The 65179-nt window shown below is 40.5% G+C and overlaps 2 protein-coding genes across 4 annotated transcripts; one reads left to right on the forward strand and one right to left on the reverse strand.

Moving 5' to 3' along the window:
* Nucleotides 1-33818: 33818 nt before the first annotated feature.
* On the forward strand, nt 33819-34808 carry LOC117501504 (golgin subfamily A member 6-like protein 22). The gene has a single exon (XM_034160397.1). The coding sequence runs from the start codon at nt 33819-33821 to the stop codon at nt 34806-34808; it is 990 nt and encodes a 329-aa protein (XP_034016288.1).
* A 1719-nt stretch (nt 34809-36527) lies between these two features.
* Nucleotides 36528-58719, reverse strand: tpd52 (tumor protein D52). 3 transcript variants are annotated; one of them, XM_034160602.1, is made up of 7 exons: nt 58582-58719; nt 43099-43226; nt 41705-41853; nt 41231-41332; nt 40173-40214; nt 37719-37767; nt 36528-37547 (listed from the first exon to the last, which is right to left on the reverse strand). In XM_034160602.1, the coding sequence occupies exons 1-7, from the start codon at nt 58598-58600 to the stop codon at nt 37428-37430; spliced, it is 609 nt and encodes a 202-aa protein (XP_034016493.1). In that variant the 5' UTR covers nt 58601-58719; the 3' UTR covers nt 36528-37427. The 3 variants fall into 3 exon arrangements, with proteins under 3 accessions (XP_034016493.1, XP_034016491.1, XP_034016492.1); XM_034160600.1 differs by lacking the exon at nt 58582-58719 and adding an exon at nt 50704-50932; XM_034160601.1 differs by lacking the exons at nt 40173-40214; nt 58582-58719 and adding an exon at nt 50704-50919.
* Between the last annotated feature and the right edge of the window lie 6460 nt (nt 58720-65179).

The following is a 65179-nucleotide window of genomic DNA, read 5'->3' on the forward strand; positions in this document are numbered from 1 at the left end:
ATAGCAACAACAATAATAGTCTACATAATAGACAATAATAGTCAATAATAATAGACTAATAATGTTACAATACAATACAATAAAACCATGTAACAATGAAAATAAATAAATACATATAGAAATAAATAACTGTTTCCTGTGAACACCTAGTGAGTAGCCTACTCTTGTTTAGGTTTTGAAACCTTGTGTTACGCTACGTGCATTTGGCGAACACTTGCAGAAGCTTCAACGTCGGTGTGAAGAAACCTCACGGCACCGTGTCGCTGAGAGAGATCCGCCGCTACCAGAAATCCACTGCTCCCAGAATTTTATTTTATTTTATTCGGCAATAAAATTATAAACGAATACATAAAAATACTGCCGAGGATAACACAAGAACGCTTCCAATACAGATGCTTATTTGCATTGTGGTCCTCGAGCACCAAGCAGCTGATCCGCAAGCTGCCCTTCTAGCGCCTGGTGAGAGAAATCACTTAGGACTTCAAGACGACCTCCACTTTCAGAGCTCCGCTGTGATGCTCTGCAGGAGGCCGGCGAGGCTGACTTGGTCGGCAGCTTCCTAGTTCACAATATCGCAGTGTGACACTGTCGGCCAGTTCGTTACATCACCACTAATTCACTATCTGGTATAAGATACGGATCCACTGAACCAACTGCTACACATTTGTCACTATAAATAGCTTTATCTCAAGAATTTAAAGCATCGTAATAACCGTACATTCTCTCCATTTTTCTGTCACGCGCCAACCTCCTTGTAATCCAGAATGGAGACGGCACCTGTCCTGCAGCAAATTGGTCACGTGATTGAAAACCCTCTATACTACCAGTCATTTACAAGCCTAGATAAACTTTGTAATATAAAAAAATCAGTCCGTTTTTGATTATTAACATTTACTTGTACTTTTACTTTCAATACTTGAGTACATTTAGTTGTACATTACTTGTCATACTTAAGTACAATAAATACGAGATACTTTAAGACTTTTACTTGAGTAGCATTTCAATCAGTTACTTGAACTTCTACCAAAGTCATTTTTAATGGGTATCTGTACTTTTACTTAAGTGTGATTTTCCGGTACTTTATACAACACTGCAACACACTTTACCATGATGTCTCTTCCCAAAAGATTGACAGGACAGTCTGTTGATGCCAGAAACTGATGCATGAATCTCTGGCTTCCCATAGTCACTTGAACTGGCACAGTTTTTGGTATAGCCACAGATTTCCCAGAGAACCTCTTGACCCTCACAGCAGTAGAGGATAGTGGAATATTGGAGTCAGCCTTGGTCAGCGTGGAGTAGGTCGCACCAGTGTCCACCATGAAATCCACTTCCCTGTTGTTCACAGACACGGTCAGCATGGGAGGGGCTAAGGCTCCCTGCGTAGGGTTTTCTAGGCCTCCCTATTGAGGAAACTGGCCTCCTTGTGGTGACCAGAAGGGATTGCCAGTTGATGGTGCCATGTCCTGTTGGGGTTGCTGTACATAATCCTGGGCAGTTTGTGAGCAGTTCTTAGCCCAGTGTCCTGGTTGAGCACAGTGGTAACACACGCCTGGCTGTGGTCCACCCTGACCTGTCCCTCTTCCCCTCATAGAACCTCCTCGACCCCCACGTCCTGTTCGTGGGCGGGAACGGCCTCTACCTTTTCCACCCCTATTTTGATTCATGCCTGATGACCATTGCTGTTGGCCGGTCCATGGAGGTGGTGGTACATAAGGTGGATATGGCCAGTTCTGTCCAAAGGCCCCAGCCACAGGTTGTGGCACTTGAGCCATCTGGAGCTGATCTGAGCCATTTTTTATCCTTTTTGCTGATTTTGGCTTCAGCTTCTTTGAGTTGCATTTTGAGCAACTTCAGTTCCATTTTTGTTTTCTCACTCTGGTCTTCTGCTTGCCTTACATTGAAAATTTTCAGGAAGTGTATCACATGTAACTTCCATCTATCCATCAGCATGACAGAAATCTCAGGTGTGTCGTCCAATTTAGCCTTTACAGGAGCAGGGAAACCAGAAAACACAGCCTGTTTAAACAGGATCTGTGCACCAGCGTCACCTGTACCTGGATGTCGGCCAGTACTTCAGGGTACTCATCTTCTTTTGGTAAGAGGCTGTGCCAGATGTTATATTGTCAGGGTATTTATCTCTGAGTGCAGCATAATACTCGCGCCTTACATTATCAAATGGCATATCATCAGGAAATGTGGTAATTTTAGCTGCTTATTCCAGTACCACACTTTCATTTCTGGATGCACACGCTGCCACCAGAGCGCGCACATCACCCAATGCTAAATACATACCTCCTGTGAGGTCTTCCAATTGCCTGATCCAGGGGCCTGCACCCCCAGACAGGGGCGGTAGCCTATCTTTGATTGCAAACATGTCACGTGTTTTCCAGGCTTGATAGACCCGGCGTCCTCCTACTCCTTCAAACAATGACGCATTCAGAGGAGTTTGTAAATCAAATTCACTTAATGCAGTGTTTTTAGTCTTTTGTCTAGTCTAATTTCTGATACATTTTTTCATGTACTTTCTCCTCACATTTATGTTTATTGTGTTGTCTTACTTGTCTGAGAAATGTATGCGAGTCAGGGTCAAGCAAGTCTCCCCCATAAGGTCCACCTTCCCATCCAAGTCATATCTGTCATCACTTTCTGAATCCTCTTTCCTGCTTGTTTTTTCTTTCTGTTTCCTTTGGGCTGATGGACCCTGTGGAGTAGAGGATATTATTGAGCCTCTATTAGAACCCGAGGCGCCCCTCAGGCCACCACCAGTATCTCCCTGGGGAGACGGTGGAGGACCCTCACTGCTGACCAATCCTGGAGTCTCTTCACAGTCCATCAGTCCAGACTTAATCACTAGAACTGGAGCTTGGACAGGCTGTGGAGTCATTGGCAGTGTGCCATTTTGAATCACCATATCTTATTATAAGGTGGTGAGTCGATGTCTGTCAATGTAGGGTAAAGTCTCTGTACCACAGGTGCCACTTCAACCTTTAGAGGTAGTGGTATTTTCTCAGATTTTGTGTCAGATTTAGCCATTTAGCAATAGCATTTAGCCATACTGATGAAAACTTTTGATGAAAGGACCAAACGTATTTGGACAAAAGTGGCACTTATTGATGTTTAAGTAATAATGCATTGTTGGTATCAGGTGAAAGGTCTTACCCTGATTATGATAATGGTGTATTTACTTTCAAGGATTCATGGACTGAAGATGTATTATGCTCATTTTAAGAATTCTCTGTGTTGGTCAATTTTCTCTGAGCCACAGTTTCTTCACAGGCTTTACAGGATCAAACACCTGGGTATTAGGGACCAAACACCCTCCTTCTAGGATTGAACACCTGGGTATCAGGGATCACGCACCCTGTTCCTATCAAGGGATCAAATACCCTCCTTCCAGGATCAAACACCAGGGTATTAGGGATCACAGACCCTATCAAGGGATCAAACACCCTCCTTCCAGGATCAAACACCAGGGTATTAGGGATCACAGACCCTATTGAGGAATCAAACACCCTCCTTCCAGGATCAAACACCTGGGTATCAGGGATCACACACCTTGCTTCGAATTCAGTACTAATAACTTTTTGTAATATGATTTGATCTGCTGTAAAACATACTTTAAGTATGAGCGAGACATCTGCTTTTCTTCAAACACCACAATTTTTGGAAATGGCCAATAGGACAATTTTGTTAAAAAAGGTTTGTCCTTACCTTTGTGTCGGGTACCCTTTAAAGTAGTGTTTAGAGAAATTAGGACGCCTTTATGTCCGGGAGAAGTCTCCGTCGATGTTCCTTAAAAGTTTTGACAAACAGAGGCAAACAGGTGGAAGCAAAGTTCTTTCACAGTCAAAGTATGAAATCACTCACATTTTACAGAATGCAGAAGCAGCAATTAATTTTGAACAATACAGTCATTCAACTGTTCAATGATCAGCATTGTTCAAACATAAATGTAGAAACCATTTGATTATAAACAGAGGCAACAACATTATTTGCAGTACACATCTTTACCTCATGACCGTTGAACATATCATGAAACATCACGTCAGGCATTAGTCATGACTTTATTAAAAATGGTCAATGCCTGACATGTTTTAAAACCAACATGTTACACCGTACTTAAGCATGTTATTTATGAAAACCTTAAACCAAAACACTTTACTGATTTGAGAGTCAACAAATCTGTCAGCAGTTCAACATGTTCAATACAATTCATCATAAGTACATATTTCAATCATTAATCAAACCGTATAATATTGTATCATTTCAAACCCATCATAAATCAGTTGAACACCTATCAAAGCATAGGCATACACATTTTCATTCATTTGACATCATGATAAAACCGTTAAACACACTATGGCACAAGTATACACTCTATTCAGCTTCATTCATTCAATACAATATCGAGTTCATTTAAACCTGCATGGTGTACATACTTCTAAACATTTGTTACTTTTTGAAACTAATGAACACAAAACCTTTTACTTAATTTGGTAAGTTAGCATTGTTAGCATGCAAAGCTAATTATGAGTAAAATAGCATATATTTTCATTTATTCTTTACACTGCTCATTTTTTCTACAAATTTTGATATAGTTGAATACATCCTCCTCTCCCCCAAAACAAACTGAACAAAACACTAAAAGAAAAAAGTTTGTTTAAAAAAAAATGCAGATTGATTACAGCATAATCATGGTGGGTGGTTGCTTGTTGTTGCTTAACAACAGAAACCATGGCAACTGCCCTTCCCCCACACAAACAAGCTCCAATTGAGCTTAGTGACATCATAAAGTGGGATGCTGTGAAATTCAAATTAAGTTATCAAATGTGTGTATGTCTGAGTGGCCTGTTGCTTTGTAACCATGGCAACTGCCCCTCCCCCACACAAAAAGCCCAGATTGAACTTAGTGACGTCATAAAGTGGGGTGCTGTAAAATTCTAATTATCAAAGCATGTCTCAGTGGCCTGTTGCTAAGTAACCATGGCAACTGCTCCTCCCCCACATAAACAAGCCCTGATTCAGCTTTGTGACATCACAAACCAGGCTACATCTTCATCCTTCTCACAAAGCCTCAAACTGTCACCTGTGCAATTCACAATTTATAGGATCACCGGGACTGAGCAGACAAACATCGGACTTGATTCTGAATCAGCATTCAACAAAGTTTCGATTAAACTAGCTTTCAAAATGCCTCACAAAACCAAGAAAGTGGTAAGTTTGACATTTATCTGTTTTGCGCTCTGTTGTGTTTATACTGACTTATTTCATCTTACAGCTGTTCAAACTCACACACCCTTGAGCCCTGTAGAATGCTGTGCATTTTTTCTTTCTTTCTTATTAATTAGTTAATAAATCCTAATTTATTTATTCCACAGTATGTAACATCTTTTGTAGGTTTTAAGTCACTGGCCTTGCAATCTGAGTTGAGTTTGAATCTAAATCAGAATCAGATTTATTGCCAAGTAAGTTTGCACATACAAGGAATTTGATCTGGGGTTATTGAAGCAATAAGAAAAGATAAGAAAAGAAAACACTTCTATAAGAAGTCAAAGTCAAATAGATAAAGTCATATTCACTGTTAAATAAATAATAAATTAATGTGTCCTTATTCTGAAGATTGCAATGGTTTATGCTACTGCTCTGGTGAACATGTTGAAGTTTCTTAGAGCTTGATAAAATTATGTCCGTAGGTGTTTTTGATGTCTAAATTATGAAACAACATGACACTGTGAGTGAGTGGTTGAGTTGTATCTTGTGCTTCAAAATGCAGACCTTTGTGATGTTACAGTGTAGTGATGTTGAAACAATCCCAGAAATTTCTTCTGCTTGTTTACAAAAAGCAAACAACCTAATAATTTATAATAATAATAATAATAATAATTTAAAATTTTCTGGAGTCTGACTTGTGCATCTCAATCTTCAGCTTATTACTCCATAAAAAATGCAAAAAAAAAAAAATGTATGGGGTGATATATTATTTTAAAGTTATTTAAATTAATGTATCACTCCCTAAAAAAGTTTTAATTTGGTTTATGGAGTGATACCTTAGTTTAAATAACTTTAAAGTATCACTCCATAAAAAACACTCTGAAAACATTAAGTTATTTAAACTAATGTAACACTGAATTAAAAAAAGGCTAATTTTTTTTATGGAGTGATACATTAGTTTGAAGGTTGAAACACACAACAAGTCAGAGAGATCACACTTCATCACCACTGATTTGTTTTTATGTTTTTGGTTTGGTTTGTGGTGCAGAAAATGGAACCGACGCCGTCTTCTCAAGGGGACCGAGTGGCTGAAGTGGAACATTTAAGATGACAATCCTCCAGTTTACACAGAGGATGCATGAAAAAGATGAAGAGATCAACAATCTGAAGAAAAGTCTGGAGCAACAGTCAAGGATACTCTGAATGATTTGATCCAGCAAACTTCAGATTTCGAAGCTCTGGCAAAGGAACTGGATGGCGTCAAAAAGCTGGCCAAAAAAGGACTGTCAGACCTTAACCGGGAATTTAAGAAAGAGATGGAGGAGAAGGAAAAGTGTCTACAGGAAAAGGAGCAAAATTATCAAAAACAAATGAAAGCTCAAACTGAATGTTTTGAAAAAAAGATGGTTGCCCTGGAAAAGAAATTTAACAGAGAGAAGATGATCCAGGAGAAGCAGCACAATAAAGAATTGGAACAGAAAGAGACCATTTTCAGTGAAAAAGAGAAATTAAAGAAAGAACTGGAAGACACCATTTGCACCTTCAAAGAAGAGCTGGCAGTCAAAGAAGACAGGATGAAGAAGGAGCTGGAGGCTCAGAGATTGGAATGTCAAAAGGAGGTGGAAGCAAAGCATGTGTTAGAGAAAGAGCTGCAGGCCCAGCAGAAAGAGTTCAGCAGGGAAACCATAGCCAGAGAGCAGAGCTTCAAGAAGCAGATGAAGGCCAAGGAGGAGGAATTAAGAAAGGAGGTGGAAGCAACAAACTGCTTCAAGACAGAGCTGGAGACCTGGGAAGTAGAACTGAAGACGGAGCGGGAGGCAAAGGATGGGTTCAAGAAAGAGCTGGAGGCCCAGGAAGTAGAACTGAAGATGGAGCGGGAAGCAAAGGATGGGTTCAAGAAAGAGCTGGAGGCCCGAGAAGTAGAATTGAAGAAGGAGCGGGAAGCAAAGGATGGGTTCAAGAAAGAGCTGGAGGCCTGGAAAGAAAACTTCCACAAACTTGAAGCCAAAAAGAACTGCTTCATGAGAGAGCTGGAGGCTCAGAACAAGAAATTATGCAAAGAGTTTGAAGCCAAAGACAGCTGGCTGAAGAAAGAGCTGCAGGAACAGGAGAAAAATTCAGGAAGGAGCTGGAAGAGAAGAACAGCTGGTTCCAGAAAGAGCTGGAGGCCCGGGAAGTAGAACTGAAGACGGAGCGGGAGGCAAAGGATGGGTTCAAGAAAGAGCTGGAGGCCCAGGAAGAAAACTTCCACAAACAACTTGAAGCCAAAAAGAACTGCTTCATGAGAGAGCTGGAGGCCCAGAACAAGAAATTTTGCAAAGAGCTTGAAGCCAAGGACAACGAGCGACAAGAGTCATCTGGTCAGAAAGACAGTCGGCGCTGTTTAGTAGTTGGTGGCATTTTGTTTGTTACAGGTTTCTTGACAGCAGGATTCCTCATCAAGTAGGACGGACAGGAATGGACCAAAGAGGGACGAATACAAATCAATAAATGTGTACATTTTAAAAGTGACTGCATGTTTTTTTTTTTGTGTGCACCTTTTCGTGACAATCATGTTTCATTAAAGAATAAAATGTAATGCAAGAAATGTTTTTACCCACCGTGTTATATTTCTCACACACCACATTTCTCCCCTCACTGAAATAAAATGTATAGAAATGTGGATGTTCTTTTTGGAATTAGTTCCTTACTATGAAAGTGTCAAACTGCGCCACCTTGAGCCCAGGTGAAGCAGTGCTTCTATACTGTTTCATGAGAAAATCATTTGCCTCATTCGCTTTTGGGTAATTTTACCAACTTATTAAAAGTTAAAATGCGTTTTATAGCAATAAGTCCCGCCCTAAATACCATGCACATTGTAAACAGAATGTGATTGACACAATGATCTGACTAATCACTACCTTTTTGTGTGTATATCTTTATTTTATTCAGGTCTACACGCTGAATATGCAACATTATTGAGCCTCACAATGTGATTTTTAAGGCTCTTTTCATCCTTTCAAAGATGATAAAAATGACTTAACCTTTTGTCATTCATGGAGTTTTTGCATTCAGGTTTTACCTTTCAAAGAAATGTCGTATTAAACTGTCAAATAAGGTTTTTCAAGGGGTCATTTTATGCAAAACACTTTTGCTCTATTTTTATATTTTCATGTGTTTGCGTTCTCATGTTAACCACACTCAAACTCCCACAATGCTTTGAGTGTTCACAAAGAATTTCTCGTCCTGTAAACATAATTTAGTTCTGACACAGCTTGTTTTAGACTTGTGTGATTTATGTAACCAAAATACCCCCAAACCCTCAAAGTACTTTAATTTTAGCTGCGGTTATTCAGTGACTGTTAATGCTTGTAAAGAGTAAAGCGATCACACATCAACCCAGATTCTATCAGATTTAGTGACTGAACGAGTTCAGCCTCTGTGTGCACAAACCACTTGATTGTAATTAGTCACAGGTGAGTTGGCTTTCAACTAAACACTTCTTGCTTTCTCAACCAAATAATCGTTTTTTTTTCTCTCTGATGTATCTGCGGTACACACTTTAAAAATGTTCTTTTTGCACGGGTTTGTCATTTGACATTTACATTGAGGCTGTACATCACATTCAAACTGGCCATGGCAGAGGCACGGGGGAATCCATGACAAAATCCCAACAGGCAATATCCCAACTCCTTATTACAAAAATGGACAAAATCACAGTCTCCTTCCAAAGTCCCATCTCACTTGTTAAGAGGTTTCAGCTTTTTCAAAGTAGTGATCAGATTATCAGGAGCCAAAACCTGAGACCTGTGTTGAGAGGTGTCAACTACAACAATGTAGTACACTAACTCTAACGCTATTATAGTTTATATTTATTCACGAGAATGGAATTTTGTCCACTTTTGTAATAAGGAGTTAGGATTCTGTCTGTTGGGATTTTGTCCCGTCACCAACATGGGGGTGGGTTTCATCAGAATGTTTGGCCACCTGTCACAACTGACACCATTCATTACAAAAGTCAGTGCTCTGGTACATCTTCAGTAGTTTCATATTTTCTATATCATACTGTCAACCTGAATGCAGTGTAACATTTTGAACAAAATCCAGACCTTTTCAAGTCAACGGAAACAAATCAGCATGAAGGCTTACTGACACGATATGAAGCTGAGAAGCGAGACGTCTGCTTTTCTTCAAACACCACAATTTTTGGAAATGGCCAATAGGGCAATTTCGTTAAAAAAGGCTTGTCCTTACCTTTGTTTTGGGTACCCTTTAAAGTGGTGTTTAGAGAAATTAGGACGCCTTTAAGTCCGGGAGAAGTCTCCATCGATGTTCCTTAAAAGTTTTGCCAAACAGAGATAAAAGCAGGTTAAATCAGAGAATACTGTAAAATTGGATAATAAATTCTACTTGCCCACTGCCCCACGTTGGGCGCCAATTTTGTTGGGAGAAAAAAAACCCTACAAAAATAGCCTTTACTCAAACATAGAAAATCTCACGTTTCCCCTCATGAGTCCGTGGGCAGTGCAAATAGAATCCACAGACAACAATAATTTGAATTAAAGTTAACCAGGTTTATTAAAACAGCAGAGCAGATCAGTCGTCAAAAATCATTCATCTTTGCGCAAAAATGGGTTCAGAATGCATACACATCTTTAGTAATGCCACAGAACTGATACCCACAGCATGTGCAGCAAAAAGAACACTGTTCTTTTCAAAAACAGTTTTTTAAGCTTGCAGTTCAGAAATCTGTCCGGGCGGGGCACCCAGTCCCACACGTCCTCGGTGTAAGCACAAACGTGTAACTTCATGGAATAAAGCAGGCATTGTTGTTAATCCTTAATCGTCCAACATTGTGATGGGAACTGATTTGATAATTGCCCTGGGTGCAGAAGTTTGCCAGCACATACACCCCCACTTTCTGCCTTTCGCGGCAAAGTGTAACTGATAATCACCGTTTTCTTGTTTTCAGCTCCGTATGAGAACAGGTCCATGTGTTTAGTTCAGTGGTGTTATTGTGTCTCTCCAGACACTTTCAAGGTTGCCTCCCCGATAACAAGTAACCCAGTCATTGTTCTTCCCTGTGGAAGCAAAGTTCTTTCACAGTCAAAGTATGAAATCACTCACATTTACAGAATGCAGAACAGCAATTAATTTTGAACATACAGTCATTCAACTGTTCATTACTGATCAGCATAGTTCAAACATAAATGTACAACCCTTTGATTATAAACAGAGGCAACAACAATATTATTTGCAGTACACCATCTGACCTCATGACCATTGAACATATGAAACATCACTGCAGGCATTAGTCATGACTTTATTAAAAATGGTCAATGTCTGACATGTTTTAAAACCAACAGTTTACCACCGTACTTAAGCATATGTTATTATGAAAACCTTAAACCAAAACACTTTACTGATTTGACAGTCAACAAATCTGTCAGCAGTTCAACATGTTCAATACAATTCATCATAAGCACATATTTCAATCATTAATCAAACAGTATAATATTGTATCATTTCAAAACCATCATAAATCAGTTGAACACCTATCGAGCATATCATACACATTTCATTCATTTGACATCATGATAAAACCCTTAAACACATTATGGCACAAGTATACACTCTATTCAGCTTCATTCATTCAATACAATATCGAGTTCATTTAAACCTGCATGGTGTACATACTTCTAAACATTTGTTACTTCTTGAAAATAATGAACACAAAACCTTTTATTCAGTTTGGTAAGTTTTAGCATTGTTAGCATGCAAAGCTAATTATGAGTAAAATAGCATATATGCTTTGCGCCATGCGGCTCCACCGCGACGCGCGGAACTCCTCCGCACGTCTGTCTTAATGTGCTGAAAAAGTGCTGATGTCCACGTCTTTTCACAATTCCTGTGCTAGTCAGACGACATACCGGATCAAGACAGCGTCCAGTTTAGAAATGAACGGCACATTCCACTGTTACAAGAGTTTTTGTCATGGAAAGAGGAGGCACAAAGCAACGCCATGATGAAGCCTTCCAGGACATGTTCGGGCATGTCCAGCTCATGCACAATCACAATCGGATAATCACATGACTGAAAAGCAACCGGAATCCATCTGAAATCCACCTGAAAGCTGTCCTGTGAGACCAACACCGAGGTGGTTTTGTGCCGCGTAATGAACGGCTCCGTGGCGCGTCCCGCCGCTTTTCTTTCCATGAAAAAAACTCCTGTAACAGTGGAATGTTCCGAAAAAGTGCTGATGTCCACGTCTCCTGCCTTTTTGTGAAAGTCAGACGAGGTCCCAGATCAACAAAGCCTTCACGTTGGAAATGATCTGGTTGTTTGAGCATGTCGATCGGCGCTGGGACTGCGCCGCGCTCTCAGCAGTTGTGGGCTGTCCTTAAAGCGGCAGTAACACTCCTTAATCTGTATAATCCCATAAATCCTCCCTGAAAGCCATATTAATTTTCCGAACGGTGTCCACCTGGAGGTCTCTCACAGTTTCTGGAAAAAAATTGATGCAGCAAAGCTCCAAATCATTCAGACATTTATTCGCAATAAAAGTCCGACGAGAGGGGTGGACCACTGCTCACACAAAGCCTGCTCACAGACGAATGACGCAACCGACAGGCGTGAAAAAACTCACACATGCGCACGAAGGTTCAAGCTTGTCTGATGCAATCACACGTGATTCAAATCCATATGGTTTTTGAAAAAAATAAAAAGGTCCGATACTTTTCTCACAGACCTCGTATGTGACGTCAATATTGTCAGTGGGTGAGACATCACTATGTGTGCTGTTTTTGTGATTGCTTTAGCCACTGCTGCTGCATGTTTTGTGCATGGAGGTTGTCCTTGTTCCACTGTGTCAAGTTTTGAACTGTAGTACATTAGTACCTTTCTCTCACCCCCTTTTTTTCTGATATAGGGCAGCATTAACAACTCCCCCTTTTTCAGAAACATCCAAGAAGAAGGGATCATCATAATTGGGTATGATGCAATGCAATTGCATCATACCCAATTATTACCCGATTGGGTCCAGAATGCAATGCAAGCGAGACATGAGGGTAAGAAACATCAGAGAGTGCAAACCACTCATTTTGTTCTGCATCTAGTTCCATCAGTGCAACAACACCTTCAGGACTGACAAACAACCCATCAGAGACAATGAACCAACGTGTCTGGTCAAGCTGCAATTGAAATGCTTCATCATACACAAGGTCAGTTTGCCTGGTTTAATTTAGGGTGACATGAAAAGGGTCTGGTGGAGGAACATAAGGTTGGAGGGACTTGATCCAGGGCTCCCACTTACGATAGAAAGTCATATAGTGCAGCAGATAACCAAAACAATCATTCAGTTTGTGATAAAAGCATAAATTTGGTACACATATAGCCAAGGCATACCGAAAAGATCTGGATATGGAGACATTATGAATTTTCAACATGGCGCCCATGGCAGCCATTTTCAAAATGGCCACCAGCAACGCCTGTTTTCTTATGAGTGACGGACATAATGATATTTTAGACATATTTACCATATATTGTACTTGGTAAATGTCTATAAGATAATTGAAAAGTTGTCATTTCATATTCAAGATGGCCGCCATTTCCCAAGATGACAGTCGTCACTTGTATGACGGTCTGATATGTGTGATCTCGGTGTCAAATCAGTCATCGTTTATGATGCAGAATTCAAATTCTGAACTTAAAATTGGCCAGAAGCATCCTTGTCCTTGTACTCACAACTGAACATGACCACTGTTTCTCTCAAAATGGCAGCCATATGGCCCACAATAAAATGTAGAATTGCATGTAAATAGAGCTATTATACATTTTATTGGAAATAAAATGTTGAACAATAATTACAGCGGAGTGGTCTATTGTTCTTGAATTAGAGCTCCTCGTCCTGCTACCATCCATCACAATAGCAGGACCAGAAGTAGCCCGATCCATACAGGAATTTGAGATTAGTTAAAAAAAATCAGATAACACACTTCACCATGATCAAACAAGTGCCCAGATCTCATTCATCAAAGATGTACGGTCTTTGGTCAGTGCAATGGAACATTTTGAAAATCCATTTGAAGAGGAAAGCAAGGACTTGGTTGTTCTCCACTCAAAGGAACTTGCTGGACCTTCAGCTGCTGAGGCAGTTAGAAAGGTGAAACAGACAGGAAAGCAACAATTTGACGCTTTCACAAAAGAACGCATTGTTGAGAGAATAAAACCAGTGGATGACACCATACCAAGAAATAAGCTGCAGGTGTTCGGTACTTCCAACCAGGAGCACAGTATCAAACCAAAACAGAAATTGGTTTCTCTCAACAGGATATGGCGCTCTTTTCAAGACTATTTATGCTTGCCAGACCAGGGATGGAAACTTAGATGAATTCTTCGACACAAGAACCAACCGTGTCCACCAGCACTGTCTGATGGGGGAGGTCTCCACCTGGGACAGAAGAGTGATCTGCTTCCATGCCTGGAAAAAGTTCACAGTGCATACTCAGAAAGTCCAAAGGTTACCTGTACCATTGTAGATGGGGCAGCCATCATCCAGATGCTGAAACCAAGTTCAGTAAAAACCTTTAATGACTATGCCCATGTGATCTTCATTCCATATCTGACCAGAAAACTTGAAAGTGTGTCCAGGCTTGATCTAGTGTGGGACCGTTACTTGTCTGATTCTCTGAAAGCTGCTACAAGAGCAAAGTGTGGAACTGGGATTCAGAGACGTGTGGTAGGTGATGCAGCCATTCCCAGGAACTGGCCAAATTTTCTCAGAGTTGACAGCAATAAGACAGAATTGTTTGCTTTTCTCTCAAAAGCTCTTCTCACATCGTTACGGCAGGAGGACAAACAGCTTGTTATCATTAGTGACATAGAAGTCCTTAGCAAGCCACCACTCCCAGATAGGTCTTTGATTGCTCCTTGTTCACATGAGGAAGCCGATAGTCACATGTTATTACATGTAGCCCATGCAGCCAGAAATGGCCATCATAAGATCATGATTAAAACAGTAGATACTGATGTTGTGGTGCTTGCTGTGGCAGTGGCACAGACTCTACAACCAGAAGACGAGCTTTGGTTGGCTTTCAGAACTGGAAAGACTTTCCGATACTTAGCAGCCCATGAAATTGCAGCAGGGCTAGGACCTGAGAAAGCATGTGCACTACCAGTGTTTCATTCAGTGACGGGTTGCGACACTGTATCAAGCTTTGTTGGCCATGGGAAAAAGACTGCGTGGGCTGTATGGACTGTGTTTCCTGAGCTTACGCATGCCCTGTTGAAACTGTCTTCAGCCCCAACTGAGATACCACAAGAGATAATGGCCACAATTGAGAGGTTTGTTATCCTACTCTATGACCGAACCAGCACATGCACAGAAATAGATACGGCAAGAAGGAAGTTATTCGCCAAGACGCACAATGCAGAATCAATCCCTCTGACCAAGGCTGCCCTGGAAGAGCATGTCAAGAGAGCAGTATACCAAGGAGGTCACATGTGGGGTCAAGTGCTGGTGTCAACACCAGAACTACCTTCACCGTGCAAATGGGGTTGGTCAGAGACATCTGAGGGAGACTATGAACGCTTCTGGACATGCCTACCAGATGCAGGCCAGTCCAGTTATGAACTTGTCTCTTGCAAATGTAAGAAGGGTTATGTTGGGCATTGCAAGTGCAAAAAAGCTCAGTTACAATGCACTGCCCTCTGCCTCTGTGAAGGCGAGTGTGAATAGTCTTCCTTGTGATAGACCCTAGATTTGGCCTCACTTAATATATGTCTTGTGAGATAGAACAAAGCTTCTCAGAAATTCTACATTTGCTAATTCAAATTATGCATCACGAAAAATGTATAATTCAACACAGAGTTTATCTGTATCTAACCAGTCTGGAAACAATGGCGACCATTTAGAATTTTTATAGAAAATGTCTAATCCCCCCCCCCCCCCCCAAAAAAAAACACATTAGCAAGCACTTATGGTAATTAATTAATCGAATTCTGTGTACAATGTCACTGTGACACTGTCACTGTGACACTGTCACATTATATCCATCACTCATAAGAAAACTGTTGTTTCTGGTGGCCATTTTGAAAAATAGCTGCCATGGGCGCCATGTTGAAAATTCATGATGCCTCCATTTCCATATCTTTTCGATATACCTTTGGCTATATGTGTACCAAATTTCATGCTTTTATCACAAACTGAACGATTCTTATACAAGGTTTATTAGAAAATTAACCGGCAGTTTTATAAAAAAAACTATATGGATTTGAATCACGTGCGATTACACCAGACATGCTTGAACCCTCGTGCGCATGCGTGAGTTTTTTCACGTGTCGGTGACGTCATCCGCCTGTGGGCAGGCTTTGAGTGAGCACTGGTCCAGCCCTCTCGGCTGAAATCCTTTGTCTGAGACGCTGCTGGAGACAATGCACGTTGCTTTATCAAAATTTTTTCAGGACCTGTGAGGGATATCCGAGTGGACACTATTCGAGAAATTCAGCTGGTTCTCCGTGATAAGTTTAACGGCTGATGAGAGATTGTGGAGTTTCTTTCGCTTTAAGGACAGCTCACAAAGCGGATCGGCGCAGCGCGGTCGGAGGTGGTGTCCGTCTGGCTGTTTCAAGCTGAAAACATCCTAATTTAAGGCTCTGTTCACCCAGGTCGTCGTCAGAGAACAGAGAAGTTTCAGAAGAAGTCAGCATGAGGACTTTATGCGGACATTCCACTGTTAAAGGAGATTTTGTAATGAAAGAACGTGCGGGCAAATTCGCCAAGTCGGTTCCGTGACGACGCCGCAAATCTGTCTGCACCGCGATAGAAAAAACACCTCTGTGTTGAAAACCATTTGTAAAATTCAGGCGGCTTTTGATGGCTTTCAACAAGTGAGTATCTGAGAAATTGTTTAACAGCTGGGCATGTTCCAACTTGTCCGTTAAGGTTTCCAATGGAGGTGTTTTTCCTGTCGCGACCCCCCGCGGTCGGGTCCGGCCCGACATGCGAATCTGCCCGCACGTTCTTTCATTACAAAATCTCCTTTAACAGTGGAATGTCCGCATAAACTCCTCATGCCGACTTCTTCTGAAACGTCTCTGTTCTCTGACGATGACCTGGGTGAACAGAGCCTGAAATGTGGAAGTTTTCAGCTTGAAACAGCGAGACGACGCTGCCTTGGCACGCAGATCGCCGTCAGGCACCGTGGGCCGTCCTTAAAGCGACACTTACACACCAAAATCTCTCATCAGCCGTTAAAATTTTTACCGAAAACCAGCTGAATTTATCGAATGGTGTCCACTCAGTTGTGCCTTACAGTTTTGAAAAAATGTTGATCAAACAAAGCAGAAGTCTCTGAGCCATTCCTAAACAATGAAAAAATCGACGAGAGGGTGGGCGACTCCTCACTCAAAGACTGCCCACAAGCGAATGACGTAACCGACAGGCGTGAAAAAACTCTTGCATGCCCACGAGGGTTCAAGCACGTCTGATATTATCACACGTGATTTAAATCCATATGGTTTTTGAAAAAAATAATAAGGTCGGATACTTTTCTAATAGACCTCGTACATATTGGAGTTAAGCTGCTGGACGAATATGCCTGTGGCCGTGGCAGATTCTGAACAAAGCAGTCCCCGATAGATCTCAGCATGTTCCTTGGGTATAGTGGGTGCAGTGTTAGGTTGCAGCAACATCATCCCTCCATTGAGCTGGGAATGGCAGGGCAACACTTTGCCATCTCTGAGTCACTATAGTCCCAGCCTTTGAACAGGACACTTCCACACCACACCAGTGTTGTATAGTAACGAAGTAAAAATACTTCACTACTGTATTTAAGTACGTTTTGGGAGACTTTGTATTTTACTTGAGTTTTTTTAAATTCAGTTTACTTTCACTTTTACTTCACTACATTTCCGACCTTAATTGCATACTTCTACTCCGATACATTTTCTATGCGCCATGCCGTTACTCGTTACAAAAAACACACACACACGAAAAAAGTCGTGTTTTCACCCAGAGACACCACTGATTACTAGTGACTGCAACGAAGTCAGGCCGATTTGTGATTATAGACCTGCAGCGGGTCTGTAATCAACTTTTCTGCAGCGCGATCTATAATTCGTTGATCCATTGTCGCTTTATCCTATTTTTTTCCCGCTAAAACCCTGAAGAGCATATGTCTGTGAGTAATATTTAATATTTTTATGTTAAAGCGACCTGTTATGATCTTTTGAAACAGTTGATAGATGTATTTTATAACTTAAAAACGGGACCGATGCTAACGCGTTAGCATGTCTATGGCGTTTGCAATGTTAAGTTAGCATTAAGCTGTTCGCATCAGCACGTTTGTGTTGATTTGTTTTCTGTATAATTAATGGCTCAGCGTTCGTTGTCGTAAAAGAGTCAAATTGTAATTTTTTAAATTTATTTTTATTCATATATTATAGCAACAACAATAATAGTCTACATAATAGACAATAATAGTCAATAATAATAGACTAATAATGTTACAATACAATACAATAAACCATGTAACAATGAAAATAAATAAATACATATAGAAATAAATAACTGTTTCCTGTGAACACCTAGTGAGTAGCCTACTCTCGTTTAGGTTTTGAAACCTTGTGTTACGCTACGTGCATTTGGCGAACACTTGCAGAAGCTTCAACGTCGGTGTGAAGAAACCTCACGGCACCGTGTCGCTGAGAGAGATCCGCCGCTACCAGAAATCCACTGCTCCCAGAATTTTATTTTATTCGGCAATAAAATTATATACGAATACATAAAAATACTGCCGAGGATAACACAAGAACGCTTCCAATACAGATGCTTATTTGCATTGTGGTCCTCGAGCACCAAGCTGCTGATCCGCAAGCTGCCCTTCTAGCGCCTGGTGAGAGAAATCACTTAGGACTTCAAGACGACCTCCACTTTCAGAGCTCCGCTGTGATGCTCTGCAGGAGGCCGGCGAGGCTGACTTGGTCGGCAGCTTCCTAGTTCACAATATCGTAGTTCACAAGATACGGATCCACTGAACCAACTGCTACACATTTGTCACTATAAATAGCTTTATCTCAAGAATTTAAAGCATCGTAATAACCGTACATTCTCTCCATTTTTCTGTCACGCGCCAACCTCCTTGTAATCCAGAATGGAGACGGCACCTGTCCTGCAGCAAATTGGTCACGTGATTGAAAACCCTCTGTACTACCAGTCATTTACAAGCCTAGATAAACTTTGTAATATAAAAAAATCAGTCCGTTTTTGATTATTAACATTTACTTGTACTTTTACTTTCAATACTTGAGTACATTTAGTTGTACATTACTTGTCATACTTAAGTACAATAAATACGAGATACTTTAAGACTTTTACTTGAGTAGCATTTCAATCAGTTACTTGAACTTCTACCAAAGTCATTTTTAATTGGTATCTGTACTTTTACTTAAGTGTGATTTTCCGGTACTTTATATGTAACCGGCGTCAGACCTAGGGGTATCTGGGCCGGCAACATGTGATACACAGGCTAAGGAGCACTGTGGATCTGTGGTGCCCTGGCTCTACGCGCACAATGGATCACTGTGGATCAATGAGGAGAGACAGCAAATTAATATCCTTGTCAAGCCAGCGCCATTTATTTCTGATTTTTAACAAAAATATCTCCTTTTATCCAAACTCTCAACATAACTCACATAACAGAAAAACAGGATCTCATTTTCAATGCGGGTCAATAAATTGTATTATATGCATGAGAAAGATGTATCAATGTCCATTAAAAAAAGAAAAGTGAATCCTGTGCAAACAAAATATAAACTGCAAAAGCTGCGTAAATAAAAGATGGAGAATTAGAAAAATAAATTAAATTGAATCACTGAAACAGGTTAGTGATAACCAAAATAACAAATTTGTAATAAAAAGAAACTTTTTGGACATAGCTGCATTACAACTCTTGTGCTAACGCTTCTAATTCAGCTTAAACATTCACAGTATTTTCCACTGGCAATATGTGCAACATCGTGACAGCAGCTTAACAATATAAACAGTGCTAATGCTCTCTCCAAGAGAAAGTCCACGGTGAACTCACCTCTGCACACTGGAAACAATAACTTATTTTACTAACCTGTACATACACCTACCTGTCTCAAATCATCAGTATGAGATCAAAGGATTTCATTTATAACCTTGTTCTACTGCATGAGGCATGCAAACTAGCATGTCGGCTAATAATAGCTCTCGGCAGATACACTTCATTAACTACACAACTAAACGCTATATATCTGTTATAGTCATCCTAACACACAGGAAAGTGGTTTCTCAGTCATTCACGTTTGTGTGAATATAAACTAATGAGTTTAGAGGGTGTTTTTACAGTACCTGTGGATCAATGAGGAGAGACAGCAAATTAATATCCTTGTCAAGCCAGCGCCATTTATTTCTGATTCGCGCCAGGTAAGGCCTGAGAAGAAATAGCTCTGTCTGATCCACAGGAGCAAACAAGCGCCATCTACTGATTTGGTGGAGTAGAATCCACGCATCTGTGATGCGTTCAAGTCACTCTACTAGAGTAGTTCTTTACAGTATTATCTCCAAAAAAAAAATAAGAGGGGGGTTTGCTTCATAATAAAAACTCTGTCTGTAGCATTTTCAACCTATTACGCTCTCCCCTGCTTTAAGAGATGTCTCCGGACATCTAGAGCCAAATTAACTCCAGAAAGTCAAGTGTCAAGGAAATCGGAACTTCAAAGTAACATCTTTCGCAGTTGTACAAGTGAATGTCTTTTAAGTCAAGGTCCATAGTATCACAGGTCTAACATGCCCATACCAGTGGGTAATAACAGGGTTCGGGAATAGCTGGGTAATATGGCATGGGGTAAGGGACACAGGCAAACATCAGGTTTGCTCCAGGCCTCCAGGGCTGGTAGGAGGGTTGTCCAGGGTAGTCATATGTGAGTATTTCTCGAGGTTTTGTTGCTCGGGTTGACCTTCTCACAGGCAGCACTTCCTCTCCCAATGGCTCCGTAACAGGCACACTCTTTTCAACCTGCTCCTCTGTACCTACATCCTCCATAGTGTCATCCCTTCCTGGTTCCTGCTGTAGCTCCTCAGCTGATGGTATGGCAGACGGCATCTGCACCTGCACTGGATCTGGCACTGCAACTGGCTCAGGTTCAGGTGGCTGCTGCATTTGCGCTGTCTCAGTTACCGGTCTCGTTGGCTGAAACTCTGGAGCTACCGCACTGAGTTCACTGTGTGGTTTTGACTGAGGTACGGGAGGTCTGACTCTCTCCCTATGATACACAGGTACGGTCCTGAGACAATAGGGGTAGTCTTCCTCTTCATCAGAGTTTTCAGACTCCTGTTCCACTGTGTTTCTGTCTTTTACCTCAGTGTGGTTTTTTTGTACTTTTTTGGCTGCCCGCTGACTTTCCTCATCTTGTTCCAAGGGCAAGTCATTAACAAGTAACAGAAGGTTACGATGCAGGACACGGAGGTTCTGGTCTCCTGTTTCTGACTGAACTTTGTACACAGGTCCATCTCCAATCCTTTCAACAACGCGATGAATTCCCTTTTCCCAATAAGCTCGAAGTTTCCCTGGCCCACCCCTCTCTGACAGATTTCTGACCAGTACCCGATCTCCAGGCTGCAGCACAATGCCTTTAACACGCCGATCATAGGACTTTTTTCCTTTAGCAGAGGACTTTTCACTATTTTCTGAGGCAATCTTGTATGCCTCCTGCATACGAGAAGCCCATTTCTGTGCATACTGTTGTCTGGACTGTGACTCTTGTTCAAGTTTGAGATCAAAGAGCAAATCAACAGGCAAGCGTGGGGCTCTTCCATACAGGAGAAAGAACGGTGAATAGCCTGTTCCCTCATGTCTTGTGCAGTTGTATGCATGGACTATGTGGGGCAAGTGGTCTTTCCACTCAGCCTTTTTCTCCTCTGGTAGAGTTCGCAGCATCTGTAGAAGGGTCCTGTTCAGACGCTCAACAGGGTTCCCCTGTGGGTGATAGGGGGTAGTTCGAGAGTGGGCAATTCCAGCCAGCTGCTGGAGTCTCTGGAAAAGGCTGTTCTCAAATTCCCGCCCCTGATCATGATGTAGCTTTTCAGGGTACCCGAAGCGTGGGATAAAGTCATAGAAAATCTTTTCAGCTGCTGTTCTGCCTGACTTGTTCTTGGTCGGGTAGGCTTGTGCAAAACGAGTAAAGTGATCTACCAAGACTAAGATATATTCATAGCCACCTTTACTTGGTTCAAGGTGGAGATAGTCAACAGAGATAAGCTCAAAAGGGGCACTGGTTGTTATAGAACCCATTGGTGCTCTCTGTGGGATGCTTGGTCGTTTCTGTTTAACACATGGGCATTGTCGAATGACATAGTCTTCAATTTCATGCTGCATAAAAGGCCAATAAAACCTTTCTCGAGCCAAATGAATAACCTTATCTGCGCCAACATGCCCCATGTCATCATGCAGGTGTTTCAGAACAGTCAACTTCAGTTTACTGGGGAGAACCAACTGTTTCCTTTGCCCTGTCTGCCTGTAAAGTATTCCTTTGTCAAGTGTGAGTCTGTTCCATTCATGTACTAGTCTGCGTGTCTCCCGTCCCATTCGTCTCTTATCTTTATCATTCGGACACCATCCACTTTTTTTTAGGTTTATCACCTCACAGATAGGAGCATCTCCCTTTTGAGCTGCTCGAACACTTTCTGGAGTGATAACCGGAGTGCCTTCATGAGGTATTTCATCTGCGCCAGCACGCAGTTGCAATGTGGCTACCCATGGCACATCACTGTCTCTTTGAGCGTTGTCCCCCTGCCAGATGGCCGAGACTACATCTGGGGGCATTATTTCAGTGTACTCATGCAGGTGGTCATGAAGTTGCACTGGATATCGTGACAGGGTGTCAGCATCTGTGTTTGACTTGCCTGGGCGATATCTGATGGTGAAATGGAAATCGGCTAACTCACCCACCCACCGATGTCCAACTGCATTCAACTTGGCTGTGCTCAATACATAAACAAGGGGATTGTTATCCGTGTATACAGTGAAGGTGGGTGCATAATAGAGGTAGTCTCTAAACTTATCACAGATTGCCCACTTTAGGGCAAGGAACTCAAGCTTGCTAGAATGGAGATGGTAGTTCTTTTCAGCAGGCGAGAGTGTCCTTGAACCATAAGCGATGACACGGAGTTGGTTCCCCTGTTGCTGATAGAGCACAGCCCCCAGACCTTCATTTGAGGCATCAGTGTGCAGAACAAAGGGCAAATTGAAGTCTGGGTAGGCTAAGATGGGCGGACTGGTTAGCATGTCAACAAGGCGGGATACCACTGCACTGTGTTCTGGTGTCCATTGGACAGGGACTTTAGATGAGAGCTGGCCCCCTTTTGTGCCGTTAGGCTTGGTCTTGTTAGCTCGAGCTCCGGTAGATGTCTGGCAAGACTCACCTGGACTTTCTATGAGCTTAAACAGTGGCCTGGCTATCCTAGAAAAGTCCTGTATGAATGTCCTGTAATAGCCTAGAAACCCTAGGAGGGCTCTGACCTCTCCTACATTCTTTGGCTCTCTGTCCTTTAAATGATGAACTGCCTCAAGGTCTTTAGGGTCTATCTGAACACCTTCACTGGTCACTAGACGCCCTACATACCTGATCTTCTTTTTGAAGAGTTCACATTTTTTGGGGCGTAATTTCACACCATGCTCTCTCAGACGGCAGAGTACCCGCCTCAAGTCATCAACATGGTCGTGAAAGGTCTTTGAAAAACAGAGCACGTCATCCAAGTAGGGAGAGCAACACTCATCCCTTAGGCCATCAAGGACTCCCTCCATACAACGTTGAAATGCCGCCGGGGCGTTGGTAAGGCCGAATGGGAGGCGCACCCACTCGTATAGCCCCCAAGGAGTGGTAAAGGCAGTCACATGTCTGGAGCTCTCATCAACAAAGCCCTGATGGTAAGCACTACCTTGATCGAGTATTGAGAACCACGAGTACCCCCCGAGGTTATCCAGCAGATCTTGGATGCGTGGGAGAGGGTGGCGGTCGGGGACAGTTTTGTTGTTCACACCTCGGAAGTCAACACACAGACGTAAGCTCTGGTCCTTTTTTCTGACACAGACCACTGCAGATGAGTAGGGTGAGGCGGACTTTGTGATCCAGCCCTGACGGAGCAGGTTTTGGACATATTCCTTTACCTCTTTGTACAAAGGCTTGGGGACTGAATTGTAAGATGTCTGGACTGGAGTTTCATCCTTTAAGTGGATTTTCAGTTGCAAATTTGGAATGCAGCCAATATCAGAATCATCCTGAGCAAACACATCTGATTCCTCATACAACATGTCTCTGACAATCTTTTGTTCATCCTCTTCCAAATGTGACACATCGACAGGTGGGTACCATTTTTGTTTTGCCATGTTTGTGATGTCAGGTTTATCATTTCTTTTACCCTGCCTGTCTGTACTTTGTTGAGCCGAGTTTACAGTGGGATGGTAAATGGGCTCTGAATCACCGGGCAAACAGTTAACTGGTTTCACCTCAGTAACTTCCACCAATGTACCTAGAACTATTCTCTTGGGGAGGTAGATATCATGTTTTGTAGGGTTCTGAACAGGGATTTTAACAGTTTTCGTTGACCCACTGGGAACATCCACTAACGCAGGAAATGGCTCTAGTCCCTCAGGGCAGCTACTCACTACATTGGGTTGAAAAAGCATTGCACCACACCTTCGCCATTCTCTGACTCTACATTTAACCTCAGAAATCTGCCCTGCTGGAATAGTTACACCTCTCTTCCCAGTTCTGAGGCTATACTCAGGAGTCATCTCATCAGGGGTCAAAATCTGAACACCAGAAACAAGAGCATCCACTGCACTGTCATTGATACTTAAAGCTTCCTTGAGTAAAGCAGAAATGTCAGTCTCACTTCTGTGTTCTTTGTGTGATTCAATTATCTCAGCTATGACATTACTGCCTAGGAGAGGACAGTTAAGAAAGTTTTGACTGATTAGTAAGGGTACTTGTATGGTGACATGCCCATGACTCTTGCTACAGAGCTGGAGTTCAACATCTGCCCACCCGTCAAAGGGAACATCTGTGCCATTAGCTGCAGTAATCTCCAACTGTCGGTCAGACAGTAGGGATTCAAGCGGATTAATTTTGACATGAGGAAGTGTTTCTTCTAACCAGGCTCTCCCCACCATCGTCACTTGAGCCCCTGAGTCAAGTAACATCTGGAAAGGGACTCCATCAACAGCACATGAAACCATACATCGGTTCCCTATCAGTTGCGCTAGACGTTTCTTTGGTTGTGGTTGACATGGTGTATTTACCCTCTTAGGGTTGGCTGTTTTTGAGTGGCTAGCCGGTGCCGGGGGCCCACTGGCTATTGTGGTCACTGGCTGCCCCTTTCCAGTGACCTCACCCCGTTTCCCGACATCTTCTTTTGCAGACAACCAATGGCCCGATGTCCGGCTTGACCACAAGCAAAACAGTGAGGGCAGTTCACCTTGCTCTGTTGTACACAGTCACTGCACCTGCCCCGGGTCTCAGCTGTTGGTACCGGAGGATGAGCCACTGGTTTGCAGAGGTTCACAGGTGTCATGTTGTCAAAAGGTTTCACCATCTGGGCCAGATGTTTGGTCAGTGAGGACACCTGTGCAGTCAGTTCTTTAATAGCAGAACGATTAGCCTGTAACTCAGTGTCAACTTTAACCTGCTTAGCTGGGTCACTACTGTCAAGCTGAGCTGTGCTTACAGTCACTGGTCGAGTTTTAGCTACGGTACCAAGACGTTTCAGTCTCTCTGCCTCCTCACTAGTAGACTTGGTGATTTGGTCTAAGAGAAAATCATCAGTAACCTGTAACTCTGTAAGAAGGGGTTTGAGATCATGTCGAACATGAGTGCTTTTCTCATTTAACCCTTGGTAAAGCGTGTGGAGAAAGGTACCCTGAACAAGCTTTTTGTCATAGCTAAACTCAGCATCAGGCTGTTGTGACTCAAAGAGAACACGCTGTTTCAAACCCATTATCCTGTACAAGAACTGCTGTGGGCTCTCTTTGTCTTGCTGTTTAGCATTACTTAACTCTTGAAAGAGTTCTGTACTGTTTTTGTCCCTGATGTGTGCGCGAAGAAACCGCTTTAGTTCATTCACAGTTAAGCCACCTTTATGAGTTAACATTTCCCTGAATGCACCAGGTTTTACGATCCTAATCACAGTACGAATTACTTCCGACTCAGTAAAACCTTCTTGTAACCCTTCATCCATTTGTTGGCAAAGGTTACTGTAAGACATATCTGAACCAACATCAGTGATTTGTCCACCATGCAACTTAAACTCTCTGCGTGGGAGCAGAGCTGTAACATCAGTCAACCTCAATACCTGGTCTCCGACACTGGAAGACTGACTCACTCCACCAAGGGAAGCACCAATGACACCTGCTGTGGGTGACTTGACTGATGCTGTGGAGGAGGGATAAGTAGGTGGCACACTGCTGCTCCTTCTCGCAAGTGATGGAAGCGAGTGAGGGTCCCTGTCCCCTTCAGCTGGACACGCATTTCGGTCAGGCAGTGAGGGTGGCAGAATGGGAGTGTCACTGTTCAAATTCAATGAAGGGATGGGAATATCTACGGCTGGTGTTGCTGGAGGTTGGTCGGAATGGTTGTAGTCAGGGGGAGGTGGAGTGGAACATCCCTGTAGATTGGTCATCACAGCTCCTGTTGCAGGGGGCATACCCTGACTGGCTTCAACTTCTTCGGTGTCGGTGGTAAGCAGGTCACTCAGCATGTCATCCAGGAGAAGGAGTTGGGCCATGCCTTCATCCTCCAGGGTTTTCAACTTATCACTTCTTAGGTAGTCAACGATCAGATCATACAGCTCTGGTTCACTCAGGTGGTCCACGCTGCGCACTACACCGCCATCCTCAACTGAACTTGCAACTGTCATTAAGTGACTTATACTCAAGCCAGAAAGTCTCTTTTGGATATTGTAGATCAGCATTCGCCGTGGTGTGACAGTGGACATGGTGACACAGGTGGCCTCAGCTCTCTGGATGACGTACTGGAATACAGCCTTCCCTGAAGCTTTGGACAGGAGTTTCACACTGTCTTGGCACTCACTTCACCCAGCTGTGATGCTAGATGATCCCGGACGAGCCCCCAAAATGTAACCGGCATCAGACCTAGGGGTATCTGGGCCGGCAACATGTGATACACAGGCTAAGGAGCACTGTGGATCTGTGGTGCCCTGGCTCTACGCGCACAATGGATCACTATGGATCAATGAGGAGAGACAGCAAATTAATATCCTTGTCAAGCCAGCGCCATTTATTTCTGATTTTTAACAAAAATATCTCCTTTTATCCAAACTCTCAACATAACTCACATAACAGAAAAACAGGATCTCATTTTCAATGCGGGTCAATAAATTGTATTATATGCATGAGAAAGATGTATCAATGTCCATTAAAAAAAGAAAAGTGAATCATGTGCAAACAAAATATAAACTGCAAAAGCTGCGTAAATAAAAGATGGAGAATTAGAAAAATAAATTAAATTGAATCACTGAAACAGGTTAGTGATAACCAAAATAACAAATTTGTAATAAAAAGAAACTTTTTGGACATAGCTGCATTACAACTCTTGTGCTAACGCTTCTAATTCAGCTTAAACATTCACAGTATTTTCCACTGGCAATATGTGCAACATCGTGACAGCAGCTTAACAATATAAACAGTGCTAATGCTCTCTCCAAGAGAAAGTCCACGGTGAACTCACCTCTGCACACTGGAAACAATAACTTATTTTACTAACCTGTACATACACCTACCTTTCTCAAATCATCAGTATGAGATCAAAGGATTTCATTTATAACCTTGTTCTACTGCATGAGACATGCAAACTAGCATGTCGGCTAATAATAGCTCTCGGCAGATACACTTCATTAACTACACAACTAAACGCTATATATTTGTTATAGTCATCCTAACACACAGGAAAGTGGTTTCTCAGTCATTCACGTTTGTGTGAATATAAACTAATGAGTTTAGAGGGTGTTTTTACAGTACCTGTGGATCAATGAGGAGAGACAGCAAATTAATATCCTTGTCAAGCCAGCGCCATTTATTTCTGATTCGCGCCAGGTAAGGCCTGAGAAGAAATAGCTCTGTCTGATCCACAGGAGCAAACAAGCGCCATCTACTGATTTGGTGGAGTAGAATCCACGCATCTGTGATGCGTTCAAGTCACTCTACTAGAGTAGTTCTTTACAGTATTATCTCCAAAAAAAAAATAAGAGGGGGGTTTGCTTCATAATAAAAACTCTGTCTGTAGCATTTTCAACCTATTACATATACAACACTGCAACACACTTTACCATGATGTCTCTTCCCAAAAGATTGACAGGACAGTCTGTTGATGCCAGAAACTGATGCATGAATCTCTGGCTTCCCATAGTCACTTGAACTGGCACAGTTTTTGGTATAGCCACAGATTTCCAAGAGAACCTCTTGACCCTCACAGCAGTAGAGGATAGTGGAATATTGGAGTCAGCCTTGGTCAGCGTGGAGTAGGTCGCACCAGTGTCCACCATGAAATCCACTTCCCTGTTGTTCACAGACACGGTCAGCATGGGAGGGGCTAAGGCTCCCTGCGTAGGGTTTTCTAGGCCTCCCTATTGAGGAAACTGGCCTCCTTGTGGTGACCAGAAGGGATTGCCAGTTGATGGTGCCATGTCCTGTTGGGGTTGCTGTACATAATCCTGGGAAGTTTGTGAGCAGTTCTTAGCCCAGTGTCCTGGTTGAGCACAGTTGTAACACATGCCTGGCTGTGGTCCACCCTGACCTGTCCCTCTTCCCCTCATAGAACCTCCTCGACCCCCACGCCCTGTTCACGGGCGGGAACGGCCTCTACCTTTTCCACCCCTATTTTGATTCATGCCTGATGACCATTGCTGTTGGCCGGTCCATGGAGGTGGTGGTACATAAGGTGGATATGGCCAGTTCTGTCCAAAGGCCCCAGCCACAGGTTGTGGCACTTGAGCCATCTGGAGCTGATCTGAGCCATTTTTATCCTTTTTGCTGATTTTGGCTTCAGCTTCTTTGAGTTGCATTTTGAGCAACTTCAGTTCCATTTTTGTTTTCTCACTCTGGTCTTCTGCTTGCCTTACATTGAAAATTTTCAGGAAGTGTATCACATGTAACTTCCATCTATCCATCAGCATGACAGAAATCTCAGGTGTGTCGTCCAATTTAGCCTTTACAGGAGCAGGGAAACCAGAAAACACAGCCTGTTTAAACAGGATCTGTGCACCAGCGTCACCTGTACCTGGATGTCGGCCAGTACTTCAGGGTACTCATCTTCTTTTGGTAAGAGGCTGTGCCAGATGTTATACTGTCAGGGTATTTATCTCTGAGTGCAGCATAATACTCGCGCCTTACATTATCAAATGGCATATCATCAGGAAATGTGGTAATTTTAGCTGCTTATTCCAGTACCACACTTTCATTTCTGGATGCACACGCTGCCACCAGAGCGCGCACATCACCCAATGCTAAATACATACCTCCTGTGAGGTCTTCAATTGCCTGATCCAGGGGCCTGCACCCCCAGACAGGGGCGGTAGCCTATCTTTGAATGCAAACATGTCACGTGTTTTCCAGGCTTGATAGACCCGGCGTCCTCCTACTCCTTCAAACAATGACGCATTCAGAGGAGTTTGTAAATCAAATTCACTTAATGCAGTGTTTTTAGTCTTTTGTCTAGTCTAATTTCTGATACATTTTTTCATGTACTTTCTCCTCACATTTATGTTTATTGTGTTGTCTTACTTGTCTGAGAAATGTAAGCGAGTCAGGGTCAAGCAAGTCTCCCCCATAAGGTCCACCTTCCCATCCTGTCAAGTCATATCTGTCATCACTTTCTGAATCCTCTTTCCTGCTTGTTTTTTCTTTCTGTTTCCTTTGGGCTGATGGACCCTGTGGAGTAGAGGATATTATTGAGCCTCTATTAGAACCCAAGGCGCCCCTCAGGCCACCACCAGTATCTCCCTGGGGAGACGGTGGAGGACCCTCACTGCTGACCAATCCTGGAGTCTCTTCACAGTCCATCAGTCCAGACTTAATCACTAGAACTGGAGCTTGGACAGGCTGTGGAGTCATTGGCAGTGTGCCATTTTGAATCACCATATCTTATTATAAGGTGGTGAGTCGATGTCTGTCAATGTAGGGTAAAGTCTCTGTACCACAGGTGCCACTTCAACCTTTAGAGGTAGTGGTATTTTCTCAGATTTTGTGTCAGATTTAGCCATTTAGCAATAGCATTTAGCCATACTGATGAAAACTTTTGATGAAAGGACCAAAAGTATTTGGACAAAAGTGGCACTTATTGATGTTTAAGTAATAATGCATTGTTGGTATCAGGTGAAAGGTCTTACCCTGATTATGATAATGGTGTATTTACTTTCAAGGATTCATGGACTGAAGATGCATTATGCTCATTTTAAGAATTCTCTGTGTTGGTCAATTTTCTCTGAGCCACAGTTTCTTCACAGGCTTTACAGGATCAAACACCTGGGTATTAGGGATCACACACCCTGTTGAAGGACCAAACACCCTCCTTCTAGGATTGAACACCTGGGTATCAGGGATCACGCACCCTGTTCCTATCGAGGGATCAAATACCCTCCTTCCAGGATCAAACACCAGGGTATTTCAGTACTAATAACTTTTTGTAATATGATTTGATCTGCTGTAAAACATACTTTAAGTATGAGCGAGACATCTGCTTTTCTTCAAACACCACAATTTTTGGAAATGGCCAATAGGACAATTTTGTTAAAAAGGGTTTGTCCTTACCTTTGTGTCGGGTACCCTTTAAAGTAGTGTTTAGAGAAATGAGGACGCCTTTATGTCCGGGAGAAGTCTCCGTCGATGTTCCTTAAAAGTTTTGACAAACAGAGGCAAACAGGTGGAAGCAAAGTTCTTTCACAGTCAAAGTATGAAATCACTCACATTTTACAGAATGCAGAAGCAGCAATTAATTTTGAACAATACAGTCATTCAACTGTTCATTGATCAGCATTGTTCAAACATAAATGTAGAAACCATTTGATTATAAACAGAGGCAACAACATTATTTGCAGTACACATCTTTACCTCATGACCGTTGAACATATCATGAAACATCACGTCAGGCATTAGTCATGACTTTATTAAAAATGGTCAATGCCTGACATGTTTTAAAACCAACATGTTACACCGTACTTAAGCATGTTATTTATGAAAACCTTAAACCAAAACACTTTACTGATTTGAGAGTCAACAAATCTGTCAGCAGTTCAACATGTTCAATACAATTCATCATAAGTACATATTTCAATCATTAATCAAATCGTATAGTATTGTATCATTTCAAACCCATCATAAATCAGTTGAACACCTATCAAAGCATAGGCATACACATTTTCATTCATTTGACATCATGATAAAACCCTTAAATACACTATGGCACAAGTATACACTCTATTCAGCTTCATTCATTCAATACAATATCGAGTTCATTTAAACCTGCATGGTGTACATACTTCTAAACATTTGTTACTTTTTGAAACTAATGAACACAAAACCTTTTACTTAATTTGGTAAGTTAGCATTGTTAGCATGCAAAGCTAATTATGAGTAAAATAGCATATATTTTCATTTATTCTTTACACTGCTCATTTTTTCTACAAATTTTGATATAGTTGAATACATCCTCCTCTCCCCCAAAACAAACTGAACAAAACACTAAATGAAAAAAAATGTAGAAAAAAGTTTGTTTAAAAAAAAAAAATGCAGATTGATTACAGCATAATCATGGTGGGTGGTTGCTTGTTGTTGCTTAACAACAGAAACCATGGCAACTGCCCTTCCCCCACACAAACAAGCTCCAATTGAGCTTAGTGACATCATAAAGTGGGATGCTGTGAAATTCAAATTAAGTTATCAAATGGGTGTATGTCTGAGTGGCCTGTTGCTTTGTAACCATGGCAACTGCCCCTCCCCCACACAAAAAGCCCAGATTGAACTTAGTGACGTCATAAAGTGGGGTGCTGTAAAATTCTAATTATCAAAGCATGTCTCAGTGGCCTGTTGCTAAGTAACCATGGCAACTGCCCCTCCCCCACATAAACAAGCCCTGATTCAGCTTTGTGACATCACAAACCAGGCTACATCTTCATCCTTCTCACAAAGCCTCAAACTGTCACCTGTGCAATTCACAATTTATAGGATCACCGGGACTGAGCAGACAAACATCGGACTTGATTCTGAATCAGCATTCAACAAAGTTTCGATTAAACTAGCTTTCAAAATGCCTCACAAAACCAAGAAAGTGGTAAGTTTGACATTTATCTGTTTTGCGCTCTGTTGTGTTTATACTGACTTATTTTATCTTACAGCTGTTCAAACTCTGACAAATTCTTATGAAGTTAATTTGTACTAATTGACAGAATGTTTCTCTGCAATTTCAAATCATAGATATTACGTGTCTGTACATTTTGTGGATGGATGTACCAGTTTGTAGCTAATCCCATCTCAGGAAAGAACCCATGATCACCTGGCTGCAGCAGACTTACTAATAATTTCCTGAGATGGGGTTCGACCTGTGGTCTGCCTGGGGGGTTTGCCAACTAGGACCCAGGACAGTACTGTTATATGGTGAATGTGGCACCACATGCTCCCAGAACAGACCTGACCTGAGGGGTATTCCAGCAAATGTGATTAAGCCAAATCCCCGCTTATTTTGACAAGTCGCAACTTTCTAAGCGAGGGTTCCATTCCAGCAAGCTCACGAGCATCAAGTCTAGCTGAGTTACTGTAGCAGTTTATACTTCTGAACTAGTCTGGTCACTACCAGGCTAATTGTCATGCTCAGCCTGAGTTGCTGCTTGACCAAACCTGTCAACTCTGGGAAATATCAGAGAGGGAGATATTTTTTGCCATAAACTTATCATGAATGTGCAACACACCCTTGAGCCCTGTAGAATGCTGTGCATTTTTTTCTTTCTTTCTTATTAATTAGTTAATAAATCCTAATTTATTTATTCCACAGTATGTAACATCTTTTGTAGGTTTTAAGTCACTGGCCTTGCAATCTGAGTTGAGTTTGAATCTAAATCAGAATCAGATTTATTGCCAAGTAAGTTTGCACATACAAGGAATTTGATCTGGGGTTATTGAAGCAATAAGAAAAGATAAGAAAAGAAAACACTTCTATAAGAAGTCAAAGTCAAATAGATAAAGTCATATTCACTGTTAAATAAATAATAAATTAATGTGTCCTTATTCTGAAGATTGCAATGGTTTATGCTACTGCTCTGGTGAACATGTTGAAGTTTCTTAGAGCTTGATAAAATTATGTCCGTAGGTGTTTTTGATGTCTAAATTATGAAACAACATGACACTGTGAGTGAGTGGTTGAGTTGTATCTTGTGCTTCAAAATGCAGACCTTTGTGATGTTACAGTGTAGTGATGTTGAAACAATCCCAGAAATTTCTTCTGCTTGTTTACAAAAAGCAAACAACTTAATAATTTATAATAATAATAATAATTTAAAATTTTCTGGAGTCTGACTTGTGCATCTCAATCTTCAGCTTATTACTCCATAAAAAATGCAAAAAAAAAAAATGTATGGGGTGATATATTATTTTAAAGTTATTTAAATTAATGTATCACTCCCTAAAAAAGTTTTAATTTGGTTTATGGAGTGATACCTTAGTTTAAATAACTTTAAAGTATCACTCCATAAAACACACTCTGAAAACATTAAGTTATTTAAACTAATGTTAACACTGAATTAAAAAAAGGCTAATTTTTTTTTATGGAGTGATACATTAGTTTGAAGGTTGAAACACACAACAAGTCAGAGAGATCACACTTCATCACCACTGATTTGTTTTTATGTTTTTGGTTTGGTTTGTGGTGCAGAAAATGGAACCGACGCCGTCTTCTCAAGGGGACCGAGTGGCTGAAGTGGAACATTTAAAGATGACAATCCTCCAGTTTACACAGAGGATGCATGAAAAAGATGAAGAGATCAACAATCTGAAGAAAAGTCTGGAGCAACAGTCAAAGGATACTCTGAATGATTTGATCCAGCAAACTTCAGATTTCGAAGCTCTGGCAAAGGAACTGGATGGCGTCAAAAAGCTGGCCAAAAAAGGACTGTCAGACCTTAACCGGGAATTTAAGAAAGAGATGGAGGAGAAGGAAAAGTGTCTACAGGAAAAGGAGCAAAATTATCAAAAACAAATGAAAGCTCAAACTGAATGTTTTGAAAAAAAGATGGTTGCCCTGGAAAAGAAATTTAACAGAGAGAAGATGATCCAGGAGAAGCAGCACAATAAAGAATTGGAACAGAAAGAGACCATTTTCGGTGAAAAAGAGAAATTAAAGAAAGAACTGGAAGACACCATTTGCACCTTCAAAGAAGAGCTGGCAGTCAAAGAAGACAGGATGAAGAAGGAGCTGGAGGCTCAGAGATTGGAATGTCAAAAGGAGGTGGAAGCAAAGCATGTGTTAGAGAAAGAGCTGCAGGCCAGCAGAAAGAGTTCAGCAGGGAAACCATAGCCAGAGAGCAGAGCTTCAAGAAGCAGATGAAGGCCAAGGAGGAGGAATTAAGAAAGGAGGTGGAAGCAACAAACTGCTTCAAGACAGAGCTGGAGACCTGGGAAGTAGAACTGAAGACGGAGCGGGAGGCAAAGGATGGGTTCAAGAAAGAGCTGGAGGCCCAGGAAGTAGAACTGAAGATGGAGCGGGAAGCAAAGGATGGGTTCAAGAAAGAGCTGGAGGCCCGAGAAGTAGAATTGAAGAAGGAGCGGGAAGCAAAGGATGGGTTCAAGAAAGAGCTGGAGGCCCAAGAAGTGGAATTGAAGAAGGAGCGGGAAGCAAAAGATGGGTTCAAGAAAGAGCTGGAGGCCCGAGAAGTGGAATTGAAGAAGGAGCGGGAAGCAAAGGATGGGTTCAAGAAAGAGCTGGAGGCCTGGAAAGAAAACTTCCACAAACTTGAAGCCAAAAAGAACTGCTTCATGAGAGAGCTGGAGGCTCAGAACAAGAAATTATGCAAAGAGTTTGAAGCCAAAGACAGCTGGCTGAAGAAAGAGCTGCAGGAACAGGAGAAAAAATTCAGGAAGGAGCTGGAAGAGAAGAACAGCTGGTTCCAGAAAGAGCTGGAGGCCCGGGAAGTAGAACTGAAGACGGAGCGGGAGGCAAAGGATGGGTTCAAGAAAGAGCTGGAGGCCCAGGAAGAAAACTTCCACAAACAACTTGAAGCCAAAAAGAACTGCTTCATGAGAGAGCTGGAGGCCCAGAACAAGAAATTTTGCAAAGAGCTTGAAGCCAAAGACAACTGGCTGAAGAAAGAGCTGCAGGAACAGGAGGAAAAATTCAGGAAGGAGCTGGAAGAGAAGAACAGCTGGTTCCAGAAAGAGCTGGAGGCCCGGGAAGCAAGTTCTCATCCAAAATCAGAAGCCAAGGACAACGAGCGACAAGAGTCATCTGGTCAGAAAGACAGTCGGCGCTGTTTAGTAGTTGGTGGCATTTTGTTTGTTACAGGTTTCTTGACAGCAAGATTCCTCATCAAGTAGGACGGACAGGAATGGACCAAAGAGGGACGAATACAAATCAATAAATGTGTACATTTTAAAAGTGACTGCATGTTTTTTTTTTTTTGTGCACCTTTTCGTGACAATCATGTTTCATTAAAGAATAAAATGTAATGCAAGAAATGTTTTTACCCACCGTGTTATATTTCTCACACACCACATTTCTCCTCTCACTGAAATAAAATGTATAGAAATGTGGATGTTCTTTTTGGAATTAGTTCCTTACTATGAAAGTGTCAAACTGCGCCACCTTGAGCCCAGGTGAAGCAGTGCTTCTATACTGTTTCATGAGAAAATCATTTGCCTCATTCACTTTTGGGTAATTTTACCAACTTATTAAAAGTTAAAATGCGTTTTATAGCAATAAGTCCCGCCCCTAAATACCATGCACATTGTAAACAGAATGTGATTGACACAATGATCTGACTAATCACTACCTTTTTGTGTGTATATCTTTATTTTATTCAGGTCTACACGCTGAATATGCAACATTATTGAGCCTCACAATGTGATTTTTAAGGCTCTTTTCATCCTTTCAAAGATGATAACAATGACTTAACCTTTTGTCATTCATGGAGTTTTTGCATTCAGGTTTTACCTTTCAAAGAAATGTCGTATTAAACTGTCAAATAAGGTTTTTCAAGGGGTCATTTTATGCAAAACACTTTTGCTCTATTTTTATATTTTCATGTGTTTGCGTTCTCATGTTAACCACACTCAAACTCCCACAATGCTTTGAGTGTTCACAAAGAATTTCTCGTCCTGTAAACATAATTTAGTTCTGACACAGCTTGTTTTAGACTTGTGTGATTTATGTAACCAAAATACCCCCAAACCCTCAAAGTACTTTAATTTTAGCTGTGGTTATTCAGTGACTGTTAATGCTTGTAAAGAGTAAAGCGATCACACATCAACCCAGATTCTATCAGATTTAGTGACTGAACGAGTTCAGCCTCTGTGTGCACAAACCACTTGATTGTAATTAGTCACAGGTGAGTTGGCTTTCAACTAAACACTTCTTGCTTTCTCAACCAAATAATCGTTTTTTTTCTCTCTGATGTATCTGCGGTACACACTTTAAAAATGTTCTTTTTGCACGGGTTTGTCATTTGACATTTACATTGAGGCTGTACATCACATTCAAACTGGCCATGGCAGAGGCACGGGGGAATCCATGACAAAATCCCAACAGGCAATATCCCAACTCCTTATTACAAAAATGGACAAAATACTTGTTAAGAGGTTTCAGCTTTTTCAAAGTAGTGATCAGATTATCAGGAGCAACTACAACAATGTAGTACAGTAACTCTAACGCTATTATAGTTTATATTTATTCATGAGATTGGAATTTTGTCCACTTTTATAATAAGGAGTTAGGATTCTGCCTGTTGGGATTTTGTCCCGTCACCGGCATTTCGGGGGGGGGGGGTGTTTCTTCATCAGAATGTTTGGCCACCTGTCACAACTGACACACACCATTCATTACAAAAGTCAGTGCTCTGGTACATCTTCAGTAGTTTAATATTTTCTATATCATACTGTCAACCTGAATGCAGTGTAACATTTTGAACAAAATCCAGATCTTTTCAAGTCAACGGAAACACATCAGCATGAAGGCTTACTGACACAATATGAAGCTGAACCCATGAGAACCTATCAGGGCAACACACACACACACACGGCTGTAACAACAGACACACATTAAAGCAAAATTTTAAAAGGGGGGGAGATAGATTTGGTATTTTATAATTGTTTTTTTTTTTTTGCCTTGACAGCAGAAAAAGACAAGTGGATATATGTATGTGTGTATGTTGGAGTGGGGTCGAACGAAGTGTTACCCCTCACAGAAACAATGGGCCAGTGATCCAATATGGACTCTGGCTGTTGATGAGACATTTATTTCGCTCTGACCGGGTCACGGCTGAACCTTGACTGTGTGTTTGCGTTACCTCGGCTCTGCTGATTTTGGCTGTGTGACTATCTTTGCGTGTGGACTGTATTTGTCACAGGCATGCTGCAGCTGTAGCTGGAGAGCAGTCATGGTACGAGTGTGTAAATCAGGACTACAGGGGAAACGTTAAGTTTTAACACAGCGTTAGACTGTTGTCACGTGATGTCGTGTCCAAAGACTAGAATAATGCAGCAAAGTCAGAACAGCCACACAATAACCAAGGTAATGTGGAGTTACCCCCCCCAAAAAAGGAGGGTGTAAGAAACAAAATGACTCAGGGCTGTGCATGAGGAATAACACAATTGCCTAGCTCACATAAAGAGAGTAAAGTTCTGTTTATAGAACATAAATGTGTTCATTTGATACTGGAACAATCTAAGTGCAAGTTTGGCATCTTTGCTGGTTAGAAAAAGGCAGACAAAAAAAGAGAAGTCACACAGCAGGAAGGTTCTGCTTCACTTTTCCTTAACAAACTCAAAACCATGAGACTGGCACAAGCCCACGTGCCAACGGCCATGCTTACAGTTCCACAGCAGTTAACAAGTGAGCACCAGCGGATTACATCACAAAGACGATTGGCATAATAAAGGCTTGACTGGCATGTGGGGGGGACGGGAACAAATGAAAGCAAATGTGTGCAACGGTGAGGCTCAGTGCATCGGCGTCTCGTGGGCAGGTGAAGTCTCGTGCTGACCGAGTAGTGACTCGTTGGGCTGACTGCCGCCGTCCTGATCTCCAGGGCCACTGCTGGACGTCGAACTCATTCTGGTCTGAAGCAAGGACACACAAAGATAAACCCCAGCCAAGTACGGATAGTCGACAAAATAGACCATCACTACATTAAATTTGTAACCCGTTCCTCCACACGTATCCAGTGTGAGGTTATTCAGACATTTCAGAGAAGTATCTGGAGTGCTCCCAGTTTGTTTGCGATAGCATACCTTCAGTGTCTCCACTCTCTCTTCAAAGGACTTGAAGGTGGGCGCATTTCTGCAAGAGGAGGAGTCACAAAAACAGACTCAGTGTTTGGAGTCCCTGACTTACTCGTAAACCCAAAGTAAGTGATAAAGGTTTGCGAAAGTGGAGACACAGACAACAATAAGAGGAGGAATGTCCACCTTTAGACGGTGGTTATCTGATACTCCATCTTTAATGTGACCCAATTTCATTGTGTTGAGCTGAAAAGCGCAGGGTGGATGTTTTCTCCCCATAATCAAATCATAATTCTCCTAAAAGAGCAGGAAATTCTGTTACAATATTTCTTACAGAGGACAGGCAAATCTGTTTTGCACAGGTTCAGACAATTTTACTGTCAGAAAGCATCATCTCCGCCCCACCAGGCTCATAATTCATTAAGATTTGGAGAATACAACAAATACTGCTTGAAACTTCTAAAAAGACAACAGTGTACCCTTATACTTCCAACAAATACAAGTTTATTAGTAATATGAAAGAAAACCAAGTTTCTAAAGTTGCCTGTCATGATTTGTGTTTTTTAAAAATACCTTTTCTGTTGGTACAGTGCATCCAAAAAGTATTCACAGTGCTTTTTCCAATTTTTTTTTTAATGTTACAGCCTAATTCCAAAATGGATGACATTCATTTTTTCCTCAAAATTCTAAACACTATCCCCCATAACAACAATGTGAAATAAGCGTTTATGAGATTTTTGCAAATTTATTAAAATTTTTAAAAACTAATTAATCACATATATATATATTCACAGCCTTTGCCATGAAGCTGAAAATTGAGCTCAGGTGCATCCTGTTTCCACTGATCATCCTTGAGATCTTTCTAGAGCTTAACTGGAGTCCACCTGGGGTAAATTCAGCTGATTGGACATGATTTGGAAAGACACACACCTGTCTACATATAAGGTCAACATATAAGGTTGACAGTGCATGTCAGAGCACAAACCAAACATGAAGTCAAAGGAATTGTCTGTAGACCTCTGAGACAGGATTGTCTCAAGGCACAAATCTGGGGAAGGATAAAGAAACATTTCTGTTGCTTTGAAGGTCCCAATGAGCACAGTGGGCTCCATCATCTGTAAATGGAAGAAGTACAGATCCACCAGGACTCTTCCCAGAGCTGGCCGCCCATCTACTAAACTGAGCGATCGGGGGAGAAGGGCCTTAGTCAGGGAGGTGACCAAGAACCTGATGGTCACTCTGTCAGAGCTCCAGCATTCTTCTGTGGAGAGAGAAGAACAACCATCTCTGCAGCAATCCAGTCAGGCCTGTATGGTAGAGTGACCAGACAGAAGCCAGTCCTTAGTAAAAGGCACATGGCAGCCCACCTGGAGTGTGCCAAAAGGCACCTGAAGGACTCTCAGACCATGAGAAACAAAATGATCTGGTCTGATGAGACAAAGATTGAACTCTTTGGCATGAAGTTTGGAGGAAACCAGTCACCACCCCTACAGTGAAGCATGGTGGTGGCAGCATCATGCTGTGGGGATATTTTTCAGCAGCAGGAACTGGGAGACTAGTCAGGATTGAGGGAAAGATGAATGCAGCAATGTACAGAGACATCCTGGATGAAAACCTGCTCCAGAGCACTCTTGACCTCAGACTGGGGCGACAGTTTATCTTTCAGCAGGACAATGACCCTAAACACACAGCCAAGATATCAAAGGAGTGGCTTCAGGACAACTCTGTGAATGTCCTTGAGTGGCCCAGCCAGAGTACAGACCTGAATCTGATTGAACATCTCTGGAGAGAACTAAAAATGGCTGTGCACCGACGCTCCCCATACCAACCTGATGGATCTTGAGAGGTGCTGCAAAGAGGAATGAACAAAACTGCCCAAAGATAGGTGCACAAGCTTGTGGCATCATATTCAAGAAGACTTGAGGCTGTAATTACTGCCAAAGGTACATCAACAAAGTATTGAGAAAAGGGTGTGAATACTTATGTAAACGTGACTTCTTAATTTTTTATTTTTAATAAATTCACAAACAAAATTTTTATATTGTCATTATAGGGTGTTGTGAGAAGAATTTTAAGGGGAAAAAATTAATTTACTCCATTTTAGAATAAGGCTGTAACATAACAAAATGTGCAAAAAGTAAAGAAATGTGAATACTTTCTGGATACACTGTATTTTTGGGAACACTGTTGTGACAGAGGTTTGCCTGTTTAACATTTACTGAAATGCAGCTTGACTGACAGCTCATTAAGCTGCTTTTATCAAGTTTCTTTTAGAAACCTCAAGCTACAAACTGGTCATATTTTTAAATGCAGAGCATGACCTTTTCACCAGTGATAAAAAAAAAAAAAAAAAAAAACACCACCGTGGGCATTTTACCACGAGTTTTATTCAATCGTTGCATCTCAAATGGCACAAGTGTGCGTAAACCATATTAACGCAAGCTAATTCGATCGCTCTCTTACCTCATGACGGGCATACTAGTCGAGTGCCGTAATGAACGCATGCTATCCGATAGCATTGTAAAGAAGAAAGAGGCTGTTAGTCATTACTTTAAGATAGAACGGTACTTAAGAAGAAGGAAAGAAAGACAGAAACATAAACATCACTTCTTTTTACATGCAAGCACACAAATCCTGTTTTATTTCTTTAAGACCATCTATCAACGCTGACGGTCTGATTAATCCTGTTTGTTAAAATGACAACAGAAACAAATACACAAACATCCTGTTTGAACCCATCAACTCCTACAGAAATTGTGCATCAGCAGTTTGCAAATCGGAGGACCTTAATAATCTTGTTTAATGCTCAGTAATCCAGACAGAAGAAAAATAATTGAGTAAAAAACATCTTAGACTTAATGTCATTTGATACAAAATGTTTAGGACCCACAATAACTGCAACTGAGAATTTTGCAGCAATAATAATAAAAAAGCAATCTAGTAGATTCACAAAAATAAAACCTTGCATCTTTGACACTGAAGCAAAGAAAAGACAGAATGCAAGTAGGTGTGCTAATGTAACAATTAAAAGTAAAATAACTCATTTTTAATTTGGGGTTTCATCATATTTGTTCAAACGCAAACTTTAAAAAAATGGCAGACGTTTCATTTAGTAGAATTTAAAAATAATAACCCACTGAAATTTTAACCCGTTAATACAAAGTTAAATAATAAGAATGTAAATAATCTGGAAATGTGCAGACTGTGGGAACCAAATCATTCTATTATTCATTTAATTTTTTTAATAGATTAAGCTGTCAATCTTAAAACAAAGTAAAAATAATAAAATTAAAAAAATAGAAATATACTCCAAACTGAGTAAATTACACGAAATTTAAACGGTTAAATGAACACAGACAGAGTCATCAGTAAAAAGAGAACAAATGTGTCTGGAGCACAACATTTGCATTGGAACAATAGATACTGTGTTTTCTTCATTTCAGGCCAACGTGTCCCATCAGTCTCACCTATCAAAACAAAAAAATCTGCACAATCTAAATGCTCCTGTGCAAAAAGCTCACCTGACATCCTCCAGTTTTCGGGTGATGGCTGAACCCATGTTGGAGAAAGCGGCTGTGGCCTTTTGACCTGCCTGGGACAGTGTTTCTGAAGTCCTCCTGTAGCTGAAAAACAAGAGTGATGGACAGAAAAAGAAAGAAGAACTGAGTAACTTAAAACTATGTTCTGGAACATAAAAATCCCATCAATACCACAAGATCATCATAGATGTGTACACCTTGGCATACTCGTATCATTGATTATCATCCAACGGGTGACAAGTGCTCGAGCCTCTCAAGGGGAAAAACAGGCCCCTAATTATCCTAAAATCCTCTAATTATTTAAATTCTTTAAGAAGTCATTCAAGCTTGAATGCATTTGATAAACTGTGCAAATAGCTAGTGTGGAGGCATGGCTACAGTGCTTTAGGTGTTGTACTGAGCAGAATGCACAAATATAAAACATGTCAAATTGTGCTCCGGCAGGTGAGTCCTTACGCGGTGGAGGTGGTGACCTCCTGCCAGGTTTTGGTTATGTTCTGTTTCAGTTCATTGAGTGGTGTGATACCCAGCTTCCTCTTAATGTCTGCTAACTGCTTCTCCTTGACTGCCAGGACCTGAGACAGAGTCTGGATCTCATCCTCCACCTGGACAGGGGGAAAATAACAAGAGGTGAGGACAGGGTTTTTAATAAACAAACAAATATTACTTCAACCTCTCTGACATATAAAGGTGGTGAATAGGGGGAAAAGAAAAGAAAGAAAAGGGGTGTTTCTGCACTAAAATGAGACAGGAGAAAGCTGCTATTGTAAAACACCTGCAAACCCCAGTTTTCATCACTGCACAATCATCTTTGTAAAAAAAACAAAAAACAAACTACACCTTAATGAATGCTTTCAGTGGTATGTACTGTAGGTAACGAGTATAAAGCCCCTTTCACACTGGCGTATTCGTAGAGCTGCATATTGCAGCATTGTGTTTCATTTAAATATGCCCGAAATGCGTGCGTACTCAGCCTTTTTCCGTGTTCGTTTCATACTTGCAGCTGCGTGTTTGCTTTTTAATGTGTGCACACAATCGCGTGTACCTTGCCGCTATTAAACCAGTTCACTCCTGCCGGCTGTGCAGAACACATCACTGCACTTGGAAAACAGTGGATTGTATCATGAGGTTTTAGTTATGTAGCCAAAGCTAATATTTCCTGCCTCTGTGGAAGTGAGCTCTGTTCTCTACTGCAGGTGTGGTGCAGCTCAAAAACAGAGTCAATTAACATTATTATTATTATTTTATTTTTTGTCTTGGAGGATCATTTTCATTGTGACCAGGTGCTGCTGAGTCTGGCTGTGGTAAAGGCTGCCGTGACTCGTTAAACTTTTAAACCACCGGTTGCTCCGATCAGGTCCGCTGATTTGATCAGACCTGATCGATCAGATCGTCTGATGAGCGCACTGACATGCAGCGATGGCGCTCTTATTTTAAAGAGTTACAGCTCTTTTCAGTTTTGGTCAGACCTGAACGATCAGGGCATTTGATGAGTGCACAGACATGCAGCGAGTGCACTTTTATTTTAAAGTCACAGGTTTGATCAGACACAGAGCGAGAGAGAGAGAGACAGAGAGAGTGAGGGAGAGCGCCCGCGAAGGCATACGCTCTATGCCAAAGAAAATTAAACATGTTTAATTTCTTCTGTCCTTCGCATGTAGCCCTCAACATACTGCTGCGTAAGGAGAAAAAACTCGACGTATAGTTGCTAAAAGTGGGCATAGAGCTGCTCAGCATAGACGATACGCCACAATGAGCACCAATGTGAAAGGGGCTTAATACACAGATGAGACCCAACACCTGAGTCTGACCCCTTATCACACCCTCTTTAATCCCTGATCCCCTCTGACCTTCACCAACTCTTCTTGTAGCTCCTGACGCTCCTCCTCTGTCAAGGAGGGGGGAGGAGTTGCAGAACTGGCACTTGTTACAGCATCTTCTCCCACCTCAGGCAGTGACTCAGCCCCCTGCTGGTAACCTGGAAGACAAAATAATAAGAAAGTATATCAGTACATCCACTTTGAGGTGGCAGCAATTTTTTTCAAAGATATTTTCACATTTGCTGTGTGCTAGTGATGTGGCAGGTGAACACTGATGTTACCAAAATCAAGCTGCCATTGACAAAAGAAATGAAACGGGCAGCAGTGAATCATAAGAGATATTTCAGACTAGGAATAACAAAATGAATAATATCAATGCTGTTTGACGTTAGCTGTGCACTAAAGGGGGCCGCACGCAGTTTACGCTACTGTCTTTGACTTTGCCGTCTCTGACAGGGCTGCGTCCTGCAGGAGCAGCCACGCAGCAATAACACAAATAACTTTTAGGATGAAAAGACATCATTCAGTCAGACAACATGAGAGAAAATGAAAATAGACGGTCATTAGGATCCATCAAAAACACAGTGGCTGAGTATCCAAGGGCTCGACCAATAAGAGTTAGGCACATTAAGATAGTGTCTCAGCTCAAGTTCTGTATTTACCCTCATCGTGATCCAAATCTCACAATAACATCACCCTGTTTTTTGTTTGACCGTTTCCTGTGCCGTTAATGACTTCAAAGGTTTTGTTATTTATCTGTGGAATGATCCACCATTTTAGATCGCACACATTAACTATTCAGAATAAATGGTAAATGGACTGCATGTATATAGCGATTTTCCATCTGCATTAGACACTCAAAGCGCTTTACAATAATGCCTCACATTCACCCTGATGTGAGGGTGCTGCCATACAAGGTACTCACTACACACCAGGAGCAACTAGGGGATTAGGGACCTTGCCCAAGGGCCCTTATTGATTTTCCGATAAGGCTGGGATTTGAACCGAGGATCCTCTGGTCTCAAGCCCAACGCTTAACCACTAGACCATCACCTCCCCAGAATAATGCAACACGTTCATTTTGGAATGACCAAAAGGATCACTATGTTTTATGTTCATATCTGATCAAGAACTGAGAACCAATGAGAACTACTTAAGTGTTGCATTTTTACCCCTCCCCCAACTTATTATATATACAGTAGTGTTCAGAATAATAGTAGTGCTATGTGACTAAAAAGCTTAATCCAGGTTTTGAGTATATTTCTTATTGTTACATGGGAAACAAGGTACCAGTAGATTCAGTAGATTCTCACAAATCCAACAAGACCAAGCATTCATGATATGCACACTCTTAAGGCTATGAAATTGGGCTATTAGTAAAAAAAAAAAAAAAAAAAAAAAAAAGTAGAAACGGGGGTGTTCACAATAATAGTAGTGTGGCATTCAGTCAGTGAGTTCATCAATTCTGTGGAACAAACAGGTGTGAATCAGGTGTCCCCTATTTAAGGATGAAGCCAGCACCTGTTGAACATGCTTTTCTCTTTGAAAGCCTGATGAAAATGGGATGTTCCAGACATTGTTCAGAAGAACAACGTAGTTTGATTAAAAAGTTGATTGGAGAGGGGAAAACTTATACGCAGGTGCAAACAATTATAAGCTGTTCATCTACAATGATCTCCAATGCTTTAAAATGGACAAAAAAAAACAGAGACGCATGGAAGAAAACAGAAAACAACCATCAAACTGTAAGTGCTGTGACAGTTAGAAGATGCCTGTGTGAAGCTAATTTATTTGCAAGAATCCCCTGCAAAGTCCCTCTGTTAAATAAAAGACGTACAGAAGAGGTTACAATTTGCCAAAGAACACATCAACTGGCCTAAAGAGAAACGGAGGAATATTTTGTGGACTGATGAGAGTAAAATTGTTCTTTTTGGCTCCAAAGGCCGCAGACAGTTTGTGAGATGACCCCCAAACTCTGAATTCAAGCCACAGTTCACAGTGAAGACAGTGAAGCATGGTGGTGCAAGCATCATGATATGGGCATGTTTCTCCTACTATGGTGTTGGGCCTATATATCGCATACCAGGTATCATGGATCAGTTTGGATATGTCAAAATACTTGAAGAGGTCATGTTGCCTTATGCTGAAGAGGACATGCCCTTGAAATGGGTGTTTCAACAAGACAATGACCCCAAGCACACTAGTAAATGAGCAAAATCTTTGTTCCAAACCAACAAAATTAATGTTTTGGAGTGGCCTGCCCAATCCCCGGACCTAAATCCAATTGAGAACTTGTGGGGTGACATCAAAAAAGCTGTTTCTGAAGCAAAACCAAGAAACGTGAACAAATTGTGGAATGTTGTTAAAGTATCTTGGAGTGGAATAACAGCTAAAAGGTGCCACAAGTTGGTTGACTCCATGCCTCACAGATGTGAAGAAATCATGAAAAACTGTGGTTATACAACTAAATATTAGTTTTAGTGATTCAGAGGATTGCTAAAAAAGCAGTTTGAACATAATAGTTTTGAGTTTGTAGCGTCAACAGCAGATGCTACTATTATTGTGAACACCCCCTTTTCTACTTTTTTTTTTACTAATAGCCCGTTTTCATAGCCTTAAGTGTGTATATCATGAATGCTTGGTCTTGTTGGATTTGTGAGAATCTACTGAATCTATTGGCACGTTGTTTCCCATGTAACGATAAGAAATATACTCAAAACCTGGATTAATCTTTTTAGTCACATAGCACTACTAATATTCTGAACACTACTGTGTATATATATATATATATATATATATATATATATATATATATATATATATATATATATATAAACATACATACACACACACACACGTATATATGGATGGATGGATAGCTTTCTTATCATTGTCATTACAGCAATGAGATTTCCACACCCACATTCCACAGACAGCCATTAATCCACAATTATTACTTGTTTACTGTAATAATGGCACACATCAGAATTAAGACAACACATATACATTTGACATAGTTTATGTGCATTAAACTTGAAACAGTCCATTTTCCAGATTGAGGCGATGTGAGTGTGTGGTAGCCAACACAACTCCATAAGGAGTTGTGTTTATGGAAGATCTAATAGGAAACATTCAATCAGTAGAGCTTTAATAACACACAACAACAACAACAACAACGTTTAGATGAGGGAACTGTTCTCATATTGCTTGAAACATTTAAGATCTCTAGATACTGCGGGCTGCTAAAGAACAAGTTTTGTTTTTTTTTGGGGGGGGGGGGGTTTGTCACTTTAAATCAATATTTCATTGATAACAGTATGACTGAAAATAAAATTTCATTATATTTGGCAAATGTTCATTTTCTTTCGATGTGCAGTAATAAGCTGACCCACTTATTTTAGCCATTTTCTTTTTAAAAAACTCCAAATAATACTTTTACACTTTTCTATGACCCTCCCAAACATGTATTGGCCATTCTGGACATTCTGAATACCTTGAAATATCTGTAGCTGCTGCAGTTTAGAAAGTACAGCTATATTTGAAGTAACACTCAGGATGAAATAGGGTGTGGTCAATTTCAGGCTGTTCATCGCAGATAGATATTTTGGCACATATCCCAAATTGCTCACAGGTGTCATTTTAGTCTAGAACAGTTGGGTTATCCTCTCCTAAATGATGTGTATACATGTCTCAGCTAGGCCCTCTACCAAGAGGATGTTCAGGATTTTTTTTCTGCATTTCAGATGTTTTTAGGAAGATCTGGATGAAGTATTCCTGACTTTTTTTCCAAGCGTCTGCCAAAACAAGGTTTAAAATGGGTCTAATTTTGCCTAAAACCTAGGCGCTCCTACAGCAGACCCATAACCCCAGCTTTCAGGATGTCTCATTCTCATGACTGTGACAGGACACGATTAAACATGATAGAAACACATCATAAAATCATGCCACCTCTAACTGTACACTACATATAAGTGATGGTTTACAAATGGTGTATTTAAAAAGGTCAATCAGCCTTAATTCTGTAGGTGCTGTGACAATTTCATCAGTCTCTCATTCAAATCACACCTACAAAAATGTTGAATTTTTTTCTTAAATATACCTTGAGGGAAATCATCACAGTATACACTACTCTTCTGCTATACCCCCAAACCTCCTTATTCTACAATAATTAGAAATTATGAAAAAGAAATGATACCAAGACAGTTAGTTCAGAGTCCCAGTGCATGCTGCGGGCGATGCTGGTCCCAAAGAGGTTCCAGCATGGATACACAGGGGGGGGGATTTCACCACACATTCTATTCATCCCTTCATTCTTAAGGCCTGTGATCCACCCCCACCTCCTAAAAAAAAATAAAAATAAAAAAGGCAAGTGCCAGAGTGTTGCCTTAAAATTAAAATAATATTTCTTTGCTACGCTACATGAGCTTCAAATAAACATTTATCACTCACAAGTCCGTGACCCTATCACCCACTTCAATCAGTGGCTCAACACCCCTCCTGCTTTCATGTCACACCCTAAAAATCTCAAGACTTTAATAAACAATAAAAGGCTGATGGATGCTTGGAGGAGGTGGAAATACCAAATCATAAGTACAAGAACACAGTTACATATTTGCTCCCAAAAACACAGCAGTGGAATTTCCTCCCAACTGTCTGGAGAACCAATTGTAAGGAGGAGGAAAAACAAAAACAAAAGAACCTTTGTCCACCAATAAACAAACAGTCATTTAAACAACAGAATCATTAAATCCTGGTTGTAATCCTAACTAATACAAAGGGAACTATAAGATAGTTTTCCAAGAGTAAACTAAATATTTACATATGAATATGTGCTGCTTACTGGAAATCGGCAACAAAGTCATTTCCCAGATGAAATCAAAGCGGGTGAGGGGGAATATAAGAGACAATTCAGCCCCTTAGAGTGAAAACTCCCCTGATATGTAATACTTTATTTTCCTTCTAGTAGTCTTTGCCTTCCATTTCTCATGTTCCATTTAGCTGCTCTTCCAGTTACTGGAGATTCAGCAGTGTCATTTACGCACACAAAATACGCAGACATGCGATTATTTACAGTGAACAAAACAACTAAAACTGCTCAACCTTGAGGTAAACTTCCTCATTCAGCCTCATATAAATGTAGGTTAAAATTGTAGAGAAAGTAACAGGTGCTTACAGTGACAGATTAGTATAACATTACCTGTAAAAGGATGCATGACAACACTAGTTGGAAAACTTCCTCTTTCTTATGAAAGCTGTTCTTCCACAGCACACACATTATGTGTACTGTTTTGTTTTAGTCTTTTATCAAATGTCCTTTTTAGTTTTAGTCATATTTAGTCATTCACTTACCATTTGTATTTAGTTATGTTTTAGTCCACTAAGTGTGTTAATTTTAGCCTAGTTTTAGTCAAAAGAGAACTCAGTCGAGACATTTTAGTCTTTTTGATAAAAAAAAAAAAAACATTATTTCTGATTACCATTTCCGTCAATATAGTGTTTCACACAACTGAAATAACGAACGTCATCATTATCTGACAAAATACACTTGTTGAATGATTTAAGGTTTGTGGTGTTTTCCCAATATTTTAAATCCGCAAGGCTTCACATCAGATACACTTAGACATTTGATTTTCTTGTAAATCCACAGCACTGTAAACAAAAGCCGGTACCTGTAGGACCACATCGCACCGCTTATGTGGAATAATAAAAAACACACACCACCCGGGACGCGAAACCTCTGATTCCCCATCAGAGACTTTAACACTGAGCTGTTCTTTGAAAGAACAGAGCTGTTCTTTGAAAGCTGCGGGAAGCTGCCTCATATCAGAAAGGACATGGAAGTATTACAAAAAATATTAAAATCCCACGCCACATAGAAACACTGCATTTATCAAGCAAGCAATAAAAATATGATCAGTCTGTTCCGCTGGTGATGACCCATGGTCACATACATACAGTTATGAAATGACATGAATGAGAAACAGTGTGCTCTGATGTCCACATCTACTGGTCAGGTGCATCCAGTCGGCCGCGTGTGTTCTGCCCGACACGTGTCTTGTGGACGGCGCACCACAGCACAGACACGGCGTGATGTGGAACAGAGCTAACGTGGGTGACGTGACGGTCAGATCTTGCTTGCTGCAGCTTGTCGCCATTTCAGTTTTTAATTCAATGCAAAACATTTTAATCTTGGCTTTTTTTGCGAAACAAAAATGCATGTTAATTTCATCTTAGTGTTTTAGTGGAAAGTGGTGGTCTAGTGGTTTAGCATTGGGCTCCAGACCAGAGGATCTTCAGTTCAAAACCCAGCCACACCGGAAAAATCACTAAAAGCCCTTGGGCAAGGCCCTTAACCCCCTAGTTGCTCCTGGTGTGTAGTGAGCACCTTACATGGAAGCACCCTGTCACTGGTGTATAAATGTGAGGAATAATTGTAAAGTGCTTTGAGCTTCGGATGCAAATGGAAAAGCACTATATAAATGCAGTCCATTTACCATTTTACTACCCAACCATTACTGTAGTATGTACTAGAACAGGGGTGGGCAACGAGGGCCGAGACAGTGCAGGTTTTCCTTGCAACCAATCCCCTCAGCAGGTGGGTTGCTGATGAGCTTCTCCCCTGAATATAAACACCTGATTGTCAATGAAATCACCTGCTGAGGTGGTTGGTTGTAAGGAAAACCTGCACTGTCTCGGCCCTTCATGGCACATGATTGCCCACCCCTGTACTAGAAGTAAGCAAGTGTGTAGTAAGGACAGAATTCAGAGGTACTATGACACTGCCAACTTCCTTGTCCTTTGACCCAAATATTTACAGATGACACATATGGGCATAACCGCATATACCGTGAAAACTTCTATTTTGCAACAGCAGACATTTTTTAAAAGGTTCTTGATGCTTAATAAATGTATATTTGTACCATGCCACAGCCGCTTGAACAGCGTTACCGTTTTCATGCATGTCTGCAATCTTTGAACTTTCCTAGGAAGTTCTTCTTCAGTCACCAAGTTCCAGCTGCTTAGTGTAGTCTGTAGATCATCTTGGTAGCATTTGATGAGTACTAAATGCTTACTAAGTATTCAGATTAACAGCACATAATTACCTCTGCCAAAAGAACAGCTCCACAGAAGTTACAGAAACTAAAAAGAGTCTAATTATGTCATAACTACCTTACAATTACTGCTTTTTTATTGCAGAGCAAATTCAGAGATACTCACAAACAGGTGTAATTGTACTTTTAGTAAATCTATTTGATTCAAAATTATATACTGAGGGATAACTATGATTTTGACCAATGTAATCAACACGATGTAAATCTTTGTTTTAGTGTAGTTGAATAATATGCACTTAAAAAATGTTCAGCTGCAAAAAGTAATGAATCCATATACAGGAATATCATCCAGATCAATCCCAAACTTTCATGGTATCTATTCCAGGTCAGGCCCAAACTTATCACCACATTTAGTAAAAAAAAAACTATTTTAAGTAAAGCAGCCAACACAACAAACAGACAACAGTAAAACTACTACCAAAGCCTTTTCTCCCCCAACCTGTCCCTTTCAATTAAAGAAACACATCATCCCTGTCCAACACATATGCTCAGCTGGGCCTTCCCATTTTCTCCTTCTGATTACCTCTGCTTCTGACAGTCGGTGAGCAAGGTGGTGTGTCGCTGTAGGCCGGGGAGAGGAAGAGATAGCTGGTGTCGATTCCTCGTTTAAAGTCAAATGGAGACTGATACTCCTCCAAAGGCTCCATCTTTAGAGTACTGTTAGTGGCAGCGACTACTAACTCCAAACAGGAGCTCTACCTACGCAAAGCCAGCAGAGCTGATTGTCTGCATGTGATGTAAGCATGTAAGCAAGCCTTTTCTGTGTCTCCTTGTTCACAGAGTCCCGGACTCTCGCAGCATCACACACAAACACGATCCCTGTTAAGAGTGTGCATGAGTAGCACTAGCTTTCACGCAGTTAGAACACATGATGAGGGTGAGTGAAGTCTTCTTGCGCTCTCTCTGTTCCTTTCCTGTCATTAATAAGTTACCCCTCCTTTCACACCCCTCTTCTGCTCCAAGAAAATTCCAAAGGTCATTCAAGCTTCCAGAGTCTCATTTTCACAATTACTGCTGGTGTCGGATGTTAGCCGCTATAAACAGAGCTAGTGCAACACAGCAGGATTCTGCAGTGACACTGTACCTTGAATACCCACAGGCCTCTCACATCCCTCCTTTCCTTACTTTCTGTCATGTAGCAGATCATATTTGGGGGTGGGGGGGGGAGCAGCAGTTTGAGGTTCTATTTGTGTGTGTTGGTCATGTGATGAGATTGTGTGTGGTAAAGGGGCGGGGCATAAAATGAATAGCATAATCTGTGGTGTCCCAGATTACAGCAGTGCACTAATCCTACACTGCCAGTCCATTTTGGAGCAGCAGTAAATCCAGTCAGATAGAATGGATGGGAAAGAATGCCAGAGGGAATACTAATACCATTTGTGTATTCATGAGAACTTTAGGAAACATACTCTATGTGCAGTGTGTACATACATTCACTCCTTTGATCTTGAAACTTCACTTCGATCTAGGAATGTGAAAAAGCACGCCCTTGATCTGTACGATTACCTATATTAAAAGACACTCTTCTTTCAACTGTTAACCTATTGTAACCTATCTTAAAACCCACAAATCAGAAAAGTAGGGACATTGTGGAAAATGATAATAAGTAAATAAATAAAAGTGATCTGTACATTTTCTTAGACTCCTATTTCATTGTAGACAGCATAAAGTAGTGGTATAACAGATCACAGTTGATCACTGATCCATACAGACCAGCCCTCATAGTTTGGCACGCATTTGAACCGTGGATTTATTGCAAAGACTACATAATTGTGTGATTTTGTGTCATGGTGACTTGTTTTTAAAGTGATAACTGTGTTAACTTTGATGCAGGCGCAGTGAAATTACAGTATGGCGAGAATGTAGCTGTGCGTTTACATATAATGTGGACCAGAGCCAGTTAATTTATAATAAAAAAAAACAAACAAAAAAAACCCTTGTGTTCCACTAGTGACACCTTGCTGCACTGCTCAATGAATCTCTGGGTCCAAACACAGAAAGAATCTCTCAGAAACCTCAGGAGTTGATAGCGAAGTGTCCATTGCGTTTTCCCTGTACAGTCCTGAGCCCACTTAACCAAGCGTTGCACTCGTGGCAGAAGGTCCAGAGTTCCGGAAAACAGAGAATATTCTCGATTTTTTTCTTAGCACCTGCTCAGCAGGACCACGGATCAGTGGGTAGGATTAATGTATTTATCCTGTAAGTAAGTTCGTCCGGCTTGTCCCTGTATTCACTCTGGGTCACCACAGCAGATCTGCTTGTTGATTTAACACATTTTACACGGATGCCCTTCCTGATGCAACTCCACATTACATGGAGAATGGGCAGGGGTAGCCTTGAATCAGGAAGCTTCCACTCTACCATTAAGTGCTTGGCCACCACCGCTGCCAAACATATTTATCCTGAAAGGATCATATATAAAGTTATTATTGCTATCCTCTCACTGGGCAATAAAGGCATCTTCATCATTTTTAAAAAGAATTTGTAGTTATAAATCTAGACTGGCTTTGCTCCATTTCTTTTATGTTTTTACTTTTCATGACTTTGACAAAGGTATTCTTAATTTAATGATAAATTACAATCGATTACTCAATTGACATAGTTGCACAGATTTTATGCCGGCTGCCCTTCCATCGTGACACAGGTCCAGTTCTACATGGAGAAACATGCTCACAGCTGCTGAAGCCCCTATAGTCAAGTACTAATCAGGATCTCCTCTATCCCACTTCTGTCAGCTGACAGAATCAGAATCACAGCACAGTGAAAGGCCCATTAAAAGTCTGCTAATGAGTCTTTCATTGGATTCAGGTGTGTTGGAGCAGGAAGACAACTAAGAGTGTCAGGAATGTGGCTCTCGAGGACCGAACTTGACCACCCCTGCTCTACACCTTGTCGCTACAATCACGCTAAAAACATTTTTAATTTGTGGAGTGTCCATTAAGAGCCAATTTTTTTAAGGGTCAGGTGGGCTGTGATTCAAGCCGACTCAGACTTCAACGAAACATGGCTCAGAGATGGAACCTACTAAGAAAGGTACTTTCCCAAAATTTTCCCCAAAAGTCCCCAAAATTCTGCAAACTGTTATATCAAGTAGAGATGCTAGTTTATCCACTCCTGCAAATTTTGTTAAAAAAGGCTGATGGCGCAAACCACCAGGTGGTGCTAAAGTTCCTCAAAAATGGGCAAGTCGAGTACTTTGGTGCCCCTGGTGGCCAGCACCATCAAGACCCCGACGTTTTTTCGGTTGCATTTGATAGAGTAGGGCCTATATTTTTTGATAACATTGAAATCTGTCTGGGGTCTTGATGGCGGAGAGGGTTATGGGTCTTTAAATACAGCCAATTTCGCAAAATGACCAGACATTGAGCGCCCCCTATATTCAGTGCCATCAATCCCCCAACCAAATATGTATGCAAGATGAAAGAGTTTGCCTCCACAAGTCATCTGATAGTTAAACTGGTTTGGGGACTTGATGGCACTGAATGTTACACCACTTGAAAGATGAAAATTTAATGAAATATCAGTTTTTGCATAGTTTTGCCTTAAACTTAGATGACCCCTGGCAAGGTCAACATTTGGTTTTCGGTTGAGAAATTTTGCGAAAGTTTGTTTCTTGGTAGATTCCATCTCTGAGCCAAGTTTTTTGAAATCCGAGTCAGCTTCAATCACACCCTAATGTAAACCTGCCTGAACTTTAAAAATATTGGCTCTTAAATAATGTGATGTAAAAAGCAACAAGAAAAAAAAATAAATCAGCTCAGTCTGAGAACAAAATCCATTTGTTGCATTCATCCACCCAAGCAACAAACAGCCATTTTCACGTGGTTAATGTACTCCTGCAGGGCATCAATTAACTTGCTAATGATGCCGTACTCTGTCACATGATTAGCTTGAAACACAAATCATAAGACACTGATAACTGTGAATGCAACAAGTGTTTGCACTAAGTTATCATCATGAGATGTGCATCAGGATAAACTGTAAAAACAAATTACAGTGTCTGTTGCTGATTGACAGACTGTAGCATAATATACAGGAAAAAGTATCCACTCAGTGAACAGATACTGCCAATTTGGGGGGGGGGGGGGTAGCCACCAAACCAGTGCAAACAAAATTTAGCTCATTGTTCATACACGTTGTGACATATTCAGAATTATGGATGTTAGCATAAATGTGAAGCAACCAACTTTTTCAAAGATTAATCCAACCCTTTGATCTTAATTGAGGCTAATCACTAAAAAATAAAATAATCCCTCCAGAACATGTGCAACAACTGTGATGACTGTCTGAAATGTACATCAGTCTTGAAACAGATCAACATTAAGACTATGATTCTATCTGTAAGAGACTAAAACTATCCACAATGCAATCAACTGTGCTCACTGTAATTTAATAAGTCCAAAGCGTCAGGCACTGGTCATCATCAACCTCATTAGACAACTGAGAAGGAAAAAACAAGATGGACTGTAACCCTGACTAGATCTAGCCTAATTTTTGAACATATGTATCTGAAGGCAAAAAACAAACATCTTCCAAGTAAAAAAAGCTAAATATAAATGTTTCTTCAAAGCAACAGTCTTCATGTAACACCTCACTTTTTTTTTCAGATAACTGTAATACACATTGTGGCTATGTACTAGAATTGTGCTGTGAAACATACTGGACTCTATGACAGGAAATGCAAAAATTAATAAAAAAAAAAATCATGTCATATTTTTAAGTTCAAGATACTAGGCACTATTCCACAACTGCCTGGGGAAAACAAAACAAAAAACCTTCAATGTCTGTTCCCACGCAAGTGACTATTAAAGTAAGATAACATAAATCTATTGAACATTCAGAGAGCATACAGGACCTATAAAACCTATCTTAACTGTGTCGAAGTAAAGGTGGAAACAGTGATTTACCAAATTAAAAATGGCACTTAAATCAACAGAAGACATCATAAAAATATACATAAGGGCCCCTTCACACACAACATAATTGAAGCCGACTAGCACACGAAGGAGGAATTGCATGCCATTCGTGAAAAATTGGAGCCGCCTCTAACACCTCGTACACCTGTCGCTACAACTATTTGCACACATCAGCGGCCGAAAGACAGAGTGCGCCCTGTGAGAGCCCATTCGATCCCTCTCGTGGCAGGTGTCGGACAAATTCCAGGTGACACACACGAACATCCAACACCGCTTGCTCAACACTTAGAAAATGTGGTGCCATTCAAGCTGTCAGGACAAAAATAGTGAGCAGACGATCACTTTCGAGCTGGCTGTGAAATCTGTTTAAGTGCCCCCACGAGTGTGGCATTGCAAAGCAAAACACATGTTGTTGGCTCCCCCACAACACGTGGCGGGCATGTGTATCGCACATGTCGCGCGCCCCAAAGACATGTGGCATGCGTGTATTTCAAGCCCTCCAACGCTCTCCCCAACACATGTGACATGTGGGGGGGGACACTTGCATGAAATGCTGATATGTATTTACAGATGGGGAGTGGCAAGCCACGTCTGAGTGCACACAGCACAGCAAGCTGCCTCTCAGCTGATCACCAACCAGAGGCTCACTGACAGCTGCAAATGACGGCTCAGTGCACACGATATGTCACATTAAAAACACAGAGCCCACAGCCAGGATAGTTATACAAATAAGTACTACAATAACTGCATGCCAAATAACTAAAATGAATGATCACATAACACAGAAATAGAGAGTGACACATTGGTCTGTGCGCTGAACGGACAGGGGGCGTGTCTGCCAACAGCAGTTGCTGTTGAGATCTCCGGTCCTGGATGTCACAGATGGGGAACATGTACCATGTTTTGGAGGACATGACCTTACATCTGTCTACTGTGACATGTGTGTCTGCTTGCTGTCCTCATGTGGAAATACATAAAAACATATATCGCTTTTGTGACAAGCTGCAGTGAGCGACTGCACACCGCGCACATTGACAGGCTGTCCCAGATGAAACGGACCATCAGATCACTCAGTGGGTGATCTAAATGTCACATCACCCATATGAACTCTGTTCCACATGACGCGGTGTCTGTCAGGATTATGACAAGCCAACAGTGCGACAAATATGCCACTTTCAGTCACGTATTTAAAAATACGCCGTAACAAATGCCGTTTCATCAGTTATTACGGCTCTTTTTTTCTCGTAATTAAAGACGATGAAAGCTTCCTCTTCTATACTTTGTATAATTTCTCTCTTTTTCAAAAAAATGTTTATCTCCTTCTTGATTTTACGTATTTTACGCTCCTGTTATAAGACAGTGATTGTACAGCAGTGGTAAAATTTCTGTCTGTTAATCAGAGCTTTTGTAAACTGCAGGTTTGAATCCCACAAGTGGCGTTTATTTTTTATTTAACCGCAGGGTTCTGTAATGAGTCCCCTTTTATTTATTATTAATGATATCAACCCAATGATTTTCACTAATTATACACCAGCATCTAATCTATAGGTGTGTGGTGACTGTAGTAATTATTTATATACCTGGCTGGACATAAGACATAATGAGCGCGCTGCTTCATTCATGTCATTTCATGACTGTACGCCTGTGACCATGGGTCATATACAGAGGCACAGAGGGATCATACTTGTATTGTCCGCTCAATAATTTTGTATATATATATATATATATATATATATATATATATATATATATATATATATATCGAGGTAGCATAGCCTTGAGATCATTCAATAAATTTGATCACCTTTGTATGTATATAATGGCCTGCCTGTAGAACCAGAACTTATTGTGTTTTAGAGCATGAAGAAGAAAAAAAAATCTGAAGAATTAAGCCAAGGCACCCAGAGGGAAGGCAGAGATCTGATTTCACCTGAAGACCCATCTCTAAAAGATTAATAGAACAAAAAACAACTGCAAAATGTACTGTACAGAGATTATGAGAAACTTTGGACCATACAGACTTAACTGAGGAAGGAAGCCCAAATTAACACCCAGGAATTAATAAGTGTCCTAAAGGTCCAATGGAACCTCAAGATCACAAGCAACTGATGGAGTTTAAACATCAACCATTTTGGTGTTTATAAAACTTTGACACACTGAAAATCTGACAGTGAATAAAACATCTACATAATAAACACTATTTTAAGAATAATTTTATGTGTAAATAAAGCACAGAATGTAATTGACTGTGTAATAAAATGGAATATAAGCAGCTAGAGAAAATCTACTTTAATTTTTTTTAAGCCAAGGTATACATAAATTTATGTCCTCAACTGTACGTGTAACTAAGGAGTGTTAAGTGTTTCAAATCTGATCAATGTGGGAAATTTCTGCCCCCCACCCCAATTTTTTCTTTTTAATAAACACCCCATTTCTGCCTACCATTTCTGTAAGGCAGGGCACACTTCCGGCTTCAGAACATGGCTCCCAGCTGCCGAGCAACCTTGCATACTACTTTATCTCCAACGGTTTAGGGTTAGGAATTTAGGATAAAGGTCAGAGTTTCATTTTTATGAAATACATAAAAATCTTTGGAAATTTGAACCATACTTCCATTTCTGCAGCAGTACTTTGGGCACATCCAAGAGCAGCAGCACAATTCCAATATGGTCCCAGTCCATTTGAGAACCATCCAGATGCGTATACTGTGCGACCACAAAGTGTCAAAGCTGCCTCAATAGTTGAGCATAAGAGACTCCATCAGATAGTCAGAATGTTATGAACTATCTAGCCAACGGCAATGTTACTACATATAACTCATTTTAAAACAGGGCAAATAAAATCAAGAATGGGAGGATTTTTTTTTACATGATATCCTATAATGCAATCAAAGTTTTTGGCTGCATCTAACGCCATAAGCAACATTCAAGTTTGGGAAAAAAAGCAAACCTGCAATTCAACAACATATCAAGTCTCTCTGAAACAGAAAGAATGGCATATGCTTAGACTTGTTTGAATAACAAACCTCTCACACTGTCTGACATACAATAGGTATGTCTAGTTTTTAATTAAAGCATGTGCATTCATGATCACCAGAAATACTTCAATAAAGCAAGTGAAAATCCAATCTCAACTCAAAGAATTTTTAAAAAACACTGTACCGAAAGAAACACCTTTACCTCTACTTTAAATCAGCTTCCTCGTTTTGCAATGGAACTACTTCGTGGGCTGATAAATGTTACAAATATTGTGTAACAACAAACTTCAACATTCGTTTGACATAGTTTAGAAAACCTGAAAATATCCCTTGATGGGGAAAAAAAAGTGTCTGTTAGCATCTGAAGGTTCGACTTTGAAAGTTAGCATATGTTGTCAACGAACATTAACTTAACACAAGCTAACTAGCATCAGAACTTTGACTTGAGACAAAAAGCTTGTTAAAACAGAAAAATATACGAGCTAAAACATATCAGCAGACGACTTACCTTGCTCTGAAACCTCCATTATACGTCTCGGCGGAATTTGTGTCACACTTTGAGCTCCACAGTGTTCAAGTTGCGCACTCAGGGGCAGGTCTTCCTGTTCTCTCTCCAATGTTGCCTGGTAGCACGCCACGGGGTGGGGTCCGCTGTGACGTCAGCACGTCGCAGTGTAAACAAAGGCGAGCACGTGGATCCTGTTTTAAATACCAACAACATTGCATAGCTGCGTATGAAGGCACGTCATTTAAACATTTAAAGTTAACCATCTGTGAGACCTCAGTTACACTTAAGACCGAGTGGCAGCAGAATCCAAAGGTAAGTGAGAAAGAGTTAACACTGTAAACTAGAAAGGCACTCATGTAAGTGCATCTCTGAGAATCAGAATCACCTTTATTGTCATTGTAATTTGCATTGCAACGAGATTTGAGTGCAGCTCCAAAAGGTGCTTTTCCGAGGTGCGAGTAATTGTTAGCCAAATAAAAGATAATGAATATTAACAATAAATGATTTAAATATATGTACAACTAAGTAAAATGTGGACCAAAGTAAAATGTAAAATCTGTAAAATGTAAAATCTGTAAAATAAAGTAAAGTAAAATCTGTCAAATAAAGACATATTTAAACCATCAATGTAAACTGCTGTTATTGTATTGAATTGAATTAATCTAATTTTTTTATGTATCCTACACACAGCTGAGCAACAACAAAGGCAATAACAAAACATAAAAGAAACAATGTACAAAGAACCCGTGTGGCCAAAAGGGTGAAGACAGAAGCAAAGCTTATAAGCACCCTCCCCTTATACCATTAAAAATAAAGAATGTATATATACATTACATATACACACACACACACATATATATATATATATATATATATATATATATATATATATATATATATATATATATATATATATATATATATATATATATACACACATACATATGGTCATAACAACTGTACAAGAAAGGGGAGAAAAAAAGGTGCATAAACAATTTAACTTAATCACAAAATTTCAAAACAAACAAGTAAGAGTGATCAGTGATAAAAATGGTAAACCTAATCCTTCAACCTATAACAGGTAAATATATTCTTTTTGTAAAGCCTTTTAAAACCAACCAGTGTACCAAATATTTTAATATTATCATTACAATTATTCCAAATATTAACACCCCTGACAGAAACACAATGACTTTTAACAGTAGTACGGATCTTCAATTTCTCAAATAATAATGTTCCTCTCAAACTGTAGCTGCAGTCTCTCATTTTAAACAGATTCCGGACATGTAGAGGCAAAAGCTTATTTTTAACTTTATACATAATCTGTATTGTAATATAATCAACCAAGTCCCAAGAAACACATTAAGGAAGATTGCTGATCCAGTGCAGTTCTGCATTGGGATTTGGTATGCGGTTTACCCCAGATATGCTTCTGGATTCACCTCCCATTCCACATGAAGAAACATGCTCCCATTTTTTTTTTTTTTTTTTTTTTTTTTTGGTTGGTTTTGTTAGGTTCTTTTATCACGGTGAGACCTCCAAAAAGAATTCGACAGGAAATGGACTTCAAAGTTTAGATGTTGTATTGAAAAGAGTTGTTGCACCGGTACAGTGTTATCTCAACACTGGGATCTTTGCTGGTCGCATGCAAACACCAAGAACAAAGAACCCAGACTTTCTTTGTTCTCTAACTTTTATAACCAGCCTAAGCCACCCCCATATGGGCGGTCCTGAACCTGGCTTGAGTCAGTGTCTATGTGAGGTGGCTGCAGGGTGGTGAAAGAGGGCAGTGTCTTCGCGGTGTGTTCATGGTTGTTATGTAAAAATCTTATAGTGTGTGTTTATGTATGTAGTGTAGTTTCACGTAATAAAACAGAGTGTTCCATCATGCTGATTCTTTTTCCAAAATAGACATGAATATTTTAGTTTTATATATAAAAAAAAGATAAGATGTATAAAAAGATCAGATGGTTTTATCAATTAGACAGCTGTAAAAGGATCTGGTAGTTTTGCAAAATACAAGGGCATTTTGTGCATCAGCCATTTTGTGTTATGCATCATGGAACACTCTTACAGTTTTTTTGTGTGTAACTTAATCAAATTACATCTTATTGCCTCCTGAACTTGCCTTACTTACAGTAATAATGCATTCTATTTGTACTTGGAGGTCCAAAAGGATTAGGGTTAGGGACATAAACAGCCAAACAACTTCATTTCAAGACAGAGAGAGAAGGAAGAAGTGTCTGCTTCAGCTACATTCATGCAGAATCCATCCCACAAGGGTTTTGCGGACATTATGACCATGTTATTTGCATTTTAGAAAGTAACTGCTAGGAAACAATCAGAAAACCTCTCTGTTTTAGTACATTTCTGTGTGAAAATTGTCTGTCTCTGTAACTGAAAGCCACACCTGCTCCTAATCTATCATCAAGCCAGCATCCACCAGCTATCTAGCCGGTAGCAAACATGCCTACAAACAGAACAAAGTTGTTTTGTGGATGGAGCTGGTGCATCAACAGCTATCAGATCTTAATGACTTTGTCATCATTACATGCCCTTTTAATGTGGTAAGCTATAGTAGGGGAAACTGGGGCACGTTGAATCATGGGGCACAGTGAATCAGTAACTATATCTGCAACACTACATATATATTTTCAGCAGTTATGCCATATTTTTATGCATAAAGACATCCGCCTTATAAATTACTGTTTTGTTTTTGGATACATTAAGGCTAAACCTAAGTGGTAAGTGAAGTAAATTTTTTCCTATCAAAAGTCAATTTTGTGGATGTCAGTGTCTTTGTATTTATTTGTCACAGCAGAGGAAAGTTGACCCAAAAAATTGATATTAGTTTGAAGACTACCCCCTCTAACTGAGGAGCATGTGTTATGTCTTCTCCAGACTATCAGCTATTTGATAACGTGACTCGTGTGTCACATGCACCCGGGGCACAGTGAATTGGGGCACAGTGAATCAGTCTAGAAAGTGATTTACTAAGCCCCAGGATCAAGTGGATGACAAATATTACTTGTTGAAGCGTATACATTTATTTTTTCATGAGTTAATTCTATCATTTGTGTATATAAATAACTGTTTTCATGTTTGAACAAAAATTATGACAGTTGTATTTCTAATAGTTTCTAAAGGACTTATATCACTATATAAGACACTCACACATTACATAGCTGGTTTGTTGGATTTGTATATGCATCAGCATATATTTAATATTTTTGAAGAAATCTTTATAATCATGTGTTTTTCATTATATTCTAAGTTGATTCACTGTGCCCCGTGAAAGTGAATCAAAAATTTTAAAATCGATTTTAAACACCTGTAAATGACACATGGGGGGACATAAATAACACAGCCTTATAAACAATAACTTGCTGTATTTAATCCACAATAGAATGACTTAAACCTATGCATAATGTATTTATGCTGCTACAAAACAACATTTCTGATCCACTGTGCCCCGGCTTCCCCTACAACCGCAAATCAGAAGAAGTTGGGATGGTATGAAAAATGCAAATAAAAAAAACAAACAAACCAATAACAACAAGAGTGATTCTTACGTATACTTTGACATCTGTTTTATTGCAGACAGTACAAACTCAAGATATTTCATGTTTTATGTAGTCAGCTTAATTTCATTTAATATGCATCCGTTCATACATTCCATGACCCCAACACATTTGCAAAAAAGTTGGGCCGCTAAAGCATTTTCAGCGTTGTAATGCTGCCATTCCTTTTCAACATTTTTTTAAATTGTTGCCGACCTCAAATGCAGGAATGAATGTACTCGTATACATGTTTGCATGTATGCAACTTTTCCTCATTGCCAATACGTCTTCACAGCATGTGCTTGTTGTAGCACAAAAAACATGAGTGTACGTAACAAATTATTAATGGTTGCAGCTGCATGCATTCCAAATTGGTGTCCCCCAGCCAGCACCACGAAATTGTGAGCATGCATACTCATGATTTGAGGCACGTTGGGCCCAGCTGTGCTGAGAAAACATGTTTAAATTTCAATCAACATAGGATTATGAGTGTCTTTCTTCATCTTTTCCCTCACTGGGGGAATACATGCCAGGACATAACTGTGCTATGAATTACAGGGGCATATAATGTTGTCTAATCCCTTTGATTTAGAATGTCTTGTTATTATCTAATGCTTACAAGCCAGAGCAATAAATAGACACAATAACTGTACATGATATGCTTCATTATCACCCTTTTGGGATTTTAGCCTTTGCATTTAAGGTTATGTACAACCCAACTGTAATCAAAACCCAAGTTAAATCCCAGTGGTCTTCTCCTGCTGGGCGCAAAGCCTTTAATTGGACAGCACTGTAATTGTCCACCCAAATATGTCACCAATGTTAGACCCAAACAGAGAAAAAAAATGTTCATATGAGAGACTGCCACCTTCTGGACCTGGTGTAGAAATGAAACACAAGAATCTTTCTGAATAACTTGACTCCAGGCTACTTAATATATTGCACAGGTCTTTGAAGGATGTAAGTTTTTCATTGAAATGGCACAGCAGTGTGCATTACAAGTCAAATTAAATCAGGCAAATGTTTCTTGTTTTGCATAATCCACTATGTGACAAGCTGTTTTTTGGTACTAATTGCATAGTTTAAATTTTTGTTATTCTCAACATACAAAACCATTTCCTTTCTGCATTACAGCACCACACTGTACATTCAAAGTTAACTGTGATTCTTTACATTAAGTTGATCTCTTCAGTGTAAGAAATTTGCCGAACTGCTGCTAAAGTAGATTAATGGATTATTTAATTGGGGTCAAACATCATAACAGGAATAGTCAAGAAAAATGTTTAACTGGGATCACCACGTAATTTGAATAAATCTGCTCTGTATCCTCAATGGTTACTGAGCATAAACCCTTCATAGTTGATGTATGAGGGAGGGCTTTTTGCCTGTTGCTGTGGTAACATTTCAATTTATGACTCTTCTGTAGAAATGTGGATATGGCAAATACATTTACATGAAAATTAACAGTATAGTGTGAAATGTGGTCTTACATGCACAGATGTATGATAGAGAGTGAAATAAGAGAATAGTGCAAAATTTAAAAAGCGATAATTTTTGTTAATCTTGTGAGTTTAGTTGGTTCTTGTAATGTTTATGTATGATCAAATGTACTATTCTGTTTCTATGGAAACACCTTCCTACCAGGAATAGTATTTCAACAACAACAATACTATTACTGCTGCTACATCTACTCCTACTACTAAGAAGAAGAATAAGGAGAAGGACCTGGACTTGGACCTGGACCCTCCAATTAGCAGCAAGGCTTCACAAGCAATATGACAGACCTGTCAGTCTATATTTTATGTGATGTTATTGTGCACATTAAAAGACATCAACATGGCCCAAAATAGGAGGTTCATTGGTCCTCCTCTGTATAGATCATAACCCCAAATTTCGGAGATGAATATGCATTAGTTTTTATGGAGTTAGTTAAAGAATTTGGAGGGCACACTGACTATTAATGTTTTCCCTGCTAATCACAGGGAATGATAACAAGAAACAGTGACCTCCAGTGGCCACCAGGATCCTGAGATTAGCAACAAGGCCTCACAAGCAATGACACAGATCTGTCTGCCTTTTAGTTTTATTTTACTTTACTTCAAATGTTAAAATATGCCAGCATGGCTCAAAATAGGAAGTTCACTGTCTCTCATGTTTATGTATCAGAACCACAATTTTCAGAGCTGAATATGTAGAAGATTTTACGGCGTTAATGACATAAATTTTACAGATTCACTGACTCTATTAATCCTGTGCAATAATAATAATAATAATAATAATAATAATAATAATAATAAACTGTTGCTATTATTATTATTATTATTATTATTACATCCTCCAAGGATCAAATCAGTGGGGTTTATTTATTTCTCTGTCTCTCTCTCTGTCTGTCTGTTTGTTAGCAGGACTACATCTAAACTACTGCACGGATTTTGATGAAATTTTCTCCACAGATAAATATTAGGCCACAGAAGAACCCATTAAATTTGGGAGGTGATCCAGATCTGGATTCTAGATCAAGTTTCACTTTATATAGGCTGTTTGCATGATTACATCAAAACTACTTCACAGATTCTCACCAAATCTTCACCACGGATACATATTAGGCCATGGAAGATGCCATTAAATTTTGGAGGTGATCCAGATCTGGATTGGCGGACCGAGGTGTTCCCCAGATAGCTGGGAACTTGGACATCCCAGCGAGAGGCCTCCCTAGGGAGATGACCACTGAGCATCCTCACCAGATGCCCAAACTACCTCAAGTGGCTCCTTTAAAAGTGAAGAAGCAGTGGCTCTACTCAGACTCCCTTCCGGATATTCAAAGTTACCACCCTCTGCCTGAGCGTAAACCCACAGAGGAGTCTCTCATTTTTGTCGCTATATTATTATTATTATTATACGATATTTTGACTACACTTTGCTTTTATTTTGGCAGTAACATTACATTTAAAATTTACAAAACCATTATCAAGGATTAATGCAATAAAGCTTAAAAAAAATAAAATAAAAAATAGGATGCTTATTTCCACTCTGGCCCT

The sequence above is a fragment of the Thalassophryne amazonica genome, chromosome 20 (genome assembly GCF_902500255.1).
Source record: "Thalassophryne amazonica chromosome 20, fThaAma1.1, whole genome shotgun sequence".
NCBI lineage: Eukaryota > Metazoa > Chordata > Actinopteri > Batrachoidiformes > Batrachoididae > Thalassophryne > Thalassophryne amazonica.

What these genes read in the sequence shown, in the direction of transcription:
- LOC117501504 (XM_034160397.1), top strand. Translation starts at nt 33,819, where the DNA reads ATGAAGGCCAAGGAGGAGGAATTAAGAAAGGAGGTGGAAGCAACAAAC.
- tpd52 (XM_034160600.1), bottom strand. Translation starts at nt 50,827, where the DNA reads ATGGAGCCTTTGGAGGAGTATCAGTCTCCATTTGACTTTAAACGAGGA. An exon ending in ACCGACTGTCAGAAGCAGAG is followed by an intron (nt 43,227 to 50,703) that starts GTAATCAGAAGG and finishes TTTGTCTTCCAG; the next exon opens with GTTACCAGCAGGGGGCTGAG. An exon ending in ACTAGTATGCCCGTCATGAG is followed by an intron (nt 37,768 to 40,172) that starts GTAAGAGAGCGA and finishes CTCCTCTTGCAG; the next exon opens with AAATGCGCCCACCTTCAAGT.